This window comes from Pleurodeles waltl, chromosome 2_2 (genome assembly GCF_031143425.1).
Source record: "Pleurodeles waltl isolate 20211129_DDA chromosome 2_2, aPleWal1.hap1.20221129, whole genome shotgun sequence".
In the NCBI taxonomy this organism is placed as follows: domain Eukaryota; kingdom Metazoa; phylum Chordata; class Amphibia; order Caudata; family Salamandridae; genus Pleurodeles; species Pleurodeles waltl.
Window position 1 is genome coordinate 17,953,833 of NC_090439.1, and position 72,089 is coordinate 18,025,921.

Consider the following 72,089-nt stretch of genomic DNA (forward strand, 5'->3'; position numbering starts at 1 on the left):
ATGAAGAGGAGCGGGCCGAAGAGGAGCAGAACACGCAGCAAGAGGGCTGCAGAAGAGGAGCAGAGAGCGAAGGGAAAAAGGACGGCGGAGGAGCGGAGAGAGGTAGGAGGGGAGAGCGGAAGGCAGAAGACAGAGGCACAGGAGAAGAGGTGAGTAGCGTGGGGCAGGGCGAGGGGCTGGGCGGGAGGAGAACTTACTGTTTTTTAGCCGGACTTGCTGGGAGGTTTCAGGAGCCTGGGCTGGTGGAGCTGCAGCGGCAGGGGTAGCGACCTACCCTTGGCCTTTAAGTTTAAATGTCCTACCAGTGAAAACCTCCCAAATTCATTTTTTACTACTACGCAGCCTACCCTTCCCATCATATATCATTGTAGATTCCTTAAATTTAATAAGCTGTAATTCATAAACCAGTGGTGGTAGATATATCATGTTTTGTATCTATGAACTTGTAATGATAAACCCTCTTTAATGGCAAAGTCAGATTTAACATTGTGGGGTGCAATAATGCATTAACTACATGGAATTTTGAATCATTTTCAAACCCCTTAAATTTTACTCACTACTTGAAATCAGGGTCTTCCAGTTGGGATGTTTTTCACCAAGGGGTTCTGAGAGATGACAAATCGATGATGAGAGTGAAGCTTGAGTTGTATATAATGACACTCAGAACCCATAGGCGAAAACATCCCTGTTATTCACTTCTTCTCCATATATAATGTTTTTTATATATGGCCCCAAAAATCTACTGCTTCTTCTTACAACTAATTTTCAGAGGAGTAAAATGAGAGCCACAGAATGCCTACTATATATATATATATATAAATTAAGTCGCACACAAACCACTCCTTCAATCAATCAATCAATCAATCACTCAGGGAATTTGGAAAGTGAACTACTCACCCGTGAGGCTCTCAAGGCGCTGGGGGGGGGGCGGTGAGGGCTGCTACTGCTCGAACAGCCAAGTCTTGGGAAATTTCCTGAAGGTAAGGAGGTCTTTGGTCTGACGCAGGTGGGTGGGAAGAGTGTTCCATGTCTTGGTAGTGAGGTGCGAGAATGATCTGCCGCCGGTGGTTGCTCTGCGGATGTGTGGTATGGTCTCGAGAGCAAGGTCGGCAGAGCGAAGCAGGGTGTAGAAGGAGAGTCATCTGTTGAGGTATTCTGGTCCAGTGTTGTGTAGTGCCTGGTGAGCTTGCGTGAGGAGTGGAGAAAATGAGATAGAGAAGCAGAGAAAAGGAGGAGAGAGGCAGCCTAGTAGGAAAGCAGAGGTCTCCCACTAGGCACAGGGATGAGGTGCAGGAAGAGGCCTGCGGGTGGAGGGTGCCTCGAACTCCGGACAGGGGTCAGGAGTTCAGAAGGTCGAGGGCTCTACTTAGCAGGTGGAGCTACTGGAGGCAGAGCACTTCACTGACCAGGTCAGTGGTAATGCTCCTTCACAATGTGAATATGTGCACTCCTGAGATAAACATTGGATTCCAGAAAGTCTTCTTATGAATGCTTTATTATAGTGCAGACCAAAACAAACCCCAATGTGTTTCAGCATGGAACACGCTTTGGAACAGCCCAATAAAATAGTCACCCTAATGAACATAGAAACGGGGTGAGACTTCAAATTCACAGGAATCGTGATACAATTGTGGCTTACAACTTAAAATGACCAAAATCAGATGAGACCCAATATAATCTATACAGTAATACCAATGATTAACAGGAAAAAAATGAATTGATTAATTAGAAAATTATAAATTCTGAAGGATGAGAAAAACAACAAAATTCTCCTATGAAATTGGATTGCATCCAGACCTATTGTTAAGCTCAGAGCAAAGCAAATCTGTATACAATGTTTCTGCAATATACATTCAATCACTATCTAGCCCAAGAGGGCCTAAGTGTTAGGGTACAGCAAAGCAAGAACCACTCTCCATGGACAAATTGTCTTACTATAAATGCTCAAACACAATCTAGCCCAAGTGGACCTAAGAGCAAAATAAATGGGTACCCCAATACACCATAGCATTCTTTCATGCAGTTCAATGTTTGTAAACTATAAACAGTAAAAATAATAAGAGCATAGCTTGTCACACCGGTTATCGTAATCCATCAACTAAAAATGAAAAGAATAGAAATAGTCTAATCTCATCAATACTCTTACATGCAAAAGAAGACAAAAAGGAGGAAGAAGTCGACCCCAAATTCACACTCAAGTAGAATACATCCAGCTAAGTAACAGCATCATCTCGAGGACCCACACTCTGTGTGAATACATAAAACACAAAAGGAATCTGGTTAAAAAAAGGTTAAAACCATGCACTGAAGTGACAACAGATGTATCATTATCATAGAAAATGGCATTGCCTTAGTGAAGTAACCGAGACATAAATGCGCATTTTCACAAAACAAGTAAAAATAAATGTCAGTGAGATAAAACAACTGTGGAATCAATAGGCCATTGCCACAACATGGGGAAGCAGGCACTCAGTCCAAGAAAAAAACTCTTAACACAGCATTAATGCCACTATGGAAAGCGGCAAAGTGATGAGCCACAGGATACTGCCTGTCAAATGTTTTGATAGCTCACATATATTCAAGCACTCGTTTCTTGACAAGATAAATGGTGCTGCCCACATATATCTTGTCACGTGGGCAAACTAAGACATTCATTAAACATAACCCGTTTGCAGTTTAGGAATGTGTCAATATTCTTGTCTGTGCCCAAAAGGGGAAAAAATATTTCGTCACATTCCAGCAAAATTTGCAAGCTTTACACAGTGTGCACATGTAGAAACCTTTGATATCACCAAAAAATTGGCTTCTGTTAGAGACCGCCTCAGTCCTACTGAGACCGTCTTTCAATGTGGGTCCTCTCCTAAAAGTGATGCTCGGGTCTGTTGTGTAGACATTTTAATTATAGTTCCATGCACGTTATTTTAGCATACTAGGCCTGCCGCTGTGCACTTTAACCTAGATATATTTTATTCAGCTGCGTATATTATTCTTACAATAAGCCACTTTTGTGGTCCTGTTTTATTCTCTCTATTCAGCTCTTTTTTGCCTAGGCCAGCACTACGTTCTCAAACAAGACATTCTTGCTCACTCTGTGCTTCTTTCAAGGCTGTAGTAAGATAGGTTGCCGGTGAACGTGGTACAAGTTTTGTCTCTGACATTCATAGAAAAACACATATCCTTACATAGGGACATTTTCTCAGAACACCAGCTGTTTTATTATAAAAACACTTCCCTGTCCCTTACACATTAGAGGGAGATTCCAGCCAGAGAACCACAACTGTATTCTGATTCCTGAACGCTTCACTACAGCTGCTTATGCAGACATCAGGCCTTTGCTCAGGTATGGGGGATGATGTCTTTCCAGGGGAACCTGAAGGGCAGAATTAGAGCTTAACACAATGTGTTCTATTATAGCCTAGGTAGGAATTATTCTATTGACTCTAGTGACAATATAGTAGTCTTATTTCTATGCTTTACTCTTCTTCTCACAATTTTAATCTTGTCATGCTGTATCGTCCTGGTTATTGCAGTCCATGCTTTGCTATTTAAGATGCAGTCGCTTCTTTAAAATCTTATTGAAACATATACTGCCTCTGTTTGTCATTGTGTATGTGAGACTAATGTACCTGAGAGACAAACGATGAGACCTGAAAGACCAAGGTTTCCCTGAGAAATCAATAATGTAATGAGCTCGGCTGCCCAATCATCCCTGCTCTTGGGTAGAGATTAGGCACTGCTAGTTAGCCGTAGCAAAACCTGGATTGGGGTGACAGGTGTCACCTCTAGTGGGTCAGACTCAGTCTCCCACACTGCAGGCAATTCTGCCTTTCAAAATCCAGTAGTCTCATTAGAATAATGAGAGCCTACGCGACAGGTCATCCATGATGACATTTGCTAGAGTGCTCTCAGTGAAAAGTATATCCCAATGTTTTTTGAGGATAAGTCTCACAGCACCCGCTTGTCTGCTGAAAGTAGTGACAAACCTAGCATGATTCCTTTCAACAGCTTCCAGCTGTTTATTATTGTTTATCCTCTCCACTAACAGGGATTCTATGTTAATATTTTGGCTTTAGTAAGCATGGAGGACAGGACTTAGTTGTTATAACCCCTTCCTCTAAAATGGACCATCATGGTCCTGCACTTATTCTGGAATTCAGCCTCTGTGCTGTGGGTCCCTAGAACTTGCAGGCACTCAGTGTGTCCCCCGGCCCTTTACTATTGTGCCTGTGCATACAGGCATGCTGATTTTCTAAACGCTGACCCACTTATATTTTGGTGCCTGCCCAATGACAAGGAAGGTATTCCCAACAGGATTGGGACCGGATCAACACTGAAGGAGGCAAGCAGTCAGATACTCCACTACCACCCATGAGGCTGGCGCCACTTCACAGTTATTTTTGTTGCGGTTTGGCTGTAGTATTATGTAGCGCATCACGCTGTGTGCTGCTTTGGCGTTTGGGCACTCTATGGCAGTTTCCTGTACACTGATTTTTTCCTGTGGGACTGGGTCAGTGCTCCTATACTACGGATCTGCACTGGAAGTGCCTTGCCATTGTGTGAGTTGAATATTCCATTGTGGGCCGCCCAACGGGGCTGACGTATCCATACACTAATTATTGACGTGCCTTCCTTAGTGGGTACACGTTCATGCAAGCCATATTATTTCGAGTCAACTAGTGCCTAGGAAACCTTTGAGCACGAATTCAGGCCCAAGGGACATTGAACTATACATTGGTATGCAATTCATTTTGGGCATCTCAGCAGACTTGTTTCACAATACACATGATAGATAATGGCATCTTTGGCGGACAAAAAAGAAGAGAGGCAGCAGAGAAACTGTTTGACCTGAAGACTCTCAAACCTGATTTTGATGATGGTGCAGCAAACGTGGGGGAGATTATAGACACTTTCCAAGAAACAACTTTGGGAAAAGTGGAAAATGTGCAAAAAAAGAGAACTATCTAAATGGTGTGAAGCCACTTCTCTTCAGAAGTACATTAATTGCTGAAGAATTCCACATCAATCAATCAGAAATTTGTAAAGTGCACTACTCACCCGTGAGGGTCTAAAGGTGCTGAGGGGGGAGAAGGAGGAGGGAGGTGCTGCTACTGCTTGAACAGCCAGGTCTTGAGAAGTTTCCTGAAGGTAAGGAGGTCTTTGGTCTGGCGCAGGTGGGTGGGAAGAGTGTTCCACGTTTTGTCGTCAAGGTGCAAGAATGATATGCCTCCTGGGTGTAGTTCTGCGGACGTGTGGGACGGTTGCGAGGGCGAGGTCGGCGGAGTGAAGATGTCGGGTCAGGGTGCAGAAGGAGAGCCATCTGTTGAGGTATTCTGGTCCGGTGTTGTGCAGTGCTTTGTGACCATGGGTGAAGAGTTTGAATGTGATTCTCTTGTTGACTAGGAACCAGTGCAGGTTTCTCAGGTGGTCAGTGATGTGGCAGTGGCGGGGATGTCCAGGATGAGGCATGCAGAGGTGTTCTGGATGTGTTGCAGCCTCTTCTGGAGTATGGCTGTGGTTCCTGCGTAGAGGGCATTCCCATAGTCCAGTTTGCTGCTTATGAAGGCTTGGGTGACCGTTCTTCTGGTTCCGGTGGGTATCCATTTGTAGATCTTTCAGAGCATGCGGAGGGTGTTGAAGCAGGAGGAGGAGATGGCGTTGACTTGCTGGGTCATGGATAATGAGGAGTCCAAGATGAATCCTAGGTTGCGTGCGTGGTAGGTGGCAGTCGGAGCGGCTCCGAGAGTGGCAGGCCACCAGGAGTCATCCCATGCGCAGGGGGTGGAGCTGAAGATGAGGACTTCTGTCTTGTTGGAATTGAGTTTGAGGCAGCTGCTCTTCATCCATTCAGCGAAGGCCTTCATTCCTTTGTGGAGGTTGGTCTTGAAGGAGTGCTTGGTGAGCAGAAGATCAGCTGGGTGTTGTCTGCGTATGAGATGACGTGGAGGTTGTGGGATCGGGCGATGTTAGTGAGCGGGGCCATGTAGACGTTGAAGAGGGTCAGGTTGAGGGACAAACCCTGTGGTATGCCGCAGATGATTTTGGTGGCCTCTGAGCGGAATGGGGGAGGTGGACTCTCTGGGTTCTGCCAGTGAGATAGGAAGTGACCTAGTCCAGGGCTCTGTCACAGATTCCTGCATTGCTGAGGCGTGAGCGTAGGGTGTGGTGGCAGATGGTGTCAAACGCAGCTGACAGATCTAGGAGGATGAGAGCCATGGTTTTGCCATTGTCCAGTATGGTTCTGATGTCGTCGGTGGCGGCGATGAGGGCAGTTTTGGTACTGTGGTTGCTGTGGAATCCAGATTGGGAAGGGTCCAGGGTGCAGATCTCCTCGAGGAAGCGGGTTAGTTGTCTGTTGACAGCCTTCTCGATGACTTTTGCCAGTAAGGAGAGCAGGAAGATAGGCCGGAAGTTCTTGAGGTCCTTTGGGTCCGCTTTGTTTTTTTTTAGGAGGGCGTTGATCTCGGTGTATTTCCAGCTCTCCGTGATGGTGGCAAACTCGAAGAATCTGTTGATGATCTTCCGTAGTTGGGGTGCGATGACAGAGCTGGCTTTGTTGAGGATGTGGTGAGGGCAGGGGTCAGATGGAGAGGCAGAGTGGCTGGTGTTAATGATTTCGATGGTGTTGTTGTCATTGGCGGGGGTCCAGGAGAGCAGGAGGATGGTCGGAGGTGAATCTGTGGTGTTGGTGGTTGCCAGGGGGCTGGGTGCTTAAGCTGTTGGTGATGTCTGCAATCTTGCTATGGAAGTAGGAGGCTAGGGAGTCGCAGAGGTCTTGGGATGGCATTGGAGTTGGAGCTGGGATTGGAGAGTTCCTTCAGGATGTTGAAGAGCTCCTTGGGGCTATGTGCATTGTTGTTGATTTGGTCTTTGAAGGTGGTTCTCTTGGGTGCTTTGATGAGTTGGTGGTATCTTCGGATGGTGTTTTTTAGGGTTGTGTGGTTGTACAGAGTCTGATCTTGGTGCCACTTTCTTTCGAGTCTTCAGCAGGTATGCTTAGATTCGTGGAGGTTGGCGGTAAACCAGAAGGCCTTTCTGTCATTGCAACTATTGGAGGGATTCTTGATTGGGGCGAGAGTATTTTGTCGACCCATTGCCTGAAGTTCTGGGCAGCTGCATCATTGTCGGTGGTGTCGATGGGTGGGTTCCTGGAGAGGGTTGCGATAAGTTGGTCTTCGTGACCTTGTTCCATCTGCGATGGGGGATCCGTTGTGGATGGTAGTGTGTTGTGGGTTTCTTGAAGGAGAAGTGGATGCAGTGGTGGTCTACCCAGTGGAGTTCGGTGGTGTGGCTGAAGGTGACGTGATTGCTGACGGAAAAAATAGGGTAGAGTGTGTGCCCTGCGGAGTGGGTCGGTGTCGTTGTTGTTGGTGTTCTCGGGGTGGAAGTTTAAGCCCCGAGGAGTCTGTAGTCAGTGGATGCGAGAGCGTGCGTGCTGATAATGTCGGTGATGGAGTTGGTGACCTGCTGTCGGGTCAGGGTGCCTGTAGATGAGGGTCCCTCTGAGGGTGGTGTTTTGGTCAGTGTGGATCTAGAAGTGCAGGTGTTCAGTGGTGCTGAGGGTGTCTTAGTTGCTGGTCGTGATCCTGAGGGTGTTCTTGTGGATGATGTTGATGCCTCCTCCTGGTTTGTTGGCGCTGAGGAGAGGTTCATCCAGGTCTCGGTCAGGAAGGCGACATCTGGGGAGGCTGAGTTGAGTAGATTCCATAGCTCTACTGCCTGCTTCTGGACGGAGCGGGTGTTGAGGAGGATACATCTGAGATGGTTGCATCCTGCCTCGGTGGATGTGTAGTTGGCGTGGAGGCTGGTGAAGGTGCAGGAGAAGGGTCTGCGGGTGGTCTGCGGGGAGGCTTGAAGGCAGGCAGGAGAGAAGCCGGTGTTGAGGGTGCTGAGGGTGGTGGCGTCATAGTGAAAACGTGCATGGCGGCGGTGGGGGGCCGCCATTAAGTAGGGAGGTGGGGAGGAGGAGAAGACAGCTGGGAGGCAGGAGCGGGGGTGAAGAACAGTGCCAAAAAGTGGGTGGGGCTGCAAAAAGGGGAAGGGGCCATGGGGCAGCAGAGGCGGTGAGAGCGAGCGAGGGGAGAATGAAAGTGAGAGATAGAGAGAGCGGAGTGATCTTCGAATCTTAACAGTGCAAACATATGAAGCTCCAGATTCGGAAAGTTTACAGGAGTGGGCTACAAATGTCCCAGGATGTTCGACAACAATGCTTCACATTTTGATAAAATATGCGTGGAAAGATAGGGAGAGGTTGCTGGCAGAAATTGATCAACTTACCACTGAACTGCAGACCAGAAAGAATATGACACAGGCCTGGAGAAAATAACTAAGAGGATGAACAAGCTGCAGGAAGAAATGAAAATCAAAAATACAAAGGAAATTCTATTGTGATTACAAAGATTACCAAAATGGACGGTTTCTTACTTTTGCCAGAAAATGTGTTGCATTGAGAAAGGGAAATATGCAGAAAGGAGCCTTAACATCACAATCACTCACAAGCCCAGCAGGTGGGTCAGCAGGTGGACATGAAGGATCAATTGGTGGAACTAGTGCTATGGACAGTAAAACATCCGGTAGTTCCACAATCTCGGGCCCAAATGAAACCCTTTTAAAAGAGTTTCAAATTTTTAGCAAAAGTCATGAAGTTCCAGCCACATCGGGGAGAAGCAAGAGGAAGAAGTTGAGAAGGAAAAAGCATAAACAAAAGAGATACAACCAAAGCAAGAAAGGAAGAAGGATCATGGCAATGACGACAAGGCCCAGAACCACAACAAAATAATGGGACCTGGTACCAATGTGCTAAATTTGTCTACCTTTCCCTTATCTCACACACATGTTGAAGTGCTTTCCCTGGGCCTTTCCTTTTATTTACCCTCATTCTTCAATTACATCCAGAAATTTAAAATTACCAGAAAATGAAAACTCAAAAGTGGTTTGAGCTAAAACAAAATGAGAAATCTTGTTGGAAAGAACAATTGGATCCACCATCTGAATTATGTATTAGTGACATCGACCAATTGCACCTTATGTGATCTCAATGAATTTACAGAATGTCAGGAAGATGCCATTTTTTATCTTGAGATTTGGTCATCCCACTTGACTTATGTTGTCTGAGTGGGTTTAGGCCCAAATCGGTATTTTTGCCCACCATGCCATTTGATGGTATTGCTGTGTTCAAGAAAGGTGTCATTAGAAGAATCTGAGATTCAGGTGGAAAAATAAATAATTGAATCTGACATTAGCACAGAAGAGGGTTCTTTCTGAACTACAGGGATGCAATGACATTGTGATTCAGAATTTCGACAAAGGAAGTAACATTGTGGTTATGTCCAAAGAACATTATCTTGCTGAGGGCCATAGACAACTAGCAGATACTGCGTGTTACACATTCAGCCAGAAACCTGATATTGACAAGGTCAATAGGACATACTGGGACAAGATAATGGATTGTACGGACCAAGGGCTACTGGAGTAGGAGGAATAACAATTCCTCCTTAATAAACATCCCAAAATGCCCTTGTTGCATCTTCTTCCTAAAATACACAAACATCTGACAAATCCACCAGGATTACCCTGTGTATCCTCCTTCAGTTCTCTTCTTGAAAACACCTTCAGTTATGTTGATGACTTTTTGTAGCCTTTGGTTGCGGCACTCCCTTCCTATGACAGTGGGAACTCTCTCAGGATCACTGAGGGTATTGCTTGGGAAGAAGACTACTTGTTGATGGGGCTTGATGCCAGTAGTCTTTATAGTGGTATTCCCCACCATTTGGGGCATTGAGGTATGTGTGATCATTTTTTGAGAGCGAGATCATTAACATATTTGCTGCACATTGAAATTATTTTGGACATGATCCATTAATGTTTGATCAATAACTCCTTTCTTTTTGATGGTCAACATTATCACCAAGCCCAGGGCATCACGACGGGGACTTGTTTTGCCCCAGTTACGCATGTTTACACATGGGCTGGTGGGAGGAACAAGTTGTGTCTAATATCCATCTGTATGTCAACCATGCGGTGTTCTGGGCATGCTACATTGATGATATTTTCATTATCTGAAGGAAATCTGACCAATTAGACTTTGTGAAGGAGCTCAACTGCAATGATCTGAACTTAGGCTTCACCAGTCACATTCATAAACCTTCTCTTACGTATCTTGACCTCAAGTTGGAGGTCCGTAATTCCACAATTATGACCAAATTGTTACGTAAGGAAACCACTGGCAATAGTAAATTGCAAGCAATCAGCAGTCACCCCAGAGGTCTGATCTACAGAAGCCTCTATGGGGAACGTATCATAGCTACATGCAATAGTAGCAATGACACAGAATTTGAGCAAGAAAAGACAGTGACTCTGGACAGATTTAGCCAGAAAGGGAATGGTACCAAAACCCTGTCTGCTGCTGTGAGGAAAGTAGATCTGACTAAGAGGGAAAACTTACTTGTAGCCCTGAGAAGACCTCCCCACCCGAGGGAAAGGAGTACATTAGGGTAATTACCACCTACAGCAGCCAGGATAATATGGTTAGGAGTATTCTTCACAAACACTGGCATGTTCTGCACACAGAGAATACTTTATTCAAGGTTGTGCCTCATCAATCCAGTATCATCTTTAGAAGAAACAAAAACTTGAAAGACATGATGTGCAGGAACCTGATCACTAAAACACACATGTCAATTGGTAGGATACATACACCAGGCTCTGTAACTTGCATGAATTGCAAAGCTTGCAGATCCAGCAAGAAGGCACAGTCATTTACCATGCCTGACACAACACATGAGTTTAAGATTATGAAAGTACTGCCAGGTAACTTGGATTTCTGTGCATATGCTCTGAGATGTCCAGGCAATCTGTTATACATTGGCAGAACTGTCCACAAGGTTAAAAAAACATATTCTAGAGCACATGAAAGCCATCACCCACCAGTACCAGCAGTATCCTGTGGTGAGTCACTTTAAGGAATTCCATTCAAGTGACAGTTGCCTCTTGCAATTTTTTGTAGCTGACCAGGTTCCTCCCAATATCTATGGTGGCTACAGAGTGTTACCTCTGCTGAGGCTTGAATCAAAATATATCATTGGGTTTAATAGGTTTTAGTCTTCAGGTTTGAATATGGATGAGGAGGACTGTCTGCAAAGTACACATTCCGAGGGTGCTGGTCAGCCCCCTCTGTGCAACGAGATAGGTCTCAGCTCCCTTAGCACTGTTCCCACCTGACTGACCAGCGAGTACGCTCTATTACAGTTGTCCCACCGGTCCGCCTGGCTGTAGCAATGTAATAGGGTGGGACGGGTGCCACCGGCATGGCAGTGGCATCCTCCTTGTGGCATTGGCGGGCCAATGGTGGGAAAAAGTAATATATTACTTAGTTAGAATTCATATATCTTTTAACATTAAACTAAAATCATATATGTTTTCAAAAAGTGAAATAAATTAATTTATTTTATAGTTATTTCATATCTGGTTCTATTTTAAGGCCCTACCTTCATTATTTTCTAAAGGAGGGTGTTGCAGTGTCAGTCGCTGGTTATGTGTTGTGCTAGAGTTACTGCAGCTCCGAACCAAAGTGCATTTACAACAGTTTTGGATCTTTTTTGGCTATATTACCTGTAGAAGTGTAGTTTGTGAATTGGAATATGCTACTCTTTAGCGGTGTGTCCATGTCTTTCCATAACCACGTCTCCATCTCTCCCTTAACCCTCCCATTTAGTCATAAATATTCCCCCATTTTCCAGCCACTCCCTTACCCCTTGTCCATTTACTTCTAAAACGTTTCCCTACATGTGCAGAGATCTCTGCAGATACAGTAGAGCTCTTCATACCTGAATGCTAGGTGAGGTGGAGACCTCCATGAGACCTCCTTGAGCAGGTTAGTGAAGAACATTTTGTCAAATGTTAGTAGTATTATTTAAGTTCTCTTAACATACTACAAAAATAGTTTTTTTAATAGGCCCCATTTTATTCTATGCTTACCTTAATGGAGTTTAGGTCAACGCCCTGCAGCCTTTGGCTTCTTTTGCCATGGATCCTTCATCCAAAGGCTTGCAACATAACTTGCTTCAAAGCACAGGAATGTATTATATCACAGATTTTCTATTAACTGCTTAATCTTCCACCTCCAATTTTAAACATGGGAGCATATTTTACAGTTTGTGGTGACCCAGTAGTAGTAGGACTAGCGCTGACATAAGCATAGGAAAAATTGATGCTACAGAAAAAAACAGTTTGCTTTATTTAGAGTAGAATCCATTTTTCAAATGCTTTTGTCAGCATTCATTCGTCAGTGCTGCTGTACTACACGCCCACTGATTAACATTAAATTCCTATATTTGGTGATATTAATTTCCATCCCTCAGCTTTTTTCCTACTTTAGTGGGATGCTCTAAGTGCAATGGATATACTCAGATGTGGCTCACATGCTCACTGTGCCCCGGGAACAAAGCTGCCCCTGCTGAAGAGGCCTACTGAAATATAACAATCAACTGGGATGTGACCCAAGTATATACCAGTGATGGAGCTGAATTCAATCATTCCACTCTTCAATTTTGTAAATACCTTAGTGTGATGCCCACTGATTATAAATATTTTGGGCATCTTGGAATGGTATTTTACATGCTCTACTATTGGTTTACCATTCCAAGATGTCCACGATATGTATACCCAGTCAGCAAATGATGCAGCAACTCAGAGGTGTTTTTATGAAACATTTGAAAAATGGATGCTGCAGAAAAGAAAACAAAACATTTTTTTCTGCAGCACACATTTTTAGATACTTTCACCAGCTGTCTCTGCAACAATAATTGTTTTGGTCTTTGAATGAATGACTACATTCTGTTATTAGTTAATTAAAACCAATCAAAAATATAAATATAACTATAATGCATAATAATTCTATTAACAATATCACATAATCCTTTACCAACTTAATTCAATAGTAAATATAATTTAAAGCAACCAGATCATGAGTTCTTTCAAAGAACAGAGATAAGTAATCTTGATTTTTTTTTCCATGCCATCTCGGAGATTTCAATATTTTAAGTTTTGACCTATGTACTGTAAGTGGGCTGATGTATTTCCTGCAATGTTCATTAATTTGACAAACTTGCTTTATAGACCTCCATCTGAGAAGGTAAATTTGATGTTAACTGAGAGCCTGATTATGAGTTTGGCAGTCAGAAATCCTCGTGGTGAGGAGCCTTCGCTCTGTGGGAACCGCGGTTACTGACCATTAGCCCAGTGGGAAAGGTGCAGCAGCATTGTCCCTGGCTCATAAGGGAGCCGGCAGCAATGCTGCTGCAGCCAGGGTGCACTGTCACCCTTGAAATGCACACTGTCTATGAGTAGTGCAGGGGCACCCCAGTAACCCTCTGCACTTGTTCTCCACAAGCCTTTGCATGGCGAAGAACAAGGTTGTAATCAGAAGGGCGGTGCTGAGTTCAGTGCCACCCTGGCTGATTACAACCAGAACTGCCGTCAGCCTGTCAGGATCACTGATCCTGGCGGGAACGGCGGTGGGTTGGCAGGTCTGCCCACCAACCTCGCAATGTGACAGTAAAACCACCATAGCCATGATGGTCCGACCACCACTGCGAGGCTGGCGGTCTTCGGACTACCAGCCTCATAAGAAGGCCCGGAGTCTTTACAAGTTCACAAGCTTAGGCTATGAAACCTAAAACTAGAAAATTATTTTGCTTGTTTAAAAAAGCTGGATAACAACAAATCACAAGGGCTACAAAATTGTGTTTGTAGTGATGAAGGTCACAATGAATACTCTTTCTCTTGAACAATCAAAGTAAAAGATATTGTATTTTCAGGCACTATGTTATTTGACTTTGATGATAGTTCCTCGTTTTGGCCACTAATGATTACTTGGTTAACTTAAATAGGAGGTGTTTTTGTTTTTGACTTGTTGGTATGGGTATAGAGAACATGGATCTATAAATATTGCTTTGAGTTTGTTTAACCACCTGTTGAAATAACCAGGGATATACAGCAGCCCATAGGTTAGTGTTGGTACAAATTAAACCTTTACCTCCTTTAATAGTGTGTTAAGGATGGGCTGGCAATATTATTGGATTACTTCAAGAAGGAAAATTTGTAAAGAATGCAGCTTGTTTTCCAAGTTTAGAAGTTGAGCCTTGACTGATCATTTTGCTTATCACTCTGTCCCTAACTAATTGTAATATATAAGACTTTGGATACTGTTGCCATCCAAGGTCCAAAACTTAGAATTTAAGCACTTAGCAAACACTACCCTCCTAATTGTGTAGTACTTAGCCTTCAGATTCTTCTTGCAGCAACACATACGTATTAATGTATTTAATTTATGTTGCAGGAAAACACTGATTTGGTCAAAAAAAGGATGGTATAATCTGCAAATTGCACGCTAAGAGCCAGATGTAGAAAACATTTTGCATGGTGCAAACTGCGAAAAACGCAGTTTGCGCCATGCAAAATGCCGAATGCGATGCTCATTCACAATTTGCGAGTCGGTACCGACTCGCAAATTGTGAATGCGACTCGCAAATAGGAAGGGGTGTCCCCTTCCTATTTGCGACTCGCATCGCTATGCTAAATTAGTTTGTGACCGCGAATGCGGTCGCAAAGCAATTCGCAGTTACCACCAGTGTCACACTGGTGGTAACCCATTCGCAAAAGGGAAGGGGTCCCTAGGGACCCCTTCCCTTTTGTGAATGGTGCCAAAAAGGGTTTTTCAGAGCAGGCAGTGGTCCAATGGACCACTGCCTATTCTGAAAAACCGAAACCAAATGGTTTTGTTATTTTTTTTATTTTGCAACTCGTTTTTCTTTAAAGAAAACGGGCTGCAAAATAAAAAAAAGAAAGTGCTTTATTTAAAAAGCAGTCACAGACATGGATGTCTGCTGACTTCAGCAGGCGACCATCCCTGTAACTGCAGGGACTCGCTATGGGGTCCCAAAATGAGACCCACCTCATTAATATTAATGAGGTGGGTCTTTGAAACCCCATAGCGACTCGCAGTCGGTGTCTGAGACACCGTACTGCATCCGATTTAGCAAATTGGAAATTGCGAGTCGCACCGACTCGCAATTTCCGATTCGCAAAATCGGAAATTGCTACATCTGGCCCTAAGTCTTTTTCTTTTTTGCTGGCGGACTCAAATGTTTTTTAAAGTTGAATCCGTGTCTATATCAGAAATATATTTTTTAAATAGGAGAGTTAAATTAAAGAGGTGCTAAGGTACATCCTCGTTTAAGGTCAATGTTTATATATATTTCGTTTGTTAGTGTTGGGTTGTCGCTAAATCAAAAGATTAATTTTTAATGCTGTTATAGCCTGTAATGGTGTGGTAGAAATATCACAATTAATTCGGTTTTTTCTGTAGCAGAGCTCTGTATATAATACCAAAGCCTTTTAAGACAATAAAATAATGAAATATTATCCCCCTTTTTAACTTTATATATGTTACACATGACACAGCTACAATACTATCCATTGATCCCCGTCCTAGCATACATCCAGTTTGATGCCATTATATTTAATTCTGGTCAATTGCCAATTACATCGTTTTACTAAGAGACGATTGGTGTAGTACTTTAGCAGTGTGTCAAAAAGCACTATTAATCTACAGGGAGCAGGATCTGACCTGCAAACTGTCTTGTGGATTGGTTGGCTAATTGATCCTTGTAAGGATTCTGGAACTGTGCTGTTGAGAAACCAGTTGTTGAAGTATCTAGTCTTTAACTAGACTTTACTTTAAAGACCGTAGATGGTATACCTTTTGAGACCCAGGCTGTCAGGTCTACTTGCTATTATAACCACCAATATTTTCCCAGAAGTAGCAAAATGGGTGAGTGCAGAGCTAGTCATTGTTATAGGATTGGGGGAAGGGATCCAAAATACATATCTCCTACATCAGTGGCTGGATCTGCTGGTAATGACAGTGTCTGGGTTGAGTTCTTCCCTTTATCATCTGCATCCTTTATGACATAAACAAAGCTAACATAAGTTGTGCACTCTGTGGAGCTCACATCATTGTTATCTGATATGTTGCCTTTTGGACCATCAATGATAACCTTAAACACTGTTTGAAATATCTACAGAAAAAATGATAGCTTCATTGATAGTGTGTGTGTAACTTTGATTCATAAGGATTCACCATTTAATCTCCAGTAAGCTTTTTTCTTTTAATGGGCTTACACAATTCAACCGCCTGTATTACCAGTAGTGATGAAGGACACAAATTGATTCTATCTGCATCTTCAATGGTTTGAAAATTCCTCTGTTGCTAACAGCTAACCAACCCTAAAGTGGCTGGTGATGAAAATAAATAATGTGATTTATTGACAAGCATGAGGCAGGAAACTCCAAGGAACTTATATGTTTAAATTTTTTCACATTGCTAATAAAGGTTCATGGGCTTTTGTGTGTTTAGACATACAGAAACCTGATCTCTTCAAGATTAGTTCTAATAAAATATTGAAGTTCTCCCCACTGCCAGTTTGGTTTGTAGCACTATAGATTTTATTATATTCTTTCTCACATCATCTCAGAAAGTTAGGGAGTTCAAAGTAGGGCTGAGAATTTGATTGACATATTGTCAGGTATACAGTTGAGCTTCTATAAGGCATAGATGTTGTCAATTACCACAGTATTGCCAACATTGTAATCACATGTACAGACTTGTAAACCACCTTGTGAGCAGTATTTTATTTATATTAAGTGCAGCCAATTGTAATTCTTAATCAGCTACAATTCCTACTACATCAAAGGACTGGAACATCAAAAACAAAATGTCAGAGAAGGCATTTTCCAACTGGGGCTGAATAGTGTGCATATCAGTTATCAACCAATGGTGCTGCTCAATTAACTCCATCGATGAGAAAGGATTTAAACAGTGAATAATTATTAAATCAAGCACTCACTTCTTCATTGTGTTTATTTTCCAGACTTTCTTTCAATGCTTTTGAACCCTTGAAAGTATGAGACTTCCCTTTGTGTTTTTTTTCATCCTGAATGGACCACTGAAACCATATTTAATATGCATTGACTTTGTGTCTGGTTTAAAGTTTAGAAATTCTTTCCTACGTTGTGCTATTATCTTTGTAAAGTACTACACAAATTAAATCTTACATCCCTCCCATTTGAAATGGAGGTGTATTTTGGCCTGCGACAGAATTTTGACAGAATGTGCAAACCTGAGTTGCTTGAAAATCATAGCTCTCAGATATTTGTTGTTGTTGATGGAATATGATTGTGACCTAGGTGCCTTCTAAATCCCAAATGTCCCCATGTCCTCAAATGTAACAAGCCTTCAGAGCTAAGCTTCTAAAAATTCTATATGCGGACTTGTACCTTTCTCATTGTTTTCTGAAGGAAGGATGAATGTTCTCACTTTCTGTCTTCTGTTTTCTAAATTGGTGATTTTCTGTTTTTTTTAAGTGCTTCAATTTGATCGCTGGTTTCCTTTTTTAATCCTTCTCATGTGTGCAACATATTGTCTAGATTACTAATCCTTGTTTCTACTCCATAAATTCTTACCATAGGTTTGTCCATGTCTTTCTGCATTTCTCCAGTGACTGGATGTATCAAATCTGTATTAGTTGACATGCTTGTCTGTGAGCATAGATGAGGGGCTCATATATTAGTTTCCCCAGGGAACCAGCATCTTTGTGCTCATTGGGCACCTGTATCGCAAAGACAATGATTTGCATAAAATATGGTTGGCACTCTAGCTCTTATTTGAGACAGTACCATTCCAGTAGCAGCTTGCTATTAGCCAAGACTCTAAATTATATTTTTTCTTGTGTTCTCAATATAAGAGTGACTGCTTACAGGAGAAGCTCTTGTCATTTTCTTTCCTTCTAGTTACTCCTTTTCTCTTTACCATGTTAACTAGCATCAGAGCTGGTAGAATGCTGGCAATGAAATCCAATTTCATGAATATAAAAACCACAAACATCCAGCATTTCAAAATTGGGGCCATTGTTAGTAGAAACTATACAATCAAGGATTTGTAGTGCAAGATTCCTGCCAATCTTACAAAACATGTTCACTTTCCATCTTTTGACCTACAATTTGTCCTTAGGGAACTAAGACATATCTAAACCCTTTCCAGGGTGGCCCTTCTATGCACAGCTGTCTCCGATGCATCACATCTCCAGATTCTAGCACTTCAACAAAGCCCTGGTCTAAAGTAAAGATCATTGAGGGGTGGCCTAAGAAATGTAATGAACTACCCACTGGAATGTAAGGAATTATCCTTAGAAGTAGAACTGTCTCAAAATCAGGAAAGGTTGATCCCCCGTAGAGAATGAGAGAATGAATGTATGAATTAGCACATCAAGGCCATTTGGGGAGGAATATCACCAAAAGCAAAACAAGAGCTGATTTTTGGTTCCCATATATGGATTCCCTAATAGAAGACTTATTCAAAGATAGTCACACATGTCGTCTTAGTGACAAATTGAAATGCACTAAGAAAACACCTACAGAGCCCATTGATATATCCACTAATCCCTGCAACAAATGAGGCCTTGATAATATATGTCCTATACGTGTAGCAGATTCACACAAGAAGTTATTCATCATCCTGGTTGACTATTTCTCTAAGTGGATTACAGTTAAATTTGTTAATTCCATGTAGCAGGGTTATTGGCCCCGCCGGAACACACAAGGAATTGGGGCCGATAGGAACATGCCCCGGGAGTACGATAGAAGGCATTTCGTACCTGCGTAAGCATGTCCTTGGACGAAACCAGGAAGAAGAGACGCACACGGAAGAGAAGAAGGAGGAACAAGATGCTGCAGAATGGAAGGAGGAACAGGACTCCGCAGAACAGAATGAGGAGCATGAATGCTCAGGAATAAGAGAAGGCTCACGCAGCCGCAATGAGAGGAAAAACCAACCCGATGGAAGAGCGGAGGAGAGCTTGAAGGAGGGCGTCCAGGGAAAACCAAACGCCAAAGAAATCAACAAGCCCCAGTTTCGAGACTCAGCAGCCCGCCACGTCCCAGGAGGGACGTGGCTAGCTCAGGTATGTGCCCGTATCCAGAGCTCTGCTACTGTCTTGTTAAAAAGGAAGCGAGTAAATAACGATAAGGGAGGGAGTGGATGGGGTTCCTACAATAAGTACATGTGAAAATGGGCACTTACACAAAGAACCAGACTCCTAAGGGAACGCGCATGGTCTTTTTGAAACACTCTTCACAATTGCTCTATAAGGAGCACAAAGTCTAAGTGAATCGTCATAGAGTGATCACATTTGACACCACCCCCCGTATAAGCACTATAAGATATACCGGTCCCCAGAATAAAACAATTACCTTCTGCCGCTCTGTCTTCTGTGTGTTCCCCTCGTACTCCTGTATGGCCGCCATGGGACCTTGAGGTACAGCTACAAGAGACAAGTGGGATAATAATGTACAGAGACCATCAAAGAAGAGAAAGGAGAGATAGAAGAGAAAAGACAGAAAGAAAGAGACTAAAAGAAGAACACAAGAAATAAAAGAAAAGGAATGATTAAAAGAGAGCCAGTAAGGAATGTAACAATAAGTACGCAAACATGAATAAAGACATTACAGTCCTGGGATAGACTACCACGAGTTATCTGATTATATAAGGCCGTCCGAGGGGTGATATTGTCCTTCTCGAGTAACCCACTACATTCCATCAATACAAAAAAACTCATACGTTTCCTATTTGATGCATTTGCCAGTGATGGTATCCCCAGTACTCTCATTACAGAAAATGGGTCCAGTTTGTGTCTTACAAAATGAAGAAGTTCATTTCTAGTTTGGCCATCAAACACATCAAAACAAATTTGTACTGTCCTAGATATCAAAGGAATCCTTATAAGTGGCATTTGCATTGTCCAAACCATTGTCCAATCCATAAAGAATATGTTGTGGCCATGTTATGCTATGCCAAATATGGTTACGTAAGTTTCACCATTAATCTTACTGAGAGGCCAAAGATCAGGATCTAAATCAACCCCAAATTGTTTTTTTGAAGATAAATCCATTCAAGTGAACAAAGGTGAAATGAAAAAAATCAAAACAATCAAAAAATACAAACAAAGGTATAAACAAAATGGGATACCATACAACATATGAGGGGCAATGGATGCTAGTAAAGAAACCCAGTAACAGTTTCAAGAGATTTAACAAATTCTGCGAACCAGAAAAATAAAAAAAGTCCAAAAAATGTTGTTATATGTTGTTAGACTGAAAGATAGGCACATGCGGAGCGAGAACAGACTCTCCGCATGTACTAGACCAGGTGAGTGAAAGGACCATGCACTAATTAATGGTAAAGTACTAGACCCTGAAAAAAACACAAGAGAAACATGCATCCTCCATTATGGCATTGTGACTATGTAATTACTTAAATCTCAGCTACTATTATCTTCTCCTACAAATGGCTGTTATTATATATATATATATATATATATATATATATATATATATATATATATATATGAAAACTAAAAAAGAACGCGAGTCAGTCAGCGCCAAACGCGGCAGGCTGTAACAGGGTAGCGAGCCCTATAAATTCAAAAAATTAATTCTTCAAAAAAGAAGACAATGTTACAGCCTCTAGTGTCACAATCAAAAAAATGAATTTAATAAGGCAGAACAAACAAAAACAGCAAAAAAGAAGAACTGTCTTGAACGCGTTTCAGGAGACATGGCTCCCTTGTTCACAGAGACATTCTCAGCCCCATTTCCCTCTCCATTTTACATAATACCATGAACATCAACATAAAAAACGGACTACATTTCCTTCATGCACTGAAGGCCGCCATATTTAAATATGTTTCTACTACCAAGGATATAACCTCATTTTCACACCTTATCCACCTTATTTTAAATATTTATGGTATTTTTTAACTCAATCTTTTATGTATACTTTCACTTCCTATAATAATTATGAACAATTTACTTTTTATATATTTTCAAATTGAAAAATTATTTCAAATGACAACAGTTCCATAATATTTTACCTAAATGATCATACCTCTTGTAGTATCAATGGACTTTCTCCTAATCATACTGTTCGTATAATCCTTGGATTCTATCAATATAATAGCTCTTTTGCTTTTATGTAATCAATATGACTTCCTGTCAAGAGATGGAAATGGGGAAACATTAATAATATCAGAACCATACATAAATCATATGATAAGTTACAAATACTGAATCAAAACATTTAAAAAAAAACTAATATTAGTTTCCAAACTAGTTAATGCAAATGTACAGATAGTTATTCGTCCTTGTTCATTCCTATAGGATTCATCATATTACATTTGATAATCAGCCTTGACTCTAATTTTCTCAAGTCCAAAGTCCTGTTACCACCTCTCACTCTCATTGAGATCCTATCAAGAACCATAAATTGTAATTTATTTACATTTTTGTCATGATATTCCTTGACGTGTCTTGCCACAGGATATGACTTGTCTTCGTTCCTAATTGCTCTCATGTGTTCCAGAATGCGTTTTTTCGCCATATATATCGTACTACCTATGTAAATTTATTACATGGACATTTTCAAGCATAAATAAGGTAATCCGATACGCAAGAAACATGCTTTCTTATTATAAAAGGTTTTAGTGTCCCCGGAAAGTTCACCTCCTTACAATTAAAACTGTATTTACAAGCTTTACATTTAACTCAAGTATAAAAGCCTTGGATAGACTTTGCTTTTTCATTACTGGATATTAAACTATGGCTTGACACATCTTTCAAGGAACGACTTCTTCTAAAAGTAAAAACCAGATAGTCATCCAATAATTTGCCTATATTTTCATCAGTTTTGAGGGCTGGCCAGAATTTTGAGAAGGCCTTCTTGATATCATTGACCCTATTATGATACGATGTTATGAATCTTATCTTAGTATTCTCCTTTTTGGTATCATCCAACTTTTCAACCAGAAGATCATCCCTTTTGATTTGTCGAACCCTACTTATAGCTTTTTTTTATAACTGTCTGAGGGTAACCTCTTTCTCGAAATCTATTAACCATTACTTCAACCTCACTTTCAAATGTAGTATCTAAACCACAATTCCTTCTAGCCCTTAGTAATTCCCCATAAGGGATACTATAGATCAGATTCTTTGGATGACTACTCGTTGTGTGAAGGATGCTATTACCTGCTGTATTTTTCCTATAAAGTTCACATTCCAATTTGTCATTTATTACTTTAATTCTCACATCCAAAAATTCCAGTTCAGCTGAATTCATAGTACAGCTGAACTTCAGATTCAACTGATTATTATTCAATTCCTCAACAAAATTGAGGGCTGATTCTGTACTGCCTTTCCAGATACAGAAAATATCATAAATATACCTCACCCAAAGGACTGCTCAGTGTTCATAACCTGTGATGTTCCAGACCACCTGTTCCTCTCACCAACCCAGGTATAAACCAGCATAGCTGGGGGTGAAACAGGTCCCCATTGCAGTCCCTTGGCATTGTCGGTATACCGTGTTGTCAAAAATGAAAATATTATAGGTCCAACACATTCGTACCATATCTAATAACATTTCAGTGTGTAAAAGGTATGACAGTGACCTCGCTCTCAAAAAATGTCTCACTGCCTCAATGCCCTTCTCATGTGGAATGCATGTATATAGGCTATTAACATCTAAGCTAAGGAGGAGGTAATCTTCCTCCCAACATATTCCATCAATTATCCGTAAAAAATCTCTAGTGTCTTTAATATATGATGGTAAAGACTCCACAAAAGGACGCAAGAAATAAACTACATACTTTTTTGCCATTTTGGGGAATTCAACCTTCAGAAACTGGTACTCTTCCAATTCAATCAATCCTGAATTCTTCCATTCATCTAATCTATCAAATACTTCCTTCTTGGCTGCTAACATTTCATTTCTGTCAACTATTGAATAACTTTCTTTGTCCTGTAATTGTCTTAGCCCTTCCTTTAAATAATTGTCTCTGGATAGAATTACAACATTTCCACCTTTATCGGAGTGCTTAATCACTATACTGTTATCATTCTGTAGGGACTCAATTGCTTTTCTATGTTTCATTGATAGATTATCGAATCTGGGTCTCTTTATATATCTTAAAGATTTCAAACATCCAATTACACCTTTCTCAAAGACATTAATTGCTTCACAATTTACTGGTTGTGAGAAAGTTGATTTGGATTTTGAATTACTAGGACATCTTTCATCAATTTCAATTCCCATCTGAGATAAATTCAAAATCGGATCTTGTTTAGCCACAGTATTCTCATCTAATTCACACAAAGTGTGTAATAAACCAATATCTCCAATTTCCAAAATTGATGGCCTACTGGTACGATTTTTACTTCCATCCTTCACTTTGGTTTCAAACCATTTTTTCAATTTTAATTTTCTCACAAAATGAAAACAATCAATACAACTTTGTGTATGATCAAATTGCATAACTGGGCAAAACGATAGACCCAGTGCTAATACTTCACATTCTGTATCAGAGATATTTCTCGTAGAGAGATTAACAACTGTCATTTTTTGCATTACTTCATTGATGATTGACCCCTTGTCTGTACTCCTATTGAACCTTCCTTTAAATCTTTGAAACCTCTTCTTGGTCTTCCTCCTCTTCCTCGACCTGGGTGAGCTTCTCTGCCTCTTCCCACTTGGCCCATTGATCTTCCCTGGCCTATCAGGTCGAATTCCTTTAAAACATTGTCTTTTACTCCACTACTATCAGATTGGGAAGAAATGTCACTCTCACTTTCCTCACTGTCCCGTACTTCTCTACTCACTTCTGATTGTGTTTTCTTTATTTCCTCTCCTGATACCAAATTCTTATCACTCCCAGTTCTCATATTCCAAAAACCTTCCTTTGACCTGTTCCTAATCATTTCATATTTCCTTCCAAAAGTAAGAATCTGTCCTTTCTCATAGTCTTTAAGATCTCTTAAAAATTTCTGTTGTTTCTTTACCTTTAATAGATCTTCTGTTTTACGTAATTTTTTATTACACGTCTCCATTTCTTTTTCAAATACTTCAGCAGTACACATATCTTTCTATTCCTTAGTCATTACTTTAATCTTTTCACTCAATTTTACTTGATTCTTCCATGCATATTTAACTAATATTTTTAACATATTCATGCTGCGCTGGTGGTTTTTCTCCATCCATTCCACCACCATTTCTGGATCTGGATTCTCAAAAGTTGGCGTGATGAAGATCCTCAAACCTCTGGAAATTCTTCCACTGTCTATATAGTTCTGCAGAGTTACTGCCTCCCACCATTTTTTGATTGTGACACTAGTGGCTATAACATTGTCTTCTTTTTTGAAGAAGTAATTTGTTGAATATATATATATATATATATATACATATATGTATATGTTTGTACTTGTATAAAACCAAGGGCCTCATTATGAGTTTGGCGGTCTGAATTACCTGACAGCCAAAGTTGTGCCTCTCAGTCAGATTACTATGTTCCCTCCATGCTGACCGGCGGGAACATCGCATCATGACGTTGTCTCCAGTCAGACCAGCGGGAACAGTTCTGCAGTGTTGGTCTTGGCTCTCTTAAGGGAGCCAAGACAAATAAGACCAATACTGTAGCACACAAGCACCCTCGGAATTCCAAGGGTGCTGACAGGGGGGGCCTTGCACTGTGCATGGCATGGTCAGTGCAGAGGCCCTCCTGTGGCCACCAGCTTAGGCTTTCTGCCAGCCTTTCTATGGCGATTGAACCGCCATGAAAAGGCTGGCGGAAAGGGGACTCGTGCTGAGCACGGCGGTGCTCAACTTAGCACCGCTGTGGCTGAGCACGAGTCAGACTGCTGTCAGCCCGTCGAGAACCATGTTTCTGGTGGGGGTGGCGGTCGGACCACAAGGGTTGTAAAGTGGCAGTTGGACCGCCTGGAGTGTGGCTGTCCTACAGCAGCATGGTATTGGCAGTCCTATCATCACCAATGTCATATTAAGGCCCTGGTTTCTAGAGAAAAAGCACTTTTTTACTGGCTTATATCTTTGGCGCTGGCTGACAAAACCTCACAAAATTTTCCCCCAAAAAAATATTTACATAGTTATAGTTATGACCGAGTTCCTATAGAAAAAGGTTTTTTTTTTACATGCCTAAATCTTTGGTGCCAGTTGACGAATCTTCACAAAATGTAAAAAAATAAATAAATTCACATCTGCTGCTGCCTGGAAAGTTTGGGGTGATCAGTCAAGTGGGGCATAGAAAAAGGGGGTCTAAAAACGTGTTTTCTCCATTTTACTTTCCAAAGTGATTTTGAACAGGAATAGTGGCAGAGGCACTGGACAGATTTAAACCAAATTTGGCAGAAAGTGACCTTTTTGTAATTTCGTGTAAATCCATTCAGTAGTTTTCTAGTTATTAAATGAACAACAAATTTGTGTAAATAGGGATGCAGATCCTCCTGGGATCCTCTGCGGATTCGGAGAAAAAGCAAGGTCCTGATTGGATGGCTGTAACCTGACAGAAAAGTTCCGACCACCATTTTTTTTACCTGTGGGGGTGATAAAAATGGTGTAAAAACATATAAGGGGTCAGAATACAGGTATCCTGGCCCTGTAGGACACATGGAGGGGTCCCTTAGGGACCCTTCACGGGCTAAAAATTGCCCTTTTGTTTCGGCCGATCCGTGGATTCGAGGATCCTCCTGAGAACCTCCTTAGGTCCTAGGTACAGCAAGGCCCTGATTTGCTTGCCGCAACCTGACGCAAATATTAACGTCTGCATTAAAAAAACATAGAAATTCACACAAAAAACAAAGGTTACAAGGACGTTATAGTTCAGTTGATGTGTTACCCTTGCAAAACCATTGAAATTCAGCAGTTATAGTTATACTTATAGTTATCCTTATCTGAAGAAACCATAACTCATGCTGGAAAGTAACTTTTGGCAACACGTTACAGTTTTTCCAATTGCCAAAAGGACCGTTTCAATGTATATGTTTTGTCTTTCTAATTATTTGTTGTATCTATTACTAAAGATGTTACACTGTCTGTTGAATAATAATTCCACATTCTGTCTCCTCTTGGCTGCTCCTGCCTTCATTGTTACTTATAAACCTTGTACTTTTAGTAGTAACTTGTTTTTACTGTTAAATCATGTTTTCTTGGGACAGTGCAATGAAAAATTATCCAACACTTTTCTCATGAGCTACTTTTGAATCCTGCATAACTTCCAATCACAATCACACTTTTCTCCTCTGTATTATACTACTTCAAAAATTACCTAAAATATATTGTTTTATTTGTAAACTTAGCAAGTGTACTTGTCTGCGTAACTTTAGTTTTTGTTTCATCAGTCAATTTGGCACCTGCTGACTAGTTAGCTCCAATTTTGTAGTCATCCTGCGCTCTGTTACCTATCCTTCCTTTGAATGCTTATTGGTATTTAATCTAGATTCATTGTTAATGTTATTTCTGCTTTTTTCACACTGTTTCACGCTCTGTTTTGCATCCATGAGACTCTTTCACACCGTCTCCCTGTTTTTCCAATTATATCTTGTATCGCCCAAGATGGCATCAGCACAATTCACCAATATTGCTCTTTGTTGTCTTTTACATTTGCTCATATTCCCCGGTCCCTTCTTTTCTATGTGGACTGCATCGATATTGTATGTTTATTTCATACGTTTAACAGACACGCCTCGAATCGACACATACCTTTCCAAAGGGACAATCCCTTTCCACACAAAAAACTAGGGGCCAGATGTAGCAAATATTTGCGAGTCGCAAATGGCCTGAATCGTAATTTGCGACCCCGCAAAATCGGAAATGGTTTGCAAAAATTCCATTTCCGAATCGCAAATTGCGACGTGAGCCATTACCGACTCGCAAATTTTGCGACCCCATTGTGCGACCTGCAAATAGGGAGACGCAATTTGCGAGTCGCAAACCATATGAAAAAGCCACTCGGAAATTGCGACAAGTCGCAAAAAAAACATTTTGCACACCCAAATTACCACTAACTCAGAGCAGGTGGTAACCATAACCAAAGTATAAAAGGAGACCCAGAAGGCATCTGGGTTACTCAAAATGGCTGAAATATATGTGATAGCAAGGAGAAGGAGAGTCCACGCCGCACAGCAGAGGAGGAGGAGGAGCCAGAGACAGGAGAGGATATACAGAACCAGGCAGACACTTTTCCAGCAAACTGAGGAGGAGATTTATGATAAATACAGACTCAGCAGTGCAGGAATATTAGAATTAATTGATCTACTCAATCCGCAGCTTCAATGCCAGACTGTGTGCGGCAGCGCCATCCCCACACATGTGCAAGTGCTATGCTCACTGCACCTCTTGGCCTCGGTAGCTATCAGTGGGTGATTACAGTGGCAGGTGGGGTATCCCAAAGTGCACTCTCACGGTTCTTCGGATGTTTCCTAGATGCCATACTCACACACATGTCCAGATACATATACCTTCCAAGGTATGAGGCAGAAATCAACAGCACCAAGTTGGAATTCTACAGAATTGCCAACTTCCCACATGTAATAGGGTGTGTAGACGGGACACATATACAAATATGCGCTCCTGCAAATCTGGAATATCTGTTCCGCAACCAGAAGTGTACCCACTCACTGAACATCCAGGTGGTATGTGACGCCAATTATGTCATCACTAACATGGTAGCCAAATTTCCAGGGAGTACACATGACTCTTACATTTTCAGGCACAGTGGGATACACCAACGCCTAGAACGTGGGGAGTTTGGAGACAGATATCTATTAGGTATTGCTGAATGCACCCTGAAGCCATACACACAGGTCACTGTAGAAACCATCCTTGCCCTGCTAACATTGTTAATTTTTGCCAGACAGGTGACAGTGCATATGCGCTACGACCATGGATACTTACCCCGTACCTAACACCGAGCAATGAGAATGAGAGGCGATATAACAGTGCATATAGGCGAACCAGAAATGTCATAGAGAGGACCTTTGGACTGTTAAAGGCAAGATTCCGATCCCTCCACAGAAGTGGAGGTGCGCCCCAGTATACCCCAATAACAGCTTTCAAGATAGTTGGCGCATGCGCAATCCTACACAACATTGCCACCAGACGTGGGCTACATCTCACCTCTGAAGACCCAGATTCGGAGGATGATGAGCAAGAGCTACCACATCACAAGCCTGGGGATAGAAGTATTGCAAATCAAGGCAGACAGAGTCGGGACCACATTGCAAACCAATACTTTGGAAGGTACGTGGTAACTGTCACCACACACACTAATGTCACACATAAAGAGCCCAGTTGTGAAGTGGATCAAACAATAATTTTTAATAAGTGAACCTAATAACAAATTAACTGAACTGTTGTTAAGGGGCTGTAAATGTCCACCCTCAATGAGGACACATTCACTCCATGTGCCTCATGTGTCCTGCAGTGCTTGGGCCTAACACCTCCTCCTGGTACGCCCAGCATGGCTTGTGCTAGGTGGGTCAGCAGACCCCTGACGTGCACTGCCACTCCGTAAGACATGCTGCTGATGGTGGACCCCTCCTCACTGTCCTGAGGTGTCTCAGCCGTGCCTCTAGCCACCTGTCTGGCCTCCAGCATGTCCACAGCGTGGCTAATGCGACCCAGTCCCCGAGCCACATCCCCTGCAAAGTGGCCCAAGTCCACCTGCAAGCACACAGTACGTCGTGACAGCCCTGTGGTGTTCACTGCGAGACGGACGATGGATGCAGCCATGCAGACCAATCTCTGTACCAGTTGGCATTCACAGCGCCTTGCACTCTGTCTCTCTGACACCAGTTCCGTCACCAGTTGCCGTATGGATAGTGCAAGGTCACTGACATTGTCATTCAAACGTGTGAACTGTGTGTTCACTTCTGCCAGGCCATTTGTGAAATTGTGCTCCATCCTTTGCATTGCCCCAGAAATGATTCTCAACTGCCTTGTTTGCAGGCGCTGACCAGATATGAGGGATGCCGCAGATATGGATAGGTCACCTATATCCTCCTGGGACACTGCTTGGACATGGAGTCTGCGTCTGCGATGCGGTGGTGCTTCGGGGTCTTGCTGTCTCACACTGTGGCTGGGACCAGGTGCTGTGTCTCTTTCCTCCATGTCCACTTCTTCAGCTGCAGGGAACTGGGGTGGTGTGGTGCTGGGCCCTGTAGTGGCTGCTGCAGCCTCCTGCCCTGCCTGTGGCCTGCTTTCTTCACCCTGGACAGTGTGGCTGGTGGGGGTGTCTTGTGGGAGACCTGTGGGACATAGGGAACACACTGTCAGTATGTAACATCTGTTGTATGCCTCCTAATAAACAGTTGCCTATAAGCTGACTACTGTACTACATTGCCCATAATGCACCATTCTGGTGGTTGCTGGTCTGGAATGGAGCTAGTTTGGTGGTGCATACTGCTGTGTACTGGGTGGGTGGGGGTATAGCAGTTATAGGTGTACATGCATGTTTCATGGTACTCACTTTTTGATGTCTCTGGCGCTGATGTGTCCAGTACTCCCATTCCTGACACTGCCTCAGGCTCCAGTGTCTGCTCCACCAGTTCTTCCATGGCTGTGGGTGGTAGGATGGTGGATGGGCCTCCTCCTGTGCCCCTCATCTCCCTGAGGCGCTCTGCCACCCTCTCCTTTGTCCTGGAGCGCAGGTCATACCAGCAATTTTTTATTTCCTCCATGCTTCTGTGGCTCACCCCTATGGCATTGACCCTCTCCTGGATGTCTTGCCAGATTCTCCTCTTTTCAGTGTCTGGGACACTCAGGGCAGCCTTTCCAAAGAGCTGGTAATGGTGCTGGCAGCGTTCCTCTGTCAGCGCCTCAAGTTCCTTTTCAGAGAATTTAAATTTTCTCTTCCTGCCTGCACTGCCTGAGTCTTCCATTGTTACTGCTGTTCCTCCAGATGGTTGCTCAGCAGTTAGAAAAGGGTGTGGTCCTCCCTCCTCCCAGGTGTATTTGATGTCTTCCTGGCTCTGATGTCATCAGCAAGAGCCAGGAAGTGTTTTTCCAACTGTTATGGTGCACCTGCATGCAATTTGCGGCACAGTCACAATTTGCGATACCCACACGCAATTTGCGAGTTCGTTTTTAGCGAGGTTGCAAAAAGCGACCTCGCTAACAGCAGACTCGCAATCTGCGGTGCGACTTCATTTGCAAGTCTCAATATGAGGTCGCTTTTTTTTGTTGGATCCCATTTTGCGAGTCGGAAATTGCGAGTCGCAATGACTCGCAATTTCCGACTCGCAATTTTTTTGCTTCCTACATCTGGCCCTAGGTTATCTAAAATGTTCATAGAAATGTATAATATTGGAAAATAGAATAATGTCGTGTATAAATCAGGTTAACCATAATGCCCTGAGGCAAACTAAAAGCATAACATTATATAAGGTGAAACTTTAATATGAATTTACACATCATTTGTAGCAACAATTTGAATAACGAATTGAGTTAAGATATTACAAACAAATGTTCACTGAAAAACAATGGAATGAGTACATGTTGGTGTGTTTGCATGGGAATGTTCCTTGTGTGAGTGCCTGTGAGATTAAGGGGCATATTTATACTCCGTTTGCGCCGAATTTGCGTCGTTTTTTTCGACGCAAATTCGACGCAAAACTAACTCCATATTTATACTTTGGCGTTAGACGCGTCTAGCGCCAAAGTTCATGGAGTTAGCGTCATTTTTTTGCGTGAACACCTTACTTGCGTTAATGATATGCAAGGTAGGCGTTCCCGTCTTAAAAAATGACTCCGATGCATATGCGTCGTATTTATACTCCCGGGCAAAAATGACCCCCGGGAGTGGGCGGGTCTAAAAAACCCGCATTAGCGCCAGATTTTAGCACCTGGGTCAGGGCAGGCGTTAAGGGACCTGTGGGCTCAGAATTAGCCCAGAGGTGCCCTCCCCTGCCCCCAGGGACACCCCCTGCCACCCTTGCCCACCCCAGGAGGACACCCAAGGATGGAGGGACCCACCCCAGGGACATTAAGGTAAGTCCAGGTAAGGTTTTTTTTAAAGTTTTTTTTGTGGCATAGGGGGGCCTGATTTGTGCCCCCCTACATGCCACTATGCCCAATGACCATGCCCAGGGGACAGAAGTCCCCTGGGCATGGCCATTGGGCAAGGGGGCATGACTCCTGTCTTTGCTAAGACAGGAGTCATTTCAATGGGGGATGGGTGTCGTAAAAAAATGGCGCAAATCGCGTTGTGGCGATTTTTTTGCCTCAGCCTGACTTGCACCATTTGTGGACGACCATACGCCATTTTCCCCCTACGCCGGCGCTGCCTGGTGTACGTCGTTTTTTTCAACGCACACCAGACAGCGCCGGCGGCTAACGCCGGCTAACGTCATTGAATAAATACGGCGCCCGCATGGCGCTTCAGAATGGTGTTAGCCGGCGCTAATTTTTTTGGCGCAAAACTGCGTTAGTGCAGTTTTGTGTCAAAAAGTATAAATATGGCCCTAAGTGTGGTGCTTATGTTTGCCTGAGCCACTTTTGTGTGCCGATTTGGGTGGGTGCTGGTCTGAAGGTGTGCTTGAGATAGGTTGAGGTAGAGGAGATTGGGTCTGGGTAGTGGAAGTTGGAGGGGGAAGGCTGGACACAGGGACAATGGGTGCCATCAGTGCTGAGGCCAGAGCCTGAAATGCCCTCTATTTGGCCACCACGCCAGATTGAATGCCCTCCAGGTATGCATTTTTTTGTTGCAAATGCCTCTCGACACCCTGGATGGCATTCAGAATGGTTGACTGCCCAACAGCGAGGGATCTCAGGAGGTCAATAGCCTCCTCACGGAGGGCAGCAGGGCTGACTGGGGAAGGGCCTGAGGTGCCTGGGGCGAAGGAGATGCCCACCCTCCTGGGTGAGCAGGCACAGGAAACACGCTGAGGGGCTGCTGGGAGGGCGGTGCTGGTAGGGGGGTGGCAGCTGTACCTATTGTTGGGGTGGGCACAGAGGTGTCCGCCACTGCCAGGGAACTTCCATCGGAGGAGGAGTCGCTGTCTGTTGTCTACCCTCCAGTCCCCATCGTGGTGCTCCCCTCGCCCTCCGTCCCTCTGGTGCCTTCACCCTCAGTTGATTCTGCCTCCAGGCCCATGTGGGATGCAGCTCCCTCCATCACTGGTGCCTCTGCTCCTCCGCCAGATGATACTAATGCACACAAGGACAGGGCGAGAAAAAAAGGGGGGGAGAGACAGAGGATACACTTGGTCAATGCCAGCAACACCACTACCGTTGGCATACACAACACACAGGGAGCCGCCCTATGCACTAGGCCATGCCCAACCATTAACTGAGACAGTCACCAGCCCATGGGGTACAATGCCTAGCACTAGCATCTGCACACCTGAAACCCACAGGACCCTTCACAGTAGTAGATGGCCACTTACACCATTGGGGTAGGAGTGCACCAGAGCCTGCCAAACAAGGGACCTACTCTGCCATGATCGCCCTGGCTTAGTGGTACCCACAGCCCACATCGCCCACCCAGCTACCTCCTAAAGCGTGCAAAGTCAGCTTTCAGAATCTGTACTCAACCCCTTGTGGCTGCTATGATGCCCTCAAGGGCCCATCCAACTCCGGATAGACCACCGCCAGAATGTGGAACATCAGGGGGGTCATGGTGCGACGGGCACCCCCTCCATGTTGGGAGGCCAGCCCCAGCTGGGCCTCCGCCGTTTTCTTGGTCCAGTAGCACAGTTCCCCCCATCTCCTGCGGCAGTGGGTGCTCCTCCTGTGATAGACCCCCAGGGTCCGCACGTCCTTGGCGATGGCACGCCAAATACCCTTTTTCTGGTAGGTGCTGATCTGGAGGGAAAAGACAGCAGAAAAGGCATTTACGCACCCGTCCGGACTGGCATACCCATTGCCCACCAGTCCCCCCATGCCCTGACGCACATACCCTGACCACCTCTCATGCAGCACTCAGGCCAGGACGCCTCATCACCCCCCAACATGTGGCTTACATCCACACCACTCAAAACATGCATTGTCCACACATCATGTTCACAGTGTACTAACCTGTTTGTCTGGAGGACCGTAGAGTAATGTGTACTGGGGCAGGACCCCATCCACCAGTTTCTCCAACTCCTCTGCAGTGAAGGCAGGAGCCCTTTCCACAGATACATGAGCCATTGTCGCTTCCAGTCACAGGTCACAGCAGCACTTGCAGTGTAGGTCCTCTCCTGTTAAGGTCAGGTAGCAAGTGAGTGAATAGTTAACAAATGGCAATGACGTCCGCGGCGGTGCGTACCGTCACCGCTGGCATACATCGTTATTGGCTCCTGGAACCCATAGGGCCTAATAATAACCAATGCAAATCTGCGCTGCGGTCAACGACCACCTACAACTACGGCGCACAACGCCAGCGCATTTACCTCGTTTCCACTTGTCCCTCCTCACAGGTCAGGAGCCGCCATTTCAGGGGGGCACAGGGCAAGGCACCTAACTGCGTCACAGCAGACATCAACTGACTCTTGAGTTCACATACTGTTTCTTAAAGTAAACAAATCCACATTAGTGCAATACATCTGGAAATATGACCCTCTGCTCGCTGCTCTCTTCCATAGGCTTCAACCACTGAGGCAGCATATGAGATAGCGGCATCCTCCGGTGTACAGACCCCTGGTGGACCTGTCGACAATGGAGGACAGACACATTATCATCACATACAGACTTGATTGTGCCACAATCCAAGAACTGTGTGCCCAATTGGAGCCAGACCTGATGTCAGCTATCCGCTAGCCACCAGGTATCCCCCTCTAGTGCAGGTACTGTCAGTGCTTCATTTCTTGGCAAGTGGTTCCTTTCATACTACAGTGGCCATGGCATCAGGGATGTCTCAGCCAATGTTCTCGAACGTGTTGACCAGAGTGTTGTCAGCCCTGCAGAAACACATGCGCAGCTACATCGTGCTCCCCCAGGTGGATGAATTGACCACAGTGAAGTTTGACTTTTATGCCCTGGGACATAACCCCAACATCATTGGTGCCATTGATGATACACATCTGGCATTTGTCCCACCCCCCGGAGAAGTGAACAGGTTTTACAGGAATAGAAAAAGCTATCACTCGATGAATGTGCAGATGGTGTGTTTGGCGGACCAGTACATCTCCCATGTGGATGCCAAATATCCTGGCTCTGTGCATGACGCCTTTATCTTGAGGAATAGCAGCATCCCATATGTGATGGGCCAACTCCAGAAGCACCGGGTGTGGCAAATATCCCCAACGAGTATCAGTGGGTGTCTGGGTATGGGATTGCCCCTACTGGTTAGTGTGTATCTAACAGTTGTCACCCTATATTTGCAGGTGACCCTGGTTACCCCAACCTCTCATGGCTACTGACCCCAGTGAGGAATGCCAGGACAAGGGCATACAATGGGCATACAAGGAGGATCATTGAGAGAACCTTTGGCCTCCTGAAGGCCAGGTTCCGGTGGCTCCATCTGACAGGTGGCTCCCTGTACTACTCACCCAAGAAGGTGTGCCAGATCATCGTTGCATGTTGCATGTTGCATGTTGCACAACCTGGCCTTGAGACGCCAGGTGAATTTTCTGCAGGAGGATGTGTCTGGAGATGGTCTTGTGGCAGTGGTAGAGCCTGTGGACAGTGATGAAGAGGAGGCAGAGGAAAAAGATGTTTACAACAGAACAAATATAATATAGCAATACTTCCAGTGACACACAGGTAAGACACTGTAACTTAACTTAACATTTCAGTAAGAGTTGGACATTGTACATGGCAGCCTCTTACCCTATGTCTATGGCCACTGATTGTTCCCTTTGGATTCTCTATGTTCAGATCTGTGTGCCGCATTCTGGCTCCTGCTATATGTACTGCTGCCCATCAAAGGTCATCCTGTAGTAGATTTCACTGTACATATACGTTGCAATGCTTTGGAATTGTACTAATACATTTGAGATTCATTACACTGACTCCAGCATGGTTTTTGTTTCAAGGGTGTTTATTTATGTGCCAATAAGTATAGGGGTATGTGCAAGGGGCTAGGGTGATGGTGGAGGAATGGCCAGTTAGAGTCCAGTCGCTTGGTATCACAGGTGCATTGTCCAAGGGGGCATAGGAAGGGGAGCAATGGCAGTTCAAGGTGGACAGGGTAACAGAGTGGGACAGAAGGTTGACTATCAGGAGGGTCCTTTTTCCTGGCGGGGGTCTTGGCAATGTTCTCTGTCTTCTGCCTGGAGCGCAAGGACTGTTTGCCGGGTGGTTCTCCTTCTGCAGGGGGGTGGGGTGCTGGTGGCCTGTTGTTCCAGTGGCAGGGCCTCCTGTCCACTAGCGCCGGCGGAGGTGGAGGGCTGTTCATCGGTATGGCTAGTGTCAGGGTCCCGTTGTTGTGCCACTGCCTCCCTCATGGTCATGGTCTTGCCCACGTCAGCCAGCACCCCTGCAATGGTGACCAGGATGGTGTATATTTTTAAGTCCTCCCTGATCCCCAGGTCCTGTCCCTCTTCCGCTGGGTTTCCTGCAACTTGGCCAGTACCTGGCGCATGGTCTCCTGGGAACGGTGGTATGCCCCCAGGATGATTGAGAGTGCCTCATGGTTAGTGGGTTCCCTGGGCCTTTCCTCCCCCTGTCGCACAGCAGTCCTCCCAGCTTGCCTGTTGTCCTGTGACTCTGTACCCTGAACCCTGTGCCCACTGCCACTGACCCCAGATCCCTGATCGTCCTGGGTTTGTGGGGTCGCCTGGGGTCCCTGTAGTGGTGGACACACTGCTGATTGACGTGTCCTGGGGACAGTGGCATGGGCCCGCTGGGTAGGTACTGTGCTGGTGTTTCCTGAGGGGGTGGCTCTGTGGGGGGTTGGGACTGTGGCAGGGGAACCTGTCCAGAGGCCCATGATGGGCCAGGTTGGTCATCCTGATCCAGGCGTGCAGAGCTGCTGTCATCACTGTGGACCTCTTCGGGGGGGACTGGATGTAGCTGCCACCTCTTCTCCGGTGACGTTGAGTAGGGGTCCTGTTGGGATGCAAATGCATTGTTAATGTATCTGCGTGTGTCATCTTAAACATGGGTATGATTGTGCTTTCCCTGTTAGCTTGGCCTTGTGTGGGTGGTAAATTTGTGGGCTGGCTTAGTCTCCCTACTGGCCATGCTTTGGTGATGGGTTTCCATGCAGGTCTGTGGGTGGTGTCCATGCATTGTTGTTGCATGCAGGGTTTGGTACTGGGATTGGTGGGTTGTGATGGTGGGGTATATGTGAGGTGATGAAGTGATGGGGTGAGGGTAGGGTGGGAGTTTGTGATGGCATGCAGGTAGGGTGGGGGGATAAAGTAGTTAAGATTTGACTTACCAGAGTCCAGTCCCCCTGCTACTCCTGGGAGGCCCTCAGGATGCATGATCACCAAGACGTGCTCCTCCCATGTTGTTAGTTGTGGGGGAGGAGGTGGGGGTCCACCGCCAGTCCGCTGTACATCAATCTGGTGTCTTGCTACGACGGAACGCACCTTCCCCCGTAGGTCGTTCCACCTCTTCCTGATGTTATCCCTAGTTCTGGTGTGCTGTCCCACGGCGCTGACCCTGTCCACGATTCTCTGCCATAGCTCCATCTTCCTTGCAATGGACGTCTGCTGCAGCTGTGATCCGAATAGCTGTGGCACTACCCGGATGACTTCCTCCACGACCTTAGCTCCTCCTCTGAGAACCTGGTGTGTCTTTGTGGTGCCATAGGTGTAGTGTGAGTGGTGTGTGTGAGGTTGTGTGGGGTGGTGTGTTGGGGTGTGTGCTGAGTGGTGCGTGGATGGTGTATGGGTGATGGTGTTTTGTGGCTCAGATTCAGTGGATGCTCCTGGCTTGTCTCTCTCTCACTTGCCAAAATCTTTGGGTCGTAAAGGGTTGTGGGTAGTGTGGGTGTGTGTTTTATATTGGTGTGGTGTGTGGGTGTGGTGGGTGTATGTGTGTCAGGTGTATGCATTTTGAATTGTCCAATGTAGTGTTGTTTTCTATGTGTGTATTTTGAGCACGTCAGTCTGTACCACCAATGGTTTACTGCGGTTGAATGACCGCCGCAGTGATTTGTGTGTCATGATGCTGTGGGCGTATTTCCTTTGGCGTAACAGTGTGGGTTTTGCTACCACCAGTTTATTACTGATCTTTGGGCTGGCGGACTTGTGTGTGTGTCTGTATAATGGTGGATTTCTATGTGTGGGTCATATTACCCGTAGCGGTACACCGCTGCGGTCGCGGTATGTTGGCAGCAGTCAGCATGGCGGTAAGCGGCACTTAACGCCAATGTCATAATGAGGGCCATAGTAATGAAAATTACTTTACGTTTAAAAAAAACCATAGAAATTCACTGAAAAAAACAAAGGTTACATGGGCGTTATAGTTAGGTTCTGACTTTCTTCAACTTAATATGAATTTATTCATATACTAACACTTTCTAAACTAAACTACATTTCACTACACATACCTGAAGATGCCCGATGCTTCTCCTTCAGTATCAGTTAGAATTTCTTCTCATTGAACAAAGCTCATGAAACCAACTACAAGAATGGAAGTCTACTCTCATAGCAGGCAACCAGCAATGGCAACCTATTCAACTCTCCTTTCAAAGTTACTGAGTCAGTAAACCAATCACAATCTCACTTTCATATTAATACAGTATTCTACTACTTCTCACTGGTGTGTACAGTTAATCCTTTGCAGTGCTCCTAAAAAGTTAGCCAATAAGATGTGAGTTTTGCTGGATCGGCAGATCAATCAATCAAATGTTTTTATAGTGTGCTACTCACCCATTTGGTCTCAAGGCGCTATGAGGTATGTTCTCAGGGTTCAGTCGAAGAGTCATCTCTTGTGGTCCTTCCTGAATTGAGGTAGTAATGGCAACTGTCTGACTATTAGTATGGAGTCTGTCAATTGTTTGAAATATGTATTAGTTTAACAAACTGTAAACAGTGCAATTCAAATGTACCGTAATATTTACATAGGTATGACCTGTACTGGGCATCAGTAAACATACCAGGAGCCAGAGTGGGGCACAGAGATCTGAAATTAGAAATACAATGGGTACAGTAAGTGGCCATAAAAATAGGGAAACCAGGCTGCCATGTTCAATGTCAAACACAAAACTGCAATGGAAGATGAAGTTACAGTGTCTTACCTGTGTGTCACTGGAAGTACTGTTGAATTAGTGTAGTTCTGTTGTCCACATCCTCTTCCTCCTCTTCGTCACTGTCCACAGGCTCCACCGCTGCCACACGAACATCCCCAGGCTCATCTTTCTGCAGAAAAGCCACCTGGCGTCTCAAGGCTATGTTGTGCAACATGCAACATGCAACGATGATCTGCCACACCAGGGGTCTGTACACGGGTGTATGTCTCCATCTCTTATTCATCCTCAGTGGTTGAACTCTAGGGTGATAAACGGTGCAATTTTTGCTTTACAGAAACAGTATGTGAACTTGTAAGTCAGTTGATGTGCCAATGTCTGCTGTTAGGTGCCATGGACTGTGCCCCCCTGAAATGGCAGCTGCCTGACCTTTGAGGAGGGACAAGTGGAAATGAGGTAATTCCGCTGGCGTTGTGCACCGTTGCAGTCAGCGGTCAATGATCGCGGTGCAACACCGCATTGGTTATCATTGGAGCCTACGGGTTCCAGGAGCCAATGGCGATGTATGTCGGCGGTGACGGTACGCACCGCCGCGGACGTGAATGCCATTTTCTATCTGTTCACTCACTTGCTACCTGACCTTCAACTGGAGAGGACCTACACTGCAAGTGCTACTGTGACCTGTGTCTGGAAGCCACAATGGCTCCAGTGTTTGGGGAAAGGGCCCCTGCCTTCACTTCGGAGGAGTTGGAGAGACTGGTGGATGGGGTCCTACCCCAGTACCCTATATTCTATGGTCCTCCAGACAAACAGGTGAGTACACAGTGAGCATGATATGTGGGGCATAAATGTATGGATTGCTGTGTGTATGTAAGCCTCGTGTAGGGGGGAGTCTGAGGGGTCCTGGGCAGAGTGCTGCATGTATTGTGGTCTATGTATGTGTGTAAGGGGATTGAGGGGATATAATGAGCCATGAGTATAACAGTAAGGACGGTATGACTAATTCCTTTTCTGCTGTATTTTTTCTGCAGGTCAGCGGCCATCGGAAAAAGGGTATTTGGCGTGCCATTGCCAAGGAGGTGCGGACCCTGGGTGGTCTTTCACAGGCAGAGCACCCATTGCCGCAAACGGGGGTAGGACCTGCGCCGCTGGGCAAGGAAGACGGCGGAGGCTCAGCTGGGGCTGGCCTCCCAACGAGGAAGGGATGCCTGTCGTACCCTGACCCCCCTAATGTTCCGCATCCTGGCAGTGGCCTATCCGGAGTTGGATGGGCACTTGAAGGCATCACAGCAGCCACACGGGGGTGAGTACAGATTCAGATTCATGACTTTGCGCGAGTTAGGGTATTACCTGGGTAGGGGATGTGGGCTGTGGGTGCCCCTAGGCCAGGACAAACATGGCAGGGTAGGTTCCATGATGGGCAAGCTCAGATGCACTCCAACCCCAATAATGTTAGTGGGCATCTACTACTGGGCAGGGTCCTGTGGGTTTCAGGTGTGCATCTAATGGCCTGGTGACTAGCATTGTAACTGGTAGTGCATGGCCTAGTGCATAGGGCTGTTCCCTGTGAGTTGTGTACGCCAACGGTAATGCTGGCATTGACCAAGTGTATTCTCTGTCTCTCCCCCCTTTTTGTTTTGTCCCCCTGTCCTTGTGTGCATTAGCATCATCTGGCAGAGGAGCAGAGGCACCGGCGACAGAGGGAGCTGCATCCCACATGGGCCTGGAGGCTGAATCCACCAACGGTGAGGGCACCAGTGGGACCGAGGGCGAGGGGAGCACCACGACAGAGACAGGAGGGAACACATACCAACAGTCACACCCCCTCCGATGGAAGCTCTCTCGCTGTGGCGGACACCTCTGTGGCCACCCCAACTACAGGTACAGCCACCACCCCCGTACCAGCACCGCCCTCCCAGCAGCCTCTCAGTGTGTTTCCTGTGCCTGCTCACCCAGGAGGGTGGGCACCTCCTTTGCCCCAGGCACCTCAGGCCCTGCCCCAGTCAGCCCTGTTGCCCTCATTGAGGAGGCTATTGACCTCCTGAGATCCCTCTCTGTTGGGCAGTCAGCCATACTGAATCCCATCCAGGGTCTAGCAAGGCATTTGCAACAAACAAATGCATACCTGGAGGGCATTCACTCTGGTGCGGCGGCCCAACAGAGAGCATTCCAGGCTCTGGCCAACTCACTGATGGCAGCCATTGTCCCTGTCTCCAGCCTCCCCCCTCCAACTTCCTCTACCCAGTCCCAATCATCTCAACCCCAGCATATCCCAAGCACACCTTCAGACCAACAATCACCCAAATAAACACACAGAAGTGGCCCAGGCAAACACAAGCACCACAATTCATCTCACAGGCACTCACACAAGCATGATCCACATGCAGACACACCAACATCCACTGCCTTCACTGTGTCCCCCTCCTCCTCGTTGTCCACCTCCCTCCCAGTAGCGTCTCCACTCACACCTGCATGCACTACATCCTCATCCAGTACCTCCATTCCCAGCACGCCTAGCACTACACGCCCCTCACTGGCAGTCACCACCCTCACATCCATGCACACGTCCCCTGTGTCCTCTCCCACTGTACCTGTGACCCCACCTCCCAAAGTACACAAACGCAAGCACACAGACACCCAACAGCCATCCACCTCACAACAGCATCCAGCCCATGCTCCTGCACCCAAACACAGGAGACTGACGTTTCCTACAACCACTCCCTCATCCTCCACACCCAAACCTTCATCCTCTTCCTGCCCCAGTGTCCCAAAGAAGCTTTTCCTCACCAACATTGACCTATCCCTGCCCCTCCCACCCATCCTTCACTTCGGGCCAGGGTGGCCAGAACCCAGCCCAGCACCTCAGTTACCCAGTCCACGGCCACTGTGGTGTCTGCAGCTACTGCAGGTGTGAGAGGCTCCAAGGAGGCACCCGTCAGCCCAGCCAGTATGCCAGCACCACCTGCCAAGGCCAAGAAGGGTCCGCCACTTAGCAAGGGCAAGAAGGGGACACCTGCCAGCAAGGGGAAGGAGGCACCACCAGCCAGCAAGTGCAAGAAAACGACACCAGCTGGGAGAAGCAAGGAGGCACCGCCATCTGCCAAGGGCAGGAAGGGGCACACAACACTAGCCATGGCACTTCAGCTGTCTGAGGCTGCAGGTGAGGGCCTGAAGGCTACCACTACCACTGCCAGAACCGCTACCTGCACCACAGCAGCACCGCCACCTGCACCGCAGCCAGCACCACCACCTGCCCTGCCACGAGCAGCACCACTGCCAGCAGCAGCAGCAGCCCAAGTGGGCAGCTGTCTGAGGCTGCAGGTGAAGGTCTGGAGGCTACCACCACCGCTGCCAGCACCGCTACCTGCACCGCGGCCAGCACCGCGGCCAGAACCACCACCTGCCCCGCCACCAGCAGCACCACTGCCAGCAGCAGCCCCAGTGGGCAGCCGTGCGAGGCTGCAGGTGAAGGCCTGGAGGCTACCACCACCACTGCCAGCACCGCTACCTGCACTGCGGCCAGCTCCGACACTTGCACAGCAGCCAGCACCGCCACCTGCCCCGCCGCCAGCAGCAGCACTGCCAGCAGCAGCCCCAGTAGGCAGCCATCCGAGGCTGTAGGTAAAGGGCTGGAGCCTACCATCACCACTGCCAGCACCGCCACCTGCTGCGAAACTGCCATCCACTGAGCAGCCATCACTGCCGGAGAGCAGTGTGTAGTAGTGACTACATGGGCTGCAGTGCGTCCTGGCCCCTGCAACATCTGTCGGTGTGACACCCAGGTGATAGACTGTGACCCAGCCCCATCCAGGATGAGGCACACTGGGCACAAAAGCCCCCTCCAGAACCAGTGAAAGAAGGCATCCACTCACTCCCTCCTTGGCAACATAAAGCACACTGGGCACAAAGCCCCCTCCAAAACCAGTGGAAGAAGGCATCCACTCACCCCCTCCTTGACAGGATGAAGCACACTGGACACAAAGCTCCCTCCCGAACCAGTGGAAGAAGGCATCCACTCACCCCCTCCTTGGCAGGATGAAGCACACTGGGCACCAAGCCCCCTCCAGAACTAGTGGAAGAAGGCATCCACTCACCCCCTCCTTGGCAGGATGAAGCACACTGGGCACAAAGCCCCCTCCAGAACCAGTGGAAGAAGGCATCAAATTGAGAGACTGCGGCTTTGCACTCCCCAGGACAAATCAGTGGGCAAACCGCAGACTTGAGAGACTGTGGCTTTGCACTCCCCAGGACCAAGCAGTGGGCAAACCACCAACTTGAGAGACTGTGGATTGCACTCCCCAGGACCAAGCAGTGGACAAACCACCCACTAGAGAGACTGTGGCTTTGCTCTCCCCATGACCAAGCAGTGGGCAAACCACCTACTTGAGAGACTGTGGCTTTGCACACCCCAGGACCAAGCAGTGGGCATGGAGCCCCCTCCAGGCCAGTGGCTTTGTACCATCTTCTGGCTGTGGTGCCCCCCATTCCCTGACCCCCTGAGGTGCCTGTGTTTTTTTGACCTGATGCCCCTGCAGTGTTCTCTCCGTATTGAGGCAGGAGTCAAGTGTGGCCTTGGCCTATATGTTATTGCCCCGTGGGCCACGGACATTTTTGAGTGGGCATTGTCCCTCCTTTTGTATAAATTGTACATACTGTTTATTGTTTAAGGACGTATATATCTAAAACTGTACTATTACACTCATTTTAATCCATTCCTTTTGTCCCTGCGTTATTCCTGAGGGTTACGGGGTGTATATGTAATGTTGTTGCACCTGTTTGTGTGTATGGTGTTGGGGATGAGAGTGGGGGTGGGGGTGTTGCATGTTGCATGTGTGTGTCACTCTCTTTTTCCTCCCCCTCTCCCTTGTGTGTTAGGTGCAGTGCTCACCATGGTTGTCTTCGCCGGCGTTCGTATTCCTGGTGTGTGAGAAGGTACACCAGCATTAGAAAAAAATGCAGCTTAGGCTCTATGGCGTCGTGGTTCTTCCTTGAGTGTGGAGAGGTGAGTCTTTTCGCTTCAGAGTACTGTTTCCACTGTGCTTTTGATGGCGTTAGTACCGCCCCGGAAAAGCTGGTGGATAGGCCTGTTGTAATGCTGTGGGCGGTCCATTGGCTTCCGCCTGGCTGTTGGTGGGTACCGCCACGGTGTTTGTTGCTACCACTGTGGCGGTCGGTGTGTTAAAGTAGCTGTATGTGTTGGCAGTTTCCACTGTGGTCATAATTCCATTTTTTTTACTGCCGGCCTGTCGGCTGTGTTACCGCCACTTTATCACCGACAGACAGGGTTGTAATGAGGGCCTATATGTTAATCCTCTACAGTCGTGCACAGCCTTCGGACCTGGTTCACCTGGGGGATTTATAGAAAACAAGCATGGGAGTCAAAACTTTTTTTTTTTTTTTTTTTTCGGATCCGCTATGAATTGTGACGAACATTTAAAAAATAATGCTTTTTAGCTCTGCATGGTCACTCTGGGACCCCATCACCAGAGCTACGGGGTCTGGGTGACTCTACCCTGGCTCCTTTTGTTTTTTGTTTTTTACACTTTTTTCTGTGACTCACCTGAAGCCAAGTCCCAACATGGCTGCCAACCCGTCCTTGTTGAAGTGTTGACAGCCAATCAGACCTGAGCACAAGAACAGTAGGGTTTGTGAAGCATTTGCATCCCTATGTATACAAATTAGGGTTTTCTTCAATTTCTCTGAAACAACTGAACAGATTTACACCAAATAACAAAAAGGTCACTTTGTGGGCCAAGAGCTACCTTGCTGCCAAATTTGGCGTAATTCCGTCCAGTGGTTTGGGCGCCATTGCTGTTCAAAATCCCTATGGGAAAATGAATGAGGGAAAACACATTTTGAGACCCCCTCTTGTTTCTTGGCTCCCGCTTGATGGATCACCCCAAAGCCTACCAGACAGCAGCTGAAGTGACCACCATTTTCTTTAAAGGTTTGTGAGGATTCATCAAACGGCGCCAAAGTTATTAGCAAAGCAAAAAACACTTTTTCTACAGAAACTTGGTCCTAACTGCCAGTAGGTTATAAGGTTTTATATTTATATATATATATATATATATATATATATATATATATATATATATATATATATATCATATATATTATATATATATTATTATATATATATTATTATATATATTTTATATATATATACACACATACACAAACAAACACACATATATGTTGGAATATGCTTCAATCTAGTGTATTGTAATCATAAAAAGTTAAACATTTTTTCTAACCATTCTCTTCTATTGACATCTTTATGTTTATTGGTTATATTTTTGTTTCTTTTTGTTAAAATGGTATAATAAGGGGATGTGTTACAATCTGTGAATGGAAGTGGCACTTATCATATTGGAATGCTTCCCCTCAATGTTCCATACCTTTGTACGCGCCTAGGACCTCTCACGGGAGTTCAATTAGAATGGCCTCCCTGGATTAGAATCTCAGCTGTGGATTGAGGACTCAGTTATTATAGAATAAACATATGTTATCCTTATCACTTGTGCTTCGAAATCGCTCTTTCATTGTTTCAATTTTCAATGGGCTTTTATTTTAATTCCACACCTCAATTATTTTCAATGGGAAGTTGTTGCAGCACCATCGGTTGTCCAGGTGTGTTGCTGGATTTACTACTGTTTTTCTTTAATGGTAACAAATTAGGATTTAGTGAATAATCAAAAAGTAGTCAACGTACTTAAAAGTTTAAATTACCCAAAAGTGTAAATTATCTTTGAATCAGTCCATGAATCTGTACACATAAAGAAGGAAAAGACGGGCTTAAGTCAACATAATTTGTTAATTCTGTGCATTTCAATAGGTAATTTACAAAGGAGTAAATTATGCGTGGCAAGTGGAAACAGTTTAGAAATTAGCTATATAGGTGTGAATCGGGGATCCATGCACGGTAGTTCATTATCTACCTGGACATTACATGGGGAATCAATGGGTTTATTCAGTGTTTGGGTATCTCTAGTCTGAATTAAATGGCGTCACCAAAAGCTTACAAAACTGTGCAATAGTAGAACCAAGCTCTACATTATTCACAGAAGCAAACTCTAACAAACTGTTGTATTTTGTCACAGCATATTGAATTCCGTGTACATACTCCCTAAATACAAGACAAATGTACTAAGGAAATCTCAGTAAAAATGCTTGGAACGAGTCTCAGTTTCTCTATGGACACTTTTAGCATGACTGATTAGTAAGGTTGGTGGAAAGCAACACTGAAAGCTAAAATCAGCTGCACCAACTAAACTCAATAGAATGCCAACATAGTGCTCCTGGAAAAATACAAGACAGCAGAAAAAAGACAACACATGACAGACTTTGCTAATTTCATCACACTGCAATATAAAAAGGAACGTGTACCATACAACAAGAATGCTACAGTGAAACATGTTAGTAACTTAAATATCCAACATGAAAAATGTAATTTTCGTGAAACCATTAGTCACTTCACATAAAATGTGCCTGGCATTATGCAGAATTCCCACTGTTTGCACTGCATGAAATGCTCTGGCAGAGTACACAATAAATACTTAAAACAATATTTTCAGTCCTGATAAAGCGTTATAGTAGTATCACATAAAAATGGTTAAAACACATACTTCACTTCCTCCAAACATTTCTTCTAATATTGTTACGTTACGAAAACGATAATAGAAATATTAATGGTGATTATAATAATAACAATAACAATAATAAAAATAATAACAGATACGAGTTATGTCTTAGGGAGCAGCAACATTTCGCCCTTTGTTATTGCTTTTCAACTATTTGTACTAATGTTTTTTCAAACTTTACATATGTTTAATTATTCTATGTGAAACTGTACATAGCCTAAACCGTTACTAGTACTACCAAATTGTCACCACAGCAAGGGAGGATATACAATAGAGCAGATCCCACTCACGTCCTTAACATTACAATGATTTTTTAAGGGGAGGTATGCTGGATAATACTGTTGTGTGCACTCCCTGACAAAACAAAGAATGTATAGTAAATAAATATACTGCTCTGCTTTCAACCACTGAGCCGGAAAAACGTATATTTAAATTTAACACATGACCCATTCTTAAAATGGACTGACCAATATAATTTAAGCATTACCCCCAGAGCCCTTCTGTCTTCGTCCCATTCATTAAAAGTGGAGATTTATACTATCTCTCATATAGAATAAAAGAAGACAAGGAATCCTGGAGGCCCACCTCACCCACTCCTACCTGGAGTATATAATGTGTACTTACCCAGCATTCGCACTGCTCTTATTTCTGTTTGTTGACTGAATGGGACGAGGATTGCTGGGTGCTGCTCCTGCGGGCAGGAGTGGTAGTGCTGTGCTTCAGCCATCATGACAGTGTGCCGGCGGTGGCTGCTGGATGTTGCTGCGTCTCTCTGCCTGCTGGGCTTGCAGGGAGACAGTGTGCGGCGGTCTGGCTCCAGGAACGTTTTTTGGTGTGGAGCCTGCTGTCTTGGTTTGCTGATCTTTGTTGTTTCCTCTTCCAGGGTTGGGCCTGTGTGGTATGTTGCACATCTTCTTGGCTGCTGGGCAGGTAGGTAGACTTGTGTCCCAGGAAGTTCACAGCCCGGGCAGCACGTCCTGGGTGTGCCTGACTTCCTTTTTGGGACATCTTTCATTTTGCACAGGTGGTCCGGAGGCTGAGCATGTCCCTGTGATGTGCAAGTATTTCTTCATCCTGTGATTGTGATAAGACACCTACTTCTGCCAGCCCCGAGGGTTAGTAGCGCATTGTGGTTTCTTTCTGTACCAAGGTGGTCATTACAACCCTGGCGGTCGGTGTTAAAGCGGCGTTAAGACCGCCAACAGGCCGGCGGAAAAAATTGAATCACGACCGTGGCGGAAACCGCCAACAAAGACAGCCACTTTAACACTCCGACCGCAACAGCGGTACAAGCAAACAGCTTGGCGGTCACCGCCAACAGACAGGCGGAGGACAATGTACCGCCCACAGTATCACAACCTACCAATCCGCCACCTTTTCCCGGGCGGATTCACCGCAAACAAAAACACGGCGGAAACAGGACTTAGAAGGGAAAACTCTCACCTCAACACACCCCACGAGGAATCCGGACGCCATGGAACCCGAACTCCAGATCCTGCCAGCCCTTATCTTCTTGCTCCTCTACCAGGAGCATGAACGCGGGCGGCGAAGACCACAGTGAGTACTGCACCTACGACACAGGGGAGGGAGGGAAAAAACAGGGTCACACACACGCAACACCCCCAACCCCACCCTCACCCACGACAACACACACACTAATACAGCATGATACATTACAGTTACACCCCCCAACCCCCCAACCCCCCCTGGAAGAATGCAAGGACAAAATGAAATGAGTGTAACCATTGTAATATGTTAAAATCCAGTACGCAAAAATATATATATACACTATAAACAAAATATACACCAAGAATAGTAGTCCAGGTAGTGCTCCATTGAAGTCCGTGGAACACTGGGCCCACACGGTATGGGCGAGGCCCACACTCAATCCCCGAACATGACGGAGAGAACACTGCAGGGGCATCAGATAGCAATAAAACAGGCACCTCAGTGGGAAGGGAAAGGGGTGGCACCTCAGGCGGTTGAGTGCACAATGCCAAATCCACGAGGGGGCCACATGCCCACTGTTCCATCCTGGGGAATGCAAAGCCACAGTCTCTCAAGTCTCTACAGTGGGTGGTTTGCCCACTGTTCCATCCTAGGGAGTGCAAAGCCACAGTCTCTCAAGTCTCTATAGTGGGTGGTTTGCCCACTGTTCAATCCTGGGGAGTGCAAAGCCACAGTCTCTCAAGTCTCTACAGTGGGTGGGTTGCCTACTGTTCAATCCTGGGGAGTGCAAATCCAGAGTCTCTCAAGTCTCTACAGTGGGTGGGTTGCCCACTGTTCAATCCTGGGGAGTGCAAAGCCACAGTCTCTCAAGTCTCTACATTGGGTGGTTTGCCCACTATTCCATCCTGGGGAGTGCAAAGCCACAGTCTCTCAAGTCTCTACAGTGGATGGTTTACCCACTGTTGAATCCTGGGGAGTGCAAAGCCACAGTCTCTCAAGTGGATAACAGTCTCCACTGCTTCTGGAGGGGGCTTTGTGCCCAGAGTGCTTCATCCTGCTCGTGATGGACTCAGTAGCGTCAGTCCCCTTGGCACTCATGGGCCAGCGGTGCTTGTTGCGGCAGTGTCATTGGCAGCGGTGCTTGTTGCGGCAGTGCCCTGTTCAGCGGTGCTTGTGGTGGTGGTGCCCTGTTCAGCGGTGCTTGTGGCGGCCCAGCGGGGCTGGTGCTGGCAGTCCTGTCTGGCCCAGCGGGGCTGGTGCTGGCGGTCCTTCATGGCCCAGCGGGGCTGGTGCTGGCGGTCCTGTCTGGCCCAGCGGGGCTGGTGCTGGCGGTCCTGTCCTGGGCAGCTGGGCTGGTTTTGGCGGAGGCCTCCTGGCCATCTGGGCTGGTGGTGGTCTCCTGGGCAGCAGGGCTGGTGGCGGTGGCCTCCTGGGCAGCGGGGATGATGGCGGTGGCCTCCTGGGCAGCAGGGCTGGTGCTGGCGGTGGCCTCTTGGGCAGCGGGGATGATGGTGGTCTTCTCCGCCGTGCTGCTCTTCCCAGACTTGCTGACTTTCTTGTGGCCTTTCCCCACCTTGGAGGGTGTCGCAGTTGTCTCCACACTCCCACCTGTACCCCTGCGAGCGGCTTTGGTGGCTGGTGTCTTCCCCCTCTCCTGCCGGGCACTGGCCAACATTTGATGCTTGACAGGTGGGAGACTGTCTGTGCTGTGGCTCCGTGCCACACTGGCTGCCCTGGTGGCCGGTGCACTCCAGATTGCGGTGACTACAGGCACCACTGGTCCCGGAGATGTTGTGGCTGAGGTGCTAGGTTGGGACCTGGAGAGTCGGGCCCTAGGAGACATTTTTGGGTGGGGGAGGTGAGGGAAAGAGGTCAAGGTTGGACAGGAAAAGTTTCTTGGGAACACTGGGACGGGTAGCTGGAGGGGGTTTGGGAGTGGAGGAAGAGGTTGTGGTTGTAGGACGAAATCGTTTGGTGACTTTGGGTGAAGGTGCATGCGCTGGAGGCTGTCGTGAGGTGGATGGCTGTTGGGTGGGTGTGTGCCTGCGTTTGTGTATCTTGTGAATGGCAGTGAGGGTGGTGACTGCACGTGAGCGGGGTGCGGTGGTGGGTGTGCTGGTGATGGAAGTAGTGGCTGTAGATGTAGTGCATGCAGGTGTGAGTGTAGATGAGACTGGGAGGGAGGAGGGATATGAGGAGGAGGGGGACACAGTGGAGGCAGTGGATGTTGGTGTGTCTGCATGTGTGTGATGCTTGCATGAGTGCCTGTGGGATGTGTGGTGCTTATGTTTGCCAGAGCTTCCCTTGTGTGTTGACGTGTGTGCATGCTGGTCTGAAGGTGTGCTTGGGATAGGCTGAGGTAGAGGGGATTGGGTCTGGGTGGAGGAAGTTGGAGGGGGGAGGCTAGAGACAGGGACAATAGCTGCCATCAGTGCTGAGGCCAGAGTCTGAAAAGCTTGCTAAAGGGCCGCCTGACCAGAATGAATGCCCTCCAGGAATGCATTTGTTTGTTGAAACTGCCTTTTTTACACCCTGGATGGCATTCAAAATGGTAGACTGCCCAGCAGTGAGGGACCTGAGGAGGTCAATGGCCTCCTCACTGAGGGCAGCGGGGGTGACTGGGGCAGGGGCTGAGGTGCCTGGGGCAAAGGTGATGCCCACCCTCCTGGGTGAGCGGGCACGTGGCAAAGGCTGAGGGGCTGCTGGGAGGGTGGTGCTGGTAGGGGTGGCGGCTGTACCTGTAGATGCAGGGGGCACAGATGTTGCTGTCACCACAAGGGAGCTCCCATCAGAGGACGAGTCCGTGTCACTGGTGTCAGTTCCTGTCCCCGCCGTGGAGCTCCCCTCGCCCTCCGTCCCACTGGTGAACTCCAAGTCCGTTGTCTCGCCCTCCAGGGCCATGTGGGATGCAGCTCCCTCCTGCTCCGGTGCCACTGCTCCTCCGCCTGATGATGCTAATGCACACAAGAACAGTGAGACCACAAAAAGGGGGGGACGACAGAAGAAAGACATGTTAAGTGCATGCATTACTGCTACCGTTGGCGGACACGACAGACACAGAAGCCCCCTGCACTACGCCACGCACTTGGGCTCCACTGTTCAATCCCTGGGACATGGCCTACAAGGCTATGGCCGACATCTGCACACATGGATGACACAGGAGCCTGACTAGGTGTACATGGCACTGTACACAGGTGGGGTGGGGTGCCACAGGGTCTGCCAGAACAAGGGGACCTAACTAGCACACTCGCCCTGGCTGAGGGAAACCCACAGCCCACCTCCCCCACCCAGACACCTCCACTGCGCGTAAACGCAGAAGAATGAGAGTGTACTCACCCCCTTGTGGCTGCTGTGATGCCCTCAAGGGCACCATCCAAATCCGGGTACACCACCGCCAGGATCCTGAACATCAGGGGGGTCATGGTGAGACGGGCACCCCTCCCATGTTGGGAGGCCATCCCCAGCTGGGCCTCCGCCGTCTTCTTGCTCCAGCCGCGAATGTCCTCCCATCTCTTACGGCAGTGGGTGCTCAGTCTGTGGTAGACCCCCAGGGTCCGGACGTCCTTGGCGATGGGACGCCAAATATCCTTTTTCTGGTGGGCGCTGACCTACATGAATTGTACAGGGGGAAAAGAAAAGTTATTACCAACTGCACCATCACAGTCATTGGCCCCCATCCCTACCCTTGCCATGTGGCACATGCACTCACTTTCGTTTCATGCATGCCTCAATCTCCCCCCCATCTTTCATCCACCCCATTCCACACAGGCATAGCCCATACAGCATGCTCACAGTGTACTTACCTGTTTGTCTGGAGGACCGTAGGGTAGCGTGTACTGGGGAGGACACAATCCACGAGTTTCTCCAACTCCTCTGATGTGAAGGCAGGGGCCCTTTCCCCAGATGCACGAGCCATTGTCTCTTCCAGACCGAGGTCACAGCAGCACTTGCAGTGGAGGTCCTCTCCTGTCGAAGATCAGGTATCGAGTGATTGAACAGATAGAAAATGGTGGTCACGTCCTCGGCGGTGCGTACCGTCACCGCCGGCGTACATTGTCATTGGCTCCTGGGACCCATAGGGTTCAATGTTAATCAATGCAGAATTGCGCCACAGTCTTCAACCGCCTACCGAGAGGGTGTACAATGCCAGCGCAGTTACCTCACATCCAATTGTCCCACTTTACAGGTCAGGCAGCCGCCATTTCAGGGGCCCACATGGCTTCATTTTTAACTGCGTCACACATGCCTAGGCCTTGCCTCAACACTCAAACAGGCCAAATTTCGGTTTAGGATTCGTGTTCTGTGTAAGCTGTGGGTACGTACCTCTGAGTTGGTTGACTCTGTGCTCGCTGTTGTCCTTCATAGGCACTGTCCGCTGGGACATGTGAGGAGATGGCGGCATCCTCCGGTGTACAGACCGCTGGTGGACCTGTCGACAATGGAGGAAAGACATGCGATCATCACCTACAGGCTTGATCGTGCCACAATCCTGGAACTGTGTGCCCAGCTGGAGCCAGACCTGATGTCAGCTATCCGCCATCCCACAGGAATCCCCCCTCAAGTGCAGGTGCTGTCAGTACTCCATTTCGTTGCAAGTGGGTCATTTCAAACAACAGTGGTCATAGCATCAGGGATGTCCCAGCCTATGTTTTCCAACGTGTTGTCCAGAGTGTTGTCTGCCCTGCTGAAACACATGAGGAGCTACATCGTTTTCCCTCAGGTGGAGGATTGGCCTACAGTGAAAGGTGACTTCTATGCCTTGGGACATATCCCCAACATCATAGGTGCCATTGATGGGACACATGTGGCTTTGGTACCCCCCGAAGGAGTGAACAGGTGTACAGAAACCGGAAGAGTTATCATTCCATGAATGTGCAGATGGTGTGTTTGGCAGACCAATACATCTCCCATGTTAATGCCAAATTCCCTGGCTCAGTGCATGACTCTTGCATCCTGCTGAATAGCAACATCCCTTATGTGATGGGTCAACTCCAGAGGCACCGTGTGTGGCTATTAGGTGAGCACCTGGAAGCAAGTCAGTGGGAATGGTTGTCTGGGGATATCCCTACAGGTTCGTGTGTGTCTAACAGTTGTCCCTCGCCATTTGCAGGTGACTCTGGTTACCCCAACCTGTCATGGCTACTGACCCCAGTGAGGAATCCCAGGACAAGGGCAGAGGAACACTACAATGAGGCCCATGGGCGAACTCGGCGGATAATAGAGCGGACCTTTGGCCTCCTGAAGGCCAGGTTCAGGTGCCTCCATATGACAGGTGGATCCCTATTCTACTCACCAAAGAAGCTGTGCCAGATCATTGTGGCCTGCTGTATGCTTCACAACTTAGCTTTGCGATGACAGGTGCCTTTTCTGCAGGAGGATGGTCCAGATAGCGGTGTTGTTGCAGCTGTGGAGCCTGTGGAAAGTGAAGACGAGGAAGCAGAAGAAGAGGACATCGACAACAGGAACTCGGTGATCCTGCAATATTTCCAGTGAGACACAGGTAAGAATACAAACCTGCCTACTACATGTACTTTCACACTACTACCTCTCTACTGTCTGTCGTTTTCACCCAGTGTATGGTCACTGAGTTTTTACTTTCCCTTACGATTTCACAGATGTGGGTCCCACTGTGTGACATCCGCTTTGTTTCCTCATGGACTAGAGCTGTGTGACATAGGTATGTTGACATTTCATTTGTAAGAGCATTTTGACACTGTAATTGCTAATACACTATTTCGAAATCACAGACTGACTCCAGATTGTTTTGTGCTTCAAGGGTGTTTATTGAAGTACTCAATATTGGAGGGGGTTGTAAAATGGTGAGGGGTGATGGTGGAGGAATGTCCATGGCAGAGTCCAGTCTATTAGTCTCACAGGTGCATTGCCCAAATGGGCATAGGAAGTGGAGCTGGGGCAGTTTGAGGATGGACAGGGTGACAAAGTGGGACCGAAAGATGACATTCAGGGTGATCTAATTTATTGGCGGGGGTCTTGGCATCGTTCTCTGTCTTTGTCCTGGATCTCAGGGACGTTTGTGGGGTGGTTCTCCCTCTGCAGGTGGTGGGGTGCTGGTGTGGTGGTCCCTTGGCGGGGCGTCCTGTCCACTAGCGCTGGCAGAGGTGGTGGGCAGTTCATCATCCAGGCTAGTGTCAGGGGCCCCTTGTTGTGCCACAGTGTCCCTCCTGGTGTTGAGGACTTCCTTCAGCACCCCTACGATGGTGCCAAGGGTGGAATTGATGGATCGGAGTTCCTCCCTGAAGCCCAAATACTGTTCCTCCTGCAGGCGCTGGGTCTCCTGAAACTTGGCCAGTACCGTTGCCATCGTGTCCTGGGAGTGGTGGTAGGCTCCCATGATGTTAAAGAGGGCCTCGTGGAGAGTGGGTTCCCTTGCCCTGTCCTCCCCCAGTCGCACAGCAGCCCTCCCTACCATTGTCATGCATTACCATCTCCAAAATGTGTTGGGTGATGATGAGAATTTGGGGTTGGGAGTGTTGCAGGTGGTGTGTTCCTGATTTTCTTTCTTACATGTGATAATGAATCACTTATAGGTGTTGCTGCATGGTGTTTTACTCTTTTATGATGTCTTTTATATGAATGCTGGGTTCTTTGCTTGCTTTGCTTTGCTTTGCTCTCCACTTGATTGGAACGTGGATGGGAGGGACCTGGGGGTAATGTCTTTACTTACATACCGGTAATCTTAATTGCTCCGGGTCCTTTTGTCCTCGTCCCATTAATTATGCCCCGCCATCCCTTCCAAACGGCAGGCCTTCATATTTGGGGGCTTGGCAGTTCAGAATGAATGTTGGGTAAGTATGCATTATGTACTCCTGGTGGGAGGGGGTGGGGCAGCATTCCTTGTGTTCAGTTATAATGAATGGGATGAGGACAACTGGACCATGAGTAATGGTGATTACCTGTAAGTAATAGGACATTTATGGGTTATATGAATCATGATGAGTTCTCTATAGTAACAGAGTCATCACCTCTTTGTGCACTTTTCCACATCACAGTATTTATGATGTAAGCTGTTATGCACCCAAGAGTTGGATACCTGATAGAATATCGATGACAAAATTATATTGTAGGCAGAATATTGTGTCAAAAATATGATTTCATAGGTAATGAACCTTTTCATAGTTATTCCTCATTTATTTTATTGCACGTATAACTATGTATTATAATGTGTATTGTGTTTGAGTTTTTTTCCTGTCATTAATCTTCAATGTCAAAGTTTGCTCTTGATGTGTATTTCTTTATTTATTGGTGTGTCAACAGAATCCTTCTTATAATGTAAAGCTTATTGTTAGTTACAGATAAGGGGTGTGAAAAGGCAGGTTGCCAAGAACGGGAGTGTTAACAAGGAGCTGCAAAGAACTCCCCTCTGAATTCCTGAAGACAAGAAAAGATCCAAGGTCGTCCTGATGGCTCAACCAAGAGATGAAAGCCTAATTAAAGGGATACCATTCACAGTTGTGCACAGACTATGGAAAGTTACTGGCCACGGCGTTGACTATCTGAAGTTTGAGGGGATAAGACTGATTTAGCTAGTTAGAAATTCAGACCCTTTTTGCCCTTTGACTAGAGCAGACCTTTAGAGATAAACAGATGTTTACAGATTTTTAAGGCCCTAACACCTCTTAGCGCCACATTAGCATAATTTTTGTTCACGCTAATGTGGTGTTAAGCAGGCCATTCTCCTTCACCATATTTACAAAGTGGCACAATGCTTGCATTGCGCCACTGTGTGCCCCCTTGCACCACATCATGCCTGCACCAGGCATAATGTATGCAAAAGGGGCGTTCCCCATGGGGAGGCCCGTAATAATGGTGTATTGAAATTTACAACATTTCACTGCGCCATTTTTAGCATCATTTTCAACGCCTGCTCAGAGCAGCCGTTAAAATGACGTGCCCATTACTTTCAATGGGCCTCCCTTTACTATGCAGGATTAGCGTTACAATTTATGGTGCAAGACCTGCAAAGTACCACACTAGCATCATAGATTTTGATGCTGTTGTCCCAACATGCATCATGGTGCACCATATTGTAAATACGGCGCACACATGGTGTCGTGGGGGGGGCAAGAAAAGTGGCGTGTCATAGCTGATGCACCAGTTTCTTGTACATCTGGCCCATAGAGGGTTAAAGCCCTCAATGTTTTTTTGCTTGGCGGATGTGGCTTTATGTTACACACATCTCTCTTAGAGGAACTTCTACTGAGGTGTCTATGGTGCTGACACTTTGTTTCATTTCCATTATTTTAGGCTAGAACCTTTTAGGGTTTCCCATAGCTTATCAGAGTAGTTAGATTGCTACAGGTTCAATCGTCAGGCAGCAGAATCAAAGGCTGATCTCGGAATACCAAGTATTATTCCATATTTTCTGTATTGTGGCTATAGATGTTTTAGTGTGTCTTATGCTCAAATTCATTCAATGCTTTAACTCATCTTTGGTAATCCTGTACTTATATAGCATGTTTTTGAGACTCATTTACATAAGTTTGGCTTTGAATTTGTAAGAAATTGTTGAACTCTTATTTTAGACTCTGCAATTTAATGTGTGACCAAATGGGTTGCACTGTAATTTTAATTGAATGGTTTAACGTGGTTCTCTTCAACCCTTGAAACTTAGAAAAAGATTAATCAGGCGCACAAAATCAGTAGTAGTGCCAGACGCAGGGCAATATCGTCAAGGTACTATATGTGGATTATGAATAGTAAACCTTGCTTTCGCTAGAAACTTACCTTCAAAACATTTTTATCCTCAATATTCTTGACATGATATTTTGTCCATACAATATTTTTCCTCAATATTTTGTCCTAACACCCGAAACATGCACAAAGCATGTCTATTATTAAAATGCATGCAATAAGGAGGTCACCAACACACTCCAAGCTGTATAAAAGGGCTCATCACTGCAAACAACTCCTATTATGTCTCATTTGAGCTCGCCACCTGGTCTATTATGGAAGGTGATGCTTATACAAAGTTTGGTTGACGACACATACCACTAGCTATAAAAAAAGAGGCTAACTACTTTCTCATTGGCTGATCGAGGGGCTTCACAAATCAGATTATTTGCATGTATGAGCAGAGTAAAGAGTTAGTCAGTGAATTATCATTTGATATATCCCTAACTCTTGTGGTACAGGCAGCTTGGAAGAAGGCCGTGTGTGAAGCACATTGATTGCCACAAGTGTGCTACGTCTTACTTCCTTATTATTTTGTTTGATGTCTCCTGCCAAGGTGGGCCCATGACCAAGTCCTTCATTTCTCTTTGCAGCCTATTGCTCCCTGACTTAGTTTTTCATGTGTGCATGAGAATTAGCAGGGACAACCAAGGGCTTGGGAGTGCATACATATTGAGAGTCTCTGAATCATTGGCATGAGCAGATAAAAAGCATGACACATCAGGCAAGATATCCCCTATATTCTTCTGCATATGATTATAGGATCTTTGTGTTTTCCATGACATGAATGCTAAAAGGAACCTCAGATCGAAGAGGTGGCATGGAACAGTTTGTAGTTTGGTAGTTCTGCTCATTTTCTCTACTCTAGTCGGTCTGATCCCTCACAATCCTCTGCAATCATGAGTGTAGTTCTGTTTCTCTTATTTTATGACAGGATATCTAATTATTATACATATGGTGATGACAATGGCCTTACCTGAAGGATTCTGGCCTTCCTCTTTGGTCATGGGTCCTACAGCACATGAAGGGTATCTTTCTCTTCTAAGTTTGACTGTCCCATTTCTCTTTTATACTTTCCCTTGTCCTGTCAGGGTAATGATCAAAAGGACAAGGTACATAAGTGAATAAAGAAGCATTCTAGGAGGTCCAGGACTATTTAAAAGCCATTTCCTAGTTTCCTCTTCTCAGACACCCAAGATCCCAATCCCGGTCTATCTGGACTGTTACATTTAGCAACTATCTACAGCCATGCATAATTACATTATGGTGAGGTTCCTTCTGCTCTCTGAGACACAACCCTAGGAGGGGGAGGCTTGGAGCATCATTTACAAGCACCTGTTGACTTTTCCACAAGCGCAGCTCCTACCAAATAGCAGCCCTGACCACCTTATGCCCTCCAATGGTTTTTCTTTGCCTGCTAACAGATTTTTTTACATTTCAACCAAATATGGTGCCAGGACATAGGGCCTCATTATGAGGTTGTCAGTCCGAGGACTGCCAAACCTGTGGTGGGTCGGAAGACGCTTCACTTTTCTTTAATATGCCCCAAGAAGTTCAGAAAGGATATATCTAATTTAAAAAGTGTTTTAAAAAACGGAGGGACCGATTTAAGAGCCCATAGCACCATTCTAACACAACATTAGCATAATTTCTTTAAAGCTAATGTGGTGTTAGAAGGCCAAAATCATCAAGGTAACATTTACAAAATGGTATAATGCATGCTTTGGGCCACTTTGTAACCCTTTGCTCTACAATATGCCCACGTCAAGCATAATGTATGCAAAGGGGGCGTTCCCCCATTAGGGGGGGGGCAGACAAATTGGTGCAAAGAAATGTAAGAGATTTCTTTACGTCATTTGTTTCAGCACTTTTAACACGTGCTCAGAGCAGGCATTAAAAGGAGGCTTCCATTAGGTACAACGGGCCCCTAAGTGCTTTGCAGGATTAGCGTCAACATTTTTTATGCTAATCCTACAAAGCGCTCAACTAGTGTCATAAATTCTGTCGCTAGTCCCCTAACTACCACCATGGCACGCTGTATTTTGAACACTGCACACACGGTGGTGTTTGGGGGTGCTGAGGGGTGCAAGAAAAGTGGTGCTGCATTGTGTCTTCAGCATCACTTTTCTTAAATATGCTTCTAATGGGTGTTTTTTGTGCTTTTTTGTGAAAACTGTATCTTAGCATAAAAAAGTGACAATCGGACGCATTTTGCTGTAAAATATAGCACTAAATGATGGATTCGCATTTCAGTAATTATTTGTCCTTTTATGTATGAAAGCAAATTAGGTGGATTTTGCACACCTCTAAAGATCACCAGATCCAATAAGATTCCAGTTCTGACCTTCCCACATAACCAATATGGATCACTCCTTGCTGCCCCCCACTAAAGCAAATCTAATCTTGCTCCTTCTGCCATTATTTCATAGGTGAGTGTTAATTTACACACTGTGATTGACAGAATGAAGTACACAATATGACCAATCTCTATTCAACATTGATGCTCTGCCAGGGGAAGCATGTGGTCATGTTGCAGACCAACCGACTGCAGCAGACTGTCAGTGTGTGTTTGTGTAAATGTGGAGACCTGACATTAGTTATTCTGGTGGGACTCCAAGGTCCTGAAAATGTGACTCACTATCTACTTCAATGTGCCCAGACCCTCCCTTTTACCTACTGGGATAGGGTTCTACGAGCTACTTCCATGGAGCTGGCAAGCTACTAGTAGCTCCCAAGCTACTGATTGAAGAGCCCTGTTGTAGATTTTCGTGCATCATTATTTGCTTTACTTCTAGTATTCAGGTTTACTGTTAATAAAATAGTCATTTAAAATAGAAGGAATGTCCTTCCTAGCCACAGAGCCAGATACCCTACAACACAAATCCTATCACTGCTACTAAATAAGCACATGTTCCCTAGAGTAATCTCCTGCGTTCTTCAAGCTTAAGTAGGACCTTCTCTTGCCTAGATCAGGTATTCAATTCAACTTGTTATCAATGTCCACAATGTGGGCCTGATTCACAAAGGTAAATGTACAGTTTTGTCCAAATGTATTACGCTTAGATACTCCCAAACTACATGCAGAGTTTTACGGCTCTGCACTTCCTATATATTTGTGTGGAGTTATCCGCACAATGGAGAGTCCGCAAATGGGGCCGGGAACTCTATACACATAAGAACAGGGAGTGCAGAATTATAAAACTCTACAGATAAGTTCTCATTACAAGGCTGAAGGTCTTAAGACCACCGTCCTCTGCTGTGGCCGTCTGACCGACACATTAAGGCCCTGGGGGTCTGACTGCAAGGGTTCCACTGACTTCCCAGGGATCAGTGATCCCGACAGATTGACGGCAGGTGGAGGTCGCAATCCGCCAGGGCAGCACTGCATGCAGCGCTGACCTGAGGATTGTGACCTTGTTCTCTGCCAGGCTTTTCATGGTGGTTTCACCTGGCTGGTGGAGAACAGGTGCAGGGGGTTGCAGGGGGGCCCCTGAACTGCCCATGCACTTGGCATGGGCAGTGCAGGGGCCCCCCTGCCCAGCACAATCATAATGTTCACTGTCTGCTGTGCCGACAGTAACATTGTGAAGGTGCTTGTGCACCCTATAGGTGACAGCATTGCCGCTGGCTTGATTTTGAGCCGGAGACAATGCTGCTGCCTTTTTCCTGCCAGGCTGACTGGCGGAAACCTTGGTTTCCACCTGTCACCCTAGCAGGTAACACCTAATAGGTCCAGCTGGGTGGTCGTCACTACGGTATCAGCCACCATGTCGGGAGTGTGGCGGATGGGCTATCCCGCCCGCCAAACTCAAAATGAGGCCCATAGTGTGTGAATGGCATCTTGTAGTATGTTTTGTAGCACTACAAAATGTACTGCACAGTGCAGTTTGGGAATGAGGCCCTCTATTTGTTAACCACACCCTCCGCTCCCATCAAAAATGACATATAGCAGACAAAAATATTAGCAGCAGTGGAATCTAATATCCTACTGATTGCACACAAATTGTTATCTCAAAACCCAGACTATGGCCATAGCAGATGGTGGCAATGGACCAGCTTATCAATGGGTCATGAGTCTCATATTGTAGAATTTTCTGCAATATCCTGTTTCTAGGTTCGGTTCCAGAAGTCAAACTTTCATTGTTTCTTTCTCTTGTGTCATGATACACTTCGTGCCTATACACAAGGTGTAGTGATGGTTGAAATGGACAGCATAGGGGTCATTCAAGTAGTGGGCACCCTTAATCATGATGTAGGATATAGACTAAATCTGCTAATCTCTCATGCGGAAATCACATCATTGCGGAGTATCAGACCCACCACCAGGTATTGCCAAGTGCTTTTCAAGTTCTCAATATTAGAGGACTTCTCTCAAACTCTGTCACCATGAAACACAAGTGTCCTCCACCCTGGACACACAGAGGACACCCTAGTCAGGCATTGCCTTAAAATGGATTAGACTCCAAATGGGGGCACCAGGTATCACTACAGCTCCCGTTCAGAGTTGAAAAGCTAAGTCACTGAAACCATGGATCAATAAGTGGTTTAATGATGAGCGTGTACGTATGTACAATGGTGCATTTATGTAGTGCAACCCAAACTTAAAGGCTGTGGAGCGGTGGTGTAGATGGTCCAGGGCAATTATTGTTATTGGAGAGGTAGCTGGTCTCCAAGAGCTAAAGTGGACTTCTCCTTCATTGTGATATAGTGTTCTTTAGAGATGTATTTCATCAGCTCTTCCCTAAATAGAGCATGTTGGGGCAGTCTTGTTAGAAAGGGGTATTTTTATCAAGCTCCTAGGTGCACAGATGGGGAAGGTCTGTTGCTTGTCCCTCTATACACCAAGCCTCCTGGAATTACTTTTCCGTCTCCTGCAACAACAAAATCCAAAGTCCTTGCAAGCTTTGTAAATATGTGTGCTTGCCAGAAGATCTTACATCTTTCTGCATTGAAATTTATGTCTATAAAGTAGCCATTTTGAAAGAAAAAAGCCTTACTACTAGTCACATATTGTGAAAGGTGCGGACTTATCAAAGGTACTCTTCTGAGTAGATCAGCAACTGTTTACAGCCGCTCCAGATTCACTCAATGTAACTACTCCACAAAACCCATTCAACAACCTCATAATCTGTTATAGGAAGACAATTGCTTTCAAATGACAAGTGTTTCTTGGGAAACTGTGCCTGCATTTGACCGTGGCGCTGCAACTTGTGATCGGCCACCTGACATCTATAAAAATATGCCATCCATCCATAATGGAGCTTATCAGAAGGGTTATCAGTGTACTACTAGCTGATAGTATGGGCCGTCAAGAACTCTGACATATTTTCATATCCCTTTAACTAAAATAGAATGATAGGAAGACCCAGACACACCTGCAACCCTCAGTCTAAGTTTGTGCCTTTTTGTCATTGGGTGGTTCTTCAGATGGTGGTAACCTTTCACTCTCCATTGATTGGAATACGATAACCTCCAAAGTGATTTCCAGTCAGTAGTTAGTAGTAAAGAAAGTCCTGACATTAAAGATGTGATTATGAGTGATATCCACATGTCTCTTTTAAAAATGAAATGTAATGGAAATGCTGTACTCACCCCCTCCCTTCAAAGGATGTTATGTTTAACCAATATGAGCGGCTGAAGAGACAAAGAACTGCTGCACTGATGATAAAAGAAGGAAATAGGAGGGAAATGGGGGCAAGCAAAGATTGAGAATGTGAGGCCTAAATAGTCAGAATGTCACCAAAAGGGTAAGGGATGAGGAAGAAAGATTGAGAGAGCTATTTCATGAAACAGTGAGAGTGAAACAACAAAGAGAGAAGAGGTGGGAATGTTGATGCGATGCAGGGCACGAGAGGAGGAAGCAAAGAAATAGAGATGAAGGATCAGAGGGGAGGGGATGTACACACCCTTGTGAGGGTACCAAAATTATGCTCACAATTATTGTTATTGGGGAAGTAATGCTCAGTGTCGGTCATTGCTCTTTTACTTTGTGACCTCTCTTCAGTTGTTGACACTGTGCAGCATATTTATACTCTGTTTGCACCGAATTAGTGTCATTTTTCTTTACTCTAATTCGGTGCAAAACTAACTCCATATTTATACTTTGGTGCTAGACCCCCCTAGCACCAAATTTATGGAGTTAAAGTCATTTTTTGAAAGTGGAGACCTACTTTGCCTTAATGAGATGCAAGGTAGGCGTTCCCGTGCAAAAAATGACTCTATGGCCTTAACGCCATATTTAGGGGCATATTTATACTCTGCAGCATATTTATACTCTGTTTGCACCGAATTAGTGTCATTTGTTTTTACTCTAATTTGGTACAATACTAACTCCATATTTATACTTTGGTGCTAGACCCATCTAGCACCAAGGCCCTGATTTAAACTTTTTTTGCACCGCATTAACGTCATTTTATGACACAAAAGTGGCGCAAACTTACAAAATATTGGCCCTTATTTATACTTTTTGCTGCAAAACTGCACTAACTCAGTTTTGCACCAAAAAGTTTACCACCGGCTTGCACCATTTCTGTGCACCAGCCGGGCACCATATTTATGGAATGGTGCAAGCCGGTGCAAAGGGTAGGCTAGATTTTTAAAAAATGACTTTAGTCGGGTGGGGCTGGCAGTATAGAAGAAGAGGGTTTAGCACCAAAAAATGGCTTTAGGCAGGTTAGAGTAAAACAAAATGACTCTAACCAGATTAGCGTCATTTTATGGTGCTAAACCTACCATGCCACATGACTCCTGCCTTAGAAAAGGCAGGAGTCATGCCCACCACCCCAGTGGCCAGCACAGAGGACAGGGGTCCCCTGGGCATGGCCATTGCACCCGGTGCCATGTATGGGGGCCCATTTCAGGGCCCCCTATGGCACTTTCAAAAATAAAATACACTTACCTGTACTTACCTGGGATGGGGTCCTCCATCCTCGCAGTCCCTCTAGTGTGGGTCGGGGTGCCCCTAGGGCCTAGGGAGGGCACCTCTGGGCTTATTCCATGGTGTTCCACTATGGAAATAGGGCCACAGGTCCCCTAACACCTGCCCTGACCCAGGTCTTACAAAATGGGACAAAGCAAGCTTTGCCCCATTTTTTGACCCCTCCTCCCTCCCTTGCACCATTTTTACATGGGAGTATAAATATGGTGTTAAGGTCATAGAGTCATTTTTTTGCACGGGAACGCCTACCTTGCACCTCATTAAGGCAAGGTAGGTTTCCACTTCCAAAAAATGACTCTAACTCCATAAATTTGGTGCTAGACGGGTCTAGCACCAAAGTATAATATGGAGTTAGTTTTGCACTGAATTAGAGTTTTCAAAAAATTACGCTAATTCAGTGCAAACAGAGTATAAATATGCCCCTTAGCGTCAAAACATTATGCTAATCTGGTCAGAATCATTTATTTTGACTCAAAACTGCCTAACGTCATTTTTTTTTAAGCTAGCCTACCCTTTGCACCGGCTTGCACCATTCCATAAATATGGCGCCCAGCTGGTGCTAAAAAATGGTGCAAGCCGGTGCAAAACTTTTTGGGGCAAAACTGCCTTAGTGCAGTTTTGCACCAAAAAGTATAAATAAGGCCCTGTGTACCTCAACACCCTACACAAATTAAAATATTCATCCTTTGGAGTTGGAAGCCCAGCATGAACGTGATCCAGATCTATCTAAGAAAACCACATACACCTAGGGAACTTGCTTTTCTTTTCTTCTGACAGACCTTCACTGTTCCCTGGGTGTGAAGTAATGGTCAGTGCTCTTTCCTGTGCTCTTCAAGATTTGCATTACAACCATTCTAGGTACCACCAAAGTTGGATACCCAGAGCCACAATAACATATCTGAGATTCTGGATAATTTCACAGCACTAAAACAGTGACTTAACCACATCCATCACTGGCTGCATCTCAGCTGCCTATATTTAGATAGAGCCAAAACAAAAATGATGTTGGTCAGTGCTGAGAACCCTACAGTTCTTCCTTTTGACTGATCTTCCACCTGGGGCATCTCTGTAAAGCCAGGCAGATAGTTCCAAAATCTAAAAGTGATCAGCTTTGATGAGAAATTCACACTCTGCTACATCCCTCCATCTTTTCTGATTCTGGGCATTCCTTCCTCACTTATGTACTTACGATCACATTGCAAATGACCTCACACTTATTCTAACTAGGACTGACAACTGTGAGAAGTTCTACGGCTAACTGTTGACCAACATGATGCGGTATCTCCAAGGTGAGCCAATCTACACAGTTCACCTAACCCATGAACTTAAAGAACTGACCACATCAGCACTGAAATGTCTTTACTTGCTGCCACCCAAGCAGAGGGCTTAGTTCAAACACATGCGATGTACACAACGCATTAAATAGCCATCTTCTAGACAACCTTTTGAAACTAGCCCACGCACACTACCTGACTAGGCACCCATTGCTGGCCTCCCACATTCACATATTCCTGTTTCCTCCAAAACACAAACTGCTCACAACAAGATCATTGTGTTCGCAGGGTATTTTATATAGGAACTCCCTCTTCCTGCTGAAGCAGACTTCATGCTTTATCATAAAACGCTTAAGACCTTCTTCTTTCAATTAGTGTTTGTCTACTTACTGGCTAATTTTGAAAGAAGTCAGCTTGTTGTACTAAAGGTTAATTTGGTCGACCCACTTAACCTAATGTCTTACAAGCGATCAGAAGCTATCTTACAGTTTTACAAACACAATGCTTACAATTCCTAAAAAATAAGCATTACCGTATTAAAAGCCAAATCCTAGTGGATTTATACAGTAGTACATAATTCTGTTTAGAGAGGATTGAACGTGGCAGTGAGTTGTAAAAGTGGGAAATCTAAATTGAACATGGCAGTGAGTTGTAAAAGTGGGACATCTAAATCAGAAAAGACCTGCCACTGCTAAGTGGGGTTGTCTTGGCCAAAAGCTACAATGCTCATCCTGAAACATGATGCCCTTTATTTTTTTCCCAGCAGCCAGTTTAGTGCTTCAAAATCTAAAAAGCATACTTGAGGTCCAAAAATAGCCCCTAAATTAACTTATTATTTAACAATGATAGTATATAAGGAAAATTGCTGTAATCATGTGAATAATATACAATAGCTGGCAAAATGTTGCCAATAAACACACTAAGACCTTCTTTGTTAAATGATTAGGAACCTCTCTTTAGCTTCTACAGTGACTTACTGACTGTTCACCGCTAATGAACCTTAATGTCTGGTGTACCACCGTGCAATCCTTGATATGCCATAATTTTAACATAAATATGGCATCTGGTCCAAACAAGTGATTTCAAAACAAAACTCATCCACAAACAAGGTGTGATGTATAAGTAGGGATGCATTGTCAATGGATGCACTGCCCACAGATGCATGGAAATCTGAGTGTAATACATCCTTTTAAAATATTTTTTTTAATCTCCTTCCCTCATTGGCAAAGGAAAGAGCATACATTCAAAGACAACAACGCAAGCAGCAAGAGATGAAACCTAGAGGGAAAAAGAGCATACACGTTCAAATTGAGATGCTGGCTTTCAGCAGCTAAGGTCTGTGGTTGAAATATTCCTAATCTATGGTGTTCCTGTTTATACTAGGATATTCTGATTGAGGCCCCTGGGTTTTTTTTCTATGCATAAATGTGACCTATTTTCCCAACTTATTAAGGTTTCACAGAATTCAAAATGGACAGGAGTTACTTACAAATGCATAAAATCTTCCAAGGGCCATATTACAGAAGTGCTCTAGTGGCACAGCAGGTGTTTGCACCTGCTTTGGGCACCCTTTAGCACCTTTAGTATTACAGAAGGGGCTGCAAAAGCTTGTGTGGTCCCTTCTGTAATACAGGCCGCGCTGGCCACATGTAGTGCCAGTGCTACCATTAGATGGCATTTCCTCAATTGCATGGGTTGAACACCCACAAAGGGGCAACATTGAGTGCCTTCACAAAAGTTTCAAGGCCTTTTTTACATTTCAATGGACTGTTATGCTTTAGGTGTAGGAAAGTGGTAAGGATGAAAGGAAAATTTTAAGATCTAAATATATTTTTCCCTTCCATATGTAAAGAGAAAAAGGAGTATGATGTGATATCTTACTTAGCTTAACACTATTTCCTGAATGTGAGGGATCTGCAGGCACAGAATTAGTAAGTAAGCTTGTTTCTGTACATCTGAGAGCTGCGATTTTTCTTCCAAAAATTGTACCCTTTATTCTTAAGGTACTGAATTCATGAAACACTAGATGTGGACCCGTAGTAAACTGGCCCATTGTTCAGGTTGGTCGGAAGTTCCATCATAACCTGTGCATAATGCTTTACAAGAGCATCATGGAACACTTGCTCTTCAGGGCACAAGTGTTAACAAGCATTGGCATGGTCAATAAATATGACCTCGGCAGACTAGTGTAATGGTTATTATTATTTTTTATTTTTATTACAAGCCCATGTCACACAAATGAAAAAGTATGCAATCATCTAAACATGGCCGCCATATAATTGAAAATGTTTATTTAAATTTACAAAACATTCAATGATCTGGTTGTTTTATTAGCTGTTTTAAGTAGCTAAAAGATTTTCAGGTGCACTATGCATTTTATTACAATTAAAATTTGTGAAAAAGAAAACATGAAGTCACGCCCTGACCACACACTCATATTGCAGGCAATAAAAATGCTACACTTTGTAACAGCCATTATAAAAAGGAGATGGAATGTAAATCACCATCTAACTGAGCACCTGAAATGTAAGCAAAATAAAAAAACAGTATTTAACCCCTTAATCACCACGGATGTAATGGTTATGTCCGGTGGCGCAGCGCTGAGGCGCCACAGACGTAACCATTACGACCTGCCACCAGCCCTCGGGGGATGCGCTAGCACTCCCCCAGAGGGCCTTTACCTCACCCTACAAGGGCACGGCTGGGAGTGGAATCGCTTCCCTTCCACCTCTGCCCCCCTTGGTGACGCCTGATGACATCAGTGCGTGCTGACCTTTTCCGATCATGTTCTGGGGATGGGGAGAGGCATTAAAGTAAAGGAAAGCCCTTTCCTTTCCTTTGATGTCTCTCTGAGCATTTCTGCAGCCCGATCGTGAAGCAGTTGGGCTGCAGAAATGCCCACTAGACACCAGGGATTTTGTGTTTATGTTTGTGTTGGTGTGGAACTGGCATAATCGGACCAACACCTTTGGCAAGGGTCACTCCGCAAGGGGGTGTATTTTATCTAAGGCCATTTCTGCCCCCGGGGCAGATCAGCCTATACTAATTAGGCTGATCTGCCCCTGGGAGGAGGGATTGGGGGGGCAGACGCAATTAGATACCAGGGATTAAAAAATAATAATTATGTTTATAAGGGGAGCCTCCCCTTAGGCAAGGGTCATGCCCCAGGGGGCAATTTTTATTATTAGGCCTTTCCTGCCACCCCTGGGGGCAGATCGGCCTGTATTAATTAGGCCAATCTGCCTCCGGGGGCAGTGGGGGGAGAAGCCACTAGACACCAGGCATTTTTTTTTTTTTTAATTAGCATAAGGGGAGCAATCACTTTGGCAAGGGTCATTCCCCAGGTCATTCCCCAGGGGGGGCATTTTTTCTAAGGCCATTTCTGCTCCCCTGGACGCAGATCAGCCTATATTATTTAGGCCAATCTGCCCCCAGTCGGGGCAGAAGCCATTAGACACCAGGGATTTCTTTTTTTTATTTTATTATGTTTATAAGAGGAGCGCCCACTTAGGCAAGGGTCTCTACCCAGGGTGTAATTTTATTATTAGGCCATTTCTGCTGCCCTTGGGAGCAGATCGGCCTATTTTAATTACGCCAATCTGCCCCCATGGAGGACAGATACCACTAGACACCAGGGATTTTTTTTATTTTGTTTACATTAATAAGGGGAGCGACCCCTTAGGCAAGGGTCGCTACCCAGGGGGCAATTGTTTTATTAGGCCTTTTCTGTCCCTCCTGGTGGCAGATCAGCCTATATTGAAAAGCCAATCTGCCCCCAAGGGGGACAGAAACCACTAGGCACCAGGGATTTCTTTTTTTTACAGATGAGGAGTGACCCCTTAGGCAAGGGTCGCTCCCCAGGGGGCAACTTTTTTACAAGGCCTTTTATGCCCTCCGCCCGGGGTCAGTTCGGCCTATATTAATTATGCTGGTCTGCCCTGAAGGGGGGCAGAAGCACCAGGCACCAGGGATTATTTGTGTGTTTTTACAGATGAGGAGCGCTACTTAGGCAAGGTTCGCACCCCTGGGGGGCTATTTTTTTTTTTAGGTCATTTCTGCCCCCCTGGGAGGCAGATCGGCCTCTTTCTGTAAGGCCAATGGGACCCTTTTTTTTAAAAAGGGTGGGGGTATGACCACCCTCCCACCCAAAATAAATGGGACCAAAGTTGTTCTGCCCATGGGGAAGTTAACCCTGATCCACTCCCTGGGGAAGGGGGGGGGCAGAAAGCCTACTGGATACCAGGGAGTTAAAAAAAATTGTGTGGTGGTCGCTATCAACCAGTGTGGCCATGGTTATGCCCCCACCACAACTGAAGAGGTTAACAGTCTTTCAGTTCTCCCCCCACACCCTAAAAACTCTTATCCCACAGCAAGCAAGAGGACATTTGATTATTTTGGGTTTCGGTTTTACATTTGGGCCATTAAAGCTTGTCGAGCTCTCAAAATCGTGATACTTGCAATGGTGAGGGCTGCACTTTTTGGACTTTGGGACGCTGCCATCTAGAAAAATCTATAAGATCAACACATATCTGAAAACGAAACCTGGGTGAGTCCAGGGTGGTGTGCTTCACATGCACCCCCACCATTTTCATACCCACAATGCCCTGCAAACCTCCAACTTTGCTTGAAATCACATATTTTTCCTACATTTCCGTGATAGAACCTTCCGGAATCTACAGGAACCCACAAAATTCCTACTACCCAGCATTGTCCCATCTACACCGATAAAAATTCTGACCCACTTGTCAACCTTAAAGCATTTTATTTCAAACTTGCCTTTTGGACCCGCTTTGGTTCCCCCTCATTTTTGACCTGTTTTTGGCTCTTCCCTGTCACAAGCACTTGGCCCATCTACACAAGTGAGGTACAATTTTTATCTGGAGACTGAGGGGAACGTTGCGTGGCAGGAAATGTGTGCCGGTGCAGTGATCCCACACAGAAATGTGGGAAAATGTGTTTTTTTAAGCTAAATTTGAGGTTTGCTGAGGATTCTTGGTAAGAAAACATTGGGGGATCCACGCAAGTCACACCTCCCTGGAGTCCCTCGGGTGTCTATTTTTCAGAAATGTCTGGGTTTGGTAGGTTTCCCTATATGGCTGCTGAGAATGTAGGTACCCCCCGCAAAAACAGGTAGTTTTGTATTTGATAATTTTGATGTGTCCACGTAGTGTTTTGGGGAATTTCCTGTCACAGGCACTAGGCCTACCCATACAAGTGAGGTACCATTTTTTATCAGGAGACTTGGGGGAATGCTGGTTGGAAGGACATTTGAGGCTCCTCTCAGATTCCAGAACTTTCCATCACCAAAATATGAGGAAAGGTGTTTTTTTGTGCCACATTTTGAGGTTTGCAAAGGAGTCTGGTAACAGAACCTGGTGAGAGCCCCACAACTCACCCCATCTTGGATTTCCCTAGGTGTCTAGTTTTCAAAAATGCACAGGTTTGGTAGGTTTCCCTTGGGGCCGGCTGAGCTAGAGACCAAAATCAACAGCTAGGCGCTTTGCAAAAACTGGTCTATTTTCTTGGGGAAAATGTGATGTGTCTATATTGTGATTTGGGGCATTTCCTGTCACGGGTACTAGGCCTACCCACACAAGTAAGGTACAATTTTTATCGGGAGACTTGGGGGAATGCTGGGTGGAATTTGTGGCTCCTCTCAGATTCCAGAACTTTCCATCACCGAAATTTGAGGAAAAAGTGTTTTTTTTGCCAAATTTTAAGGTTTGAAAGGATTCTTGGTAACAGAACGTGGTGAGAGCCCCACAAGTCACCCCATTCTAAATTCCCCTAGGTGCCGGCTGAGCTAAAGGCAAAATTCCACAGCTAAGCACTTTCCAAAATACACGTCAGATTTCCATGTAAAAATGTGATGTGTCCATGTTGCGTTTCCTGTCGCGGGTATTTGGCCTACCCACACAAGTGAGGTACCATTTGTACTGGGAGTCTTGGGGGGAACACAGAATAGCAGGACAAGTGTTATTGCCCCTTGTCTTTCTCTAAAAAAAATTCCTTCCAAATGTACGACAGTGTGAAATGCCATGTAATTCACATTCTAGTGTGGAGACCCCGTAATTCAGAGATGTGCAAATAACCACATCTTCTCATCACCTTATCCTGTGCCATTTTGGAAATACAAAGGTTTCCTTCATACCTATTTTTGACTTTTTATATTTCAACAGATGAATTGCTGTATACCCGTTATAAAATGAAAACCCAACGCAAGGTGGAGCTCATTTATTCTCTCTTGGTACCTAGAGTTCTTGATGAACCTACAAGTCCTATATATCCCTGCAACCAGAATAGGCTAGCAGATATAACAGTATATTGCTTTTGAAAATCTGACATCACAGGAAAAAGTTATAGAATAAAATGTGGAGAAAAATGGCTGTTATGTCACATCAATTTCATTTTATTTTTATCTCAGCTGTTATTTTCTGTGGAAAACCCTTGTAGGATGTACATAAATTACCCCTTGCTGAATTCAGAATTTTGTCTTCTTCTTAGATATTTTTAGCTGTCCGGGATACAGCATTGGCTTCATACCCATTTCTGTCACTAAGTGGAAGGAGACTAAAAGCACAAAAAATAGTAAAAATGGGTTATGTTGCAGTCAAATGCCAAAATCATGTTGAAAAATGTGGTTTTCTGATTCAAGTCTGCCTGTTCCTGAAATCTGGGAAGATGGTGATTTTAGCCCTGCAAATACTTTGTTGATGCCATTTTCGGGGGGAAAAACACAAGCCTTCTTCTGCAGCCCTTTTTTCCCATTGTTTAAAAAAAAAAAGTTTTTTTTGCTGTATTTTGGCTAATTTCTTGGTGTCCTCCAGGGGAACCCAAAAAACTCAGGGTACCCCTAGAATCCCTAGGATATTGGTAAAAAATGATGCAAATTTGGCGTAGGTAGCTTATGAGGAAAAACAGTTATGAGGGCCAAAGCGTGAACTGCTCCAAATAGGCAAAAAAAGACCCATCACCTGAGGGGGAAAAGGCCTGGCAGTGAAGGGGCTAAAGTTACTGTAAAAAGTAAACATTCTAAACAAGAACAATTTGAATCAGCTTTGTCACTGGAGAGTATGGAACTATTTGTAGGTGAATGTGAACAATGTTCACAGGCCTTTTGCAGTCACTCAAAGTCAACAGGCAAAGACGCTTGACCCACTTCTCTGTGCTGTATGCTGTGGTGGGCAGAAGCAAAATGTGAATGATAATTTAAAAGACCATTTAATGAAGCCCACAGGTACAAAGCCTTTTTATGTAGTTATATGAATTCTGATTTTTTTTTTAAATGCTATAGTCTGGTGAGATAGCTAATGCTGTCTCAAAGGCCACACATAAAACTCAGAATGTATGTTTAGTGCCATATGCCTCTCCCATTGAAAGTTGTAAAAATTAAATCAAATATCAAGGGTGGTTCCTGTCTTAGGGCGCTGGGGCATTGCCCCACTGATATTCTGCCTCCCTTGTTCCCCTATTACATGTGAATAAAGAAAAACGAACGCAACTTTGCAAACTTTCAAATAATTTATCTTTTTTTTGTGCCCACAGTGGTTACAGCCTTCAGTTGCAGGGGGTTTCTGATCAGCTATGAAGGGGGTGGGGCTTTAATTTCATAGACTGACTATACACATACTGCTGGCTGACAGTGCGTGCGGCACCTAGTGCGCATGTCGGGATGCATGGCTACCTTTCTCCAGCCAGCCCAAGATGCGCACTAGAGGCTTCTCTTCACTTGCACATTAGTGACCAGGAGTTAATCAAAGCAGCAACCCCCGGCCTCCTAAAGAGCAGTGAATTTACCTGCTCATACCAATCCTGGCGCTGCTCTCATGCTGTGTAACAGAAAGGGAGCAGTACCTGGATTGGCTGAGACACGGTTGCTAGGCCTAGCCTAGGCCTCTGGTGCAATCTGTGCACATGGCACCGTGGGGGTGGGAGGCTCTGCCTGCCAATAGAACATGACCAATCACTGTAATGGCTTATTTAGAAGCCATTCAGTGATTGACGTTTTTTGGCGTTGGTGGGCAGGTCTAATCAGGGAGTGAGACAGGTACCACACCTGTGACCTGATCCTGTGCTG